The sequence below is a fragment of the Camelus bactrianus genome, chromosome 1 (assembly GCF_048773025.1).
Source record: "Camelus bactrianus isolate YW-2024 breed Bactrian camel chromosome 1, ASM4877302v1, whole genome shotgun sequence".
Classification (NCBI taxonomy): Eukaryota; Metazoa; Chordata; class Mammalia; order Artiodactyla; family Camelidae; genus Camelus; species Camelus bactrianus.
Window position 1 is genome coordinate 24,003,460 of NC_133539.1, and position 72,089 is coordinate 24,075,548.

General features: G+C 38.7%; 1 long non-coding RNA gene across 1 annotated transcript; it reads right to left on the minus strand.

Moving 5' to 3' along the window:
- Nucleotides 1-46,976: 46,976 nt before the first annotated feature.
- On the minus strand, nucleotides 46,977-55,637 carry LOC105073073 (uncharacterized). The gene is made up of 4 exons (XR_835665.3): nucleotides 49,883-55,637; nucleotides 49,561-49,761; nucleotides 47,706-47,909; nucleotides 46,977-47,527 (listed from the first exon to the last, which is right to left on the minus strand). It is a non-coding gene; the product is annotated as an uncharacterized LOC105073073 (long non-coding RNA).
- Between the last annotated feature and the right edge of the window lie 16,452 nt (nucleotides 55,638-72,089).

The following is a 72,089-nucleotide window of genomic DNA, read 5'->3' on the forward strand; positions in this document are numbered from 1 at the left end:
TTTATAAGCTATCTAGACAAAACAGCCCACCACAAGCACCTGGGCTAGTGGCTAAGTACAGCCCCTGCGCATATCATCCGCTAATGGGCTTCCTAACCCAAAATTCTTCTCTGTGGTTCCACGACGAATGTAGTCATGAACTCATTTAGGTCTCCCTGTTGTGTCTTTGCCACAAAGTATAATCTTTTCCTGTCTGGGGTTCTTTCCCAAAATGCAAGCCACTACACACTTTCTTTTTACAAGTTGGATCCCAGGTCTGAAATGCCATCTCCCGCTGTGCTGAACATCTGTTCAGAGTCTTACTACTTATTTTTCTTTCCCCACTGGCTTTCCCACCGGTTATTTCCCACACCAAAATTCCTTGACAAAATGGGGCTAGCCACATTAGTTTGCATACTTGGGAGGCCCGGGTCTTTTCCATTTCGTCATATCCCACAGCAGAAAGAAGAGCGTTCTATGCATATTAGGATCCACCCCATCATTTATGGAAAGAAGAAACGGAAGGATAAATGCCTCTTTTTTTGTAATCTCCATGAATGACATTCAACAGATGTGATCTTCTCTTTATGAAATAAAATGTTTGGACTCCATCACCTTATATGATTAACAGAAGACAGTAGAGAAGAAGTTAAAGGGGTTTGGGAGTGACTAGTCAAGTCTGGTTACCCACAGAGTTGGAAAAAGTGAAGCAAAGTGAAGAGGGAGACAAGGTATTTTAAGCAAAGATATGTTGAATGAAGATAAATTGGACTGGTTTTTACATCACAAAAAAATAGCAAAAAGTGCTTTAAGCAGAGTGATGGGAAGTACAAGAATGAGAAAGGATGGGTCTTTTCAAAAATCAAAACTAAACCAAACCATCAAAACTTTGCTCGGTTACACAGTCACAGTTCAGGGAAAATCTAGAAATAGTCAAGACTGTTATTAATCAGTAAAAGATAACCTTTTCTACAAAACAGAACAAATCAAAACAAAACTCTTTTAGTAGAAAATACTCACAATCAACATCATCCTTTCATTCCTGATATTAAAGATGCAGAGCAGCTAGGAGGATGTGAGGATGCCAGCAGCACTTTGGCCCATATCGGTGCCCCATCTGCAAAGCAAGACAAGGAGGAGCTTCCTTCTACTCAAGCTTTCCCTTACAATTCATGAACATCAAATGCGAGAATTAGATTCAATGTGAATATTACCAGGTACACCAGATCAATCTTTTACTCCTAATCTGTGCCTAAAAATATATTTTAAAAGAGCTCATAATTTAAAAAAATTATTACTAGAATGAATTTACACACTAAATATCCAGGCTTCACCATGGAGTGTCAACCAGGAATTCCAAAGGCAGTCCTGGGTATCCTTTCTTGGGCACACTGTATCGGGGAGCCACATTCAGCCCAGCAGGAAAACCCAAACTTCTGTGTGATGAGTGGCTCCCCTTACCCAGCAGATAATATCACAACTTTCTATGGGTTCCCTAGATCTGAGCTGGGCTGTAACAATGGCACCTAACTTGCTAGTGCCTGAGTCCAAAACTTTTAGTCTTCCATCTTAAGGATATTTACATATATCATAAAATCGCCCAAACATCACTAGTTATTCCAGCCATGAGCTTTCATCAGTTTCCTGCAGAGGTAACACACAGTACCTCCCCTCAGGCCTGGGATATGAACACCTTAATTTAGTCTAGAGTGTCTCTGACACAAGGAGAAGCAGAGTGATAGGAATTGTGGGGTAAATTAATGGGACAGTTCTTGGCCACAGGGAGACCAAAGCCAATGGGCAAATATTTCCCTCCTTCTTTGTTTTAAGCAGGTGATCTCGAGATAGTGTTATATGGATTCAGACTGTTTCATGGTATTGAGCAACTTATCAGCCACAGCAGGGGCCAGGTGGATAACTCATCCTGGCTCATTTCCCCTCCTCCTTCTGTGTATCTCTCTGTCTCTCCCTTGTTCCTGACTCCATGGGATCACACTCCAAAAGATGCTACTTACACAAATTTTGGAAGCTGTGTTTTCAGGGGCTTCCCAGGCCAAGACAGCCACTGGTGGGGCCATCCTGTGCTTCCACCCGAAGAAGCAGAGTAGCAGGATACAAACCACTGTGAGTCCAGCTGCACTGCCAGGCCCTCACGTGCTTCTCCGTGAATGATGAGAAAACAGAGGTGCACGCCGCTGCTTGTCAACCTTTCGCTTGTAAGTTTCCCGAATAAAACCCACACCGCGTGCGGTTGTATGATTTGGTGTCCCCCTCCTCCCATCCTCGCCACATTGAAAGTTATCGAAAGATTCCAATAAAGTCATTTTTGTTTTTCCAAGGTTTATAACTAAATTTGTGTAGGGCTCTGGGAAAAGGTACAGATGAAAATGTACGGTCCGGGATGTGTACATGAATGGATTTGCAGACTGCTTTTAGGATTGGTTGGTTTAAAAATGACTTAATCTCAACACTTCATAAAGTTGAACTGTTAAAGTCCCTTGAGACGGCATGTTCATTATGACACCCTGAAATGTCTGTAGGCTACACGTGGCTCCCTCTTTCACCGTTAGCACAGTTCACACTTAGGATAAACTTATCAAATGAGATAATAGATGAAGTCCAGAGAGCCATGTGAAGCCCTTCGTTAAATTTTGGTGTCCTCCTCTCACTACCACAGTGATTTACGTTTCCTTTCTCCAGCTCTGTGGAAATGAACTGAAGCACAGAACTTCCTAAATATGACAAATGTTCAGAAGTTTGCATTACATTTTTGGCAGGGCCATTAATGTCAGTGAGCTTCTCCAGAAACCTGTATTGATGTCATTTTAATATTTGAAATAGTTCATTTGGCAAATACAAACAGCCTCAGTAGGTTTGATTCTGTGGCCTTGTGCCTGGATAATGGATGTAGAACTAGGTCCTAACTGAATTTTCTTGTTCTTCTGCTCTAGATTCTTAAAATTCAGATAAGCACATCAGAAAAAATGAAACCGCTCCAGATCCCTGCCAGAGTCGCTGTCGTCTTCAGGGACCAGGAATGCCTTGGGCTGCAAATTCCTTAGAAACCGCTTGTCACTTTCTCCTTTTCTCCAACTTGTCACTCATCACCCAGGAACCATATTCCTCTGCCAAACTCTGCCAACAGCTGGAGATGAACCTTTGCTCTGAGGCTTTAAACCCAGATGGTGCCTGGATTTATCTCTTCTTCTGCCTTTCCCTTCCTAGAACCTAGAATTTGTTTGCCCATTCTGTAAATGGCCTATTTACATCGTCGTGTATTTGAGGTCATGTGTGATATTTCATTTTTGCTTGTAATTGGTTGACTCTCCCCCACACTCTCTGGAATATACAGGACCATGGAGAAGTCTTCTTGTAATTTCTATTTCGACCATCATTTCACATCTAAGATGGTATCTACTGGTTGACACCCAGCATTCCTTTATAATCAACTTTTCTGTTTGGGGAAATATTTCAAGATTGAATGAATATTTTTAGGAGGCTCATTGAACATTCATTCTTACCCGTGAAAAGAACATGCATTATCTCCTCTACTGTGTAAACCATTCTTTTACGATGATACCAGCTCTAGCTCCTTAATGGGAAAAAAATGGAGTTGTCACTTAAAATGATGTTACCCAAAGACTATGCTACTAAGTGAAGTAAGTCAGACAGAGGAAGACAGATATCATATGATATCACTTGCATGTGGAATCTAAAAAGTGATGCAGACGAACTTATTTACAAAGCAGATATAGACTCACAGACAGAGAAAATAAACTTATGGTTACCAAAGGGGAAGGGGTCGGGGCATAAATTAGGATTTGGGATTAACAGGCACACACTACTATATATAAAATAGATAACAATAAGGATCTACTGTATAGCACAGAGAACTGTATTCAATATCTTGCAATGATTTATAATGGAAAGGAATCTGAAAAAGAATATGTGTGTGTGTATATATATATATATATATATATATATATATATATATATATACACACACATCCACATAACTGAATCACTTTGCTGTACACCTGCAATGTAAATCAACTATACTTCAATTAAAAATCAAAATAAAATAAATAAAATGATGGCATTTAGAATATGTTCAGTTCTAAAACTGAAATATCCCACAGTGAGTTATGTTTCTGTTCCATAATAATTACTGCAGTATCTGACCAGAATGAGACCTCAGCATTGTGCGTACTCCCTAAAGCCACATTCTTTAGGGGGTCTTTGGAACCCAACACAAAATCACTTTCAATAAACCAACCTCTTCTTTGTATTGTATATGAATATTAGCTGCTTATTGTATTTAATTTTCTGATGCTATGTTTCACTATCTGTATTTCCCCATGAATTATATTATTTAAGAGGAGAAACTACACCTTACACATTTAAACATTTATAGATTTGAGTGTATACTGTGGCCTTCTAAGTGAATTATTGATTTGATGAATTTGGTTTGGTCTTAGTGATGTAACTTAATATAAAATGGAACAATTTTCCAAACTGAATTTTCAATATATCATGTAAATCCCCAAAATTGAATCTAATCAACACCTTAATTAATTTTAGGATTACTATACGTATTAATCAGTGGCCCATATATAAAATGGCACTGGGTACAAAAAGCACAGATTTTTCTATCTCAATGAGTATTTATCAAAACGTTTCCTAGGAACAGCATCATTTATGGGTGATTGTTAAAAATCAGTGCAGATTACTTGGCCCCATTCCAAATCTTCTGATCAGAATCCCTGGGGCTAGAAGCCAGGAATTTGCATTTTTAATAAGCTCTCTGGTTGGTTCTTCAAGGTGCTAAAGTATGAAAGCCACATATCTAAAATCTTACAGAAAAATAAGTTTAAAACTGTACTTTGGTGGTAGCAAGCTGTCAATTTGTTTTCCACACTGAATCTGCTACACTGAGGTCCTCCTCGAGGTGCGAGTCAGCACTTTTTTGTGCAGAGTAAGGCTCCCCCTATTTGCTAAAGTAAATAACAGCAAAATTAAGAATGAGCTATAAATTGTACTAAATGCTGATAACTGGAAATCTCCAAAATGGAATAAATTACTGACTATTGCACTTTAAATGGACATTAAGAGTGTTCCAAATTACCAAATGTTTTGCCATTTTGATAAATTGGTTTTAATTTTTTATCAGACTATATTTAAGTACTCTCCTATAGCATGTGCCAGAAAGTTCCATTAGGCATTCTCAATTGCATTTATTTTCTTTAATGTATAAACTGTATAAACTAAAGCTAGTTTGGAGAGCCTGGTGCCCAACTCCATTGCACTGTTGGGAATAGTGCCCCCTGGGTTTGGGGCTGGGTTGACACTATGAACTCTGGGAAAAAATATGGAAGGGGAAGGGGAGCACAAGTTAGAGCAAGTTATTATTCTTTGATTTGACTTGACAAACATTTACACATAAATACAAAGAGAAAAATAGAAATCGCACCTGGTCAAAAGGAAACAATTTGTTGAGGAATGAGAAGGGATTTGTTCCACTTTATGCTAAAAAGGTGGGGGTAGGAGGGGGGATATAATAAAGACACTCAAGTCCTCAGAGTCTAGGAGAGTATAATTAACTCCTTGGCACCGGGAGATACACTCTCCCTGCATGTGGTTCATTGCCAGTAAAGGACATGCCTGGAACCTCTGGCCAAGAAGAATTACAGGCATTTGCTGTTACTTTAAAATATTCATGTTTCAGCTACAACACTGCATATTTTCAATTGACAGATATAGAAAAAAAAATTCTTTATTTTCCCTCTCTTTCCTGGCATAAGAACTCTACGTAATTAACTCTTTTGTTTAACAAAACTGGTAGTTTTCATTACAACTCTGGATTTAGGGCACTTGGTATTTTGAAATCAACCTACCATTAGAGATTTTTTTTTTTAATTTGGAGAATATATTTACCCACTTAGATCTGATTGATGCAGTTTCATGCACTTTGATTGAAAACCGAACACAATGATGAAAACCATGGTGATGGTGGGTGAAATAGTCCATCCAAGTGTCTCCCCCTGAAACTGGAAGTCAAAAGTGAACAAAAACCAGCCATCAGAGGCTTCAGAAACAGCCTGCTGGTGATTAGATCCTAAAAACAAGGAATGTGTTCTGGCTGCAAAATAAAGATGACAATATAGAAGTTATACACAGCTAAGCAAAAATCATCTTTAAATTTGCTCTTCTTTCATTTCTTTCCCTATTGAAAGGAGCTTCCTTCCTCTTTTGCATAAAGACTGGAATAGTTGCACAAGAACCAGATTTAGTATATCCCCTAAGACTCAGCATTAAGGAAGAAAAGGAAAAAGTTTGTAAATGGCTCGTGTGTTAGATCACTAGTGCATTGTTACTTATACTGGGCACTTTGAGTATCGATAATCAGAGAGCAAGGATCACTGCTTACTGCACAAAGTGTATATTTGAAGAATGGACCTGTGACTGACAATCCAATATTCTCCCTGGAGTCAGTATATAAGAATAATAGTCCACTATTTTTTTAAATAAACTCTCCATCTTATTCTCTGAATTTATTTCCTTCACCCCACGCTTCAGGCCAATTACCTGGGACCTTTTATCTAAATGCCTCTACAAATACCTGCCTCTTCACCACCACAAAATCTCATCTTATAAAACAACCAACAACAGATATACAAGCATTTTCACTGTGGCTCAGAAGCCAGCACAGTGCCTCCCACATGGCGGGTGCTTGCTATATGCAAGTTAAACTGAAATTAAATATCACCTTTCTGCAGAAATCTGTCATATTAAATGATTATAATTTCTGCAACCCACTTTACCCATAAAGCAGATTCTTTGTCAGGCTGGTTTATAATATTCTATTAGACCTTTAACAAAGCTCATGTTTATTGTGGATGGTTTTGTCACTAAACCATACTTAATAATGTGCTCCATAATGTAAAAACACTAGGCATGGTCATTCAGGAAGAGTTAACATTTGTTTTCTAAACTTACATGGTTATTATTTCCTTTCAATGAAGTACCACATGATTTAAATTCAAAATGTGGCATTGGTCACTGAGAGCAAACAACTCAATGATAATGATTGACTTGACGCTTTAATGGAACTTGACAGTTTTCAAGGCTTCAAGTGGATTATCTCTTTTGATGTTCACAATGACCACTTACATTGAATGCTAACATCATCTCTATATAAAGGGGAAATCCAATATTCTAGTGGCCTAGACAGTCACTGGACATTAATCTATCTGTGCAAACTAAGAGGGAAATTTACACTTTAAAAATTGTTCTCTGAATTTTTCTTTAACTAAATTGTGACACTCCATTCTTCACAAGAACTTTGTGCTTTTTTTCTTTTTTAAGGGAGCAGATTCCTACTCAAACATTCAAAACGGACGTGAATACTGCACTTCTTTCCTTCATCACTTATAAATAATTGGGCTGTATTAATTTTTGAATGCAGGCAGAATAATATGAAACACTGACTGACAAGACTTGTAACAATGGTTAGCCCAGGTTTTGTCCTGTGGAAGATTCACAAACACTGGAACCCAAAGACCTATTTTTAATAGGGAGTAGGGTATGAGTTCTGTGAAAAGTTTTTAATTTTAGATTTGCATTTATAAATGGCTACCTTTAAAAATCATTTTGCAGATTCTACATGTGTAACTCCTTGTTTGAAGGAAAAATTTACAATTTAAAGCTTTTGTTTTAGTCAGCTCAGCTGCCATAACCAAACACCATAGACTGGGTGGCTTAAACAACAGAAATTTACTTTCTCACAGTTCTAGAAGCTAGAAGTCCAAGGTTAAGGTTTTGGCCCATGGGATTTCTGGTGGGAATTCTTCTTATTTGCAGATGGCCACCTTCTCCCTCCTTCCTCACATGGCCTTCTCTCATTTGCACGGGGAGAGAGAGTGCTCTCTGGTCTTTCCTTACAACTAACCCCACTGGATGAGGGCTCCACCTTTATGACCTCATTAAACTTAAATTACTTCCTTAAGAGGTTTCATTGCCAAATACAAGCTGGAGCATCAATATATGAATTTAGGGGAGGACACAAATCTTCAGTCCATGATCGCTTCTTTTATAGAACGTGATGTTAGAGTTTAAAGTCAGTGTTTCTCAAAATGGGGAGTCTCACACAATTTGTTCCTCTAATAAGCCTTGGTATATGATTTCAATTTGATAAAAATTAGAATATTGCATTGACGTATTCAAGGTATAAATTATAGCATGGTGGTTAAGAGTAGGGGTAATCAGAGTATTCCTATCGGGTTTTGAATCCTAGCTCTGTCCCTTTCCATATGTTATGGACAATTTACCTAATTATTTTGCCTCATTTTCCTCATCTATAAAATAGTAACAGAAATAATCCATATTAAGGTCATTGCAGGGATTAAATGCAATAATTCTTAAAAGAATTTAGCAAAGTGCCTTGGCATATCATAAGCACATAATACACATTATTAATAATATTTTTATCAAAATGATCCTAACATTTGTCCTAAAAGCACAGCATCAGATTTGCAGTACGCAGGTGTGGTCACTTCAAGTGGTCACATTTTTATTTTTACTTTTTCTTTAACGTATTTACTCTCCATTGATTCTCCACTGAAAATTATTCTCCATTAATTCCATCCAAAGGCAGGTTCTCTTAAATAATGACTCCTCTTGGTAGATGAAGATGTTTCTTATCCATATGAATATATTCTGCCCCATGATACTCTTTCAGTTTTGAAATCTGGTTTTTCAAACATATCTGTATCAAGGATGATTGGACATTTTACCAAGAGCTTAAGGAATAACTTGAAAATTTCCCAGTCTATGACCAAGGAACAGAAATAGGCTGCAACACATTGAAAACCCCACTGGTTTGGGCATCCTGTGAAGTAGCCTTACTGTTTGGGGATCTTAGTGCAATGTTGCAGGCATCCAGTACCAACATCTAATACTGGCTACTTTAAAAGATTTCTGAGCATATCCTCCCAATTTAAAGACTGACAATGACTTTGAATAGTAGCCATACCGTAGTCTGAATGTTGTAAACCGTGCTTTGTTTAGCCTGCGGGGCATTCTTTGCAAATCGAGGGCATCCACCGCACAATTCTTTGACTCTTGTGTCTCCTTTGCCTAAACATGATCTACCTATCTACTCCTCTCCCTTAGAGTGTCCTTCCTCTTCTGTCTTCTAGCTGTCTCTACTCTACGGAGCACAGTGGGTCAGGTCTGATAGGGTAGCTTTGGTGTAGTTGTGTAAAAGAGTCCAGTGGGTGTACAGGGCCTCTTATACTAATGTTTATGCAACGTTGAATTTCCTCTTCTCTCTATGATGCTGCTCTTGCCCAGGAGATAGGAAGATGCGTGATTTCTCTCTGGATACACTACATACCTAACAGTGATGATCATCCATTTTGCTAACACTTTCTTCGATTTTCATGTCAAAATCTTAGAGGAAATGTTGGCAACAATTTCTCCTGTGGCAAGGCTTCTCATCTACACTCAGTTCACTGCAGCCTGATACATAAACGTGCCATGCGGTATGCACCCCAGTGCTCCGTCAGCTGAAAGGATAGAAACTGGAGACCATCGAGCATGGAGGGATATCTTAAGTGTAGCTAGTTGTTACTACTGGATTTCTGTGTTTGTTCAGTCTCGTCAGGTTACTCAGGAGTTATTGGTATTTAAAACTGGAAGGATGTTCTGAATTTCCTTTAATTTTGTGGAAATTACCTGTTAGCTTTTCTGCAATCCGAGCAGACCAAGGATACCCATTATAAACCTTCTCTTGTATTTCTATTCATGAATCTCCCTTCCATTATCCTATTCTTTCTGTTGGCCTCTCTTCTTGAGAGTTCCCCAGTCTTCCTAGCATCCTCCTCTCTGTAGACATTGCTAAAAGCCAGAGATCTGGGTTCCAGTTTCCCTCCCATCCTTTCTTGGCATATGATCTTGGTTAAATTATTCAGTATCATTAGAAATTGGTCTCATCCATAAATGGAGAATACTTTTATTTGCCTGAAGACAGCACCAAATGAATTCTTGGTCTCTCTTCGCTCTGAAATATTTCAGTGATCTATTTCTACAGAGTGATTCTCGACTTTCGGGCATCCTTGCTCTAGGGGATTTATGTTTTTATTTGCATCATCTGCTTCTCCAAAGCATCTGGTGACCTCATCTTCAACAAAATTTTGTTGAATACTTATATGCAAAGGTTAGGTGCCACTAAAGAGATGTGAGAAATTGTTTTTTTTCTCCAGAGGAGCCAACACTCTACTTGAAGGTAAATTGTAAACCTTTTATGAAAGATAAATATCAGTACAAAGTAGCATGTGATTTATTCCAATTAGTGATATAGCAACAGATGCCCTAAGACTTCAGAGGGCCAAGTTGACAGTAGAAGCCTTCCAGAGGAGGTGGGATATGAGTTGGGCATATAAGGTATGGAATGGCCTGGAGACATAAAAACTGTGGGTGTGTGCCTGGCTGGGAAAACAGCTGAAACAAAGGTCAGAAGCAAAAGGGTTGGAGTCCTTTGCAGGTTTGGCTGGAGTGTCATGGGTATAGGAAAGCGATGGAGAAGCACTATTTAATACGTTATGCTTGGGCTATCCAACCACTAGCTGAATATGGCTACATAAATTTAAATTTTAACTACTTATAATTAAATAAAATGTAAAATTTAGCCCCTAGATTATATTAGCCATATTTCAATTGCTCAATAGTAGCCTGTGACTGGTGGCTACCATATTGCACAGTGCAGATGGAGGATATCTTCATCACCCCAGAAAGTTCAGCAGAACAGTGACATCTCAGGCTTTAAAAATACTTATACTTTTATTTGAACACAGACAACTTTTCTTCCCTATAAACAGTGATGACTCTTCACCTTGAGAAGAGCTCCCTCATTATGTCTGTAAGGCTGTGCTGAGGAACTTTCAAATTGCTCTTAAAGATCCCAGACCTATTTTTGGCAAAGGTTCTTTTTGAAGTATCTGCCTTATATTTATCCTGTCTTTGAAAATTCTCTTGGTTCTTATTCCCCAAAAAGAGTGGGTCAAGGATATGCTTACTTTACGGGATCTTCTGCACCCAAACTCCCATTGTTTTAGGGAATAAGAATGGACACCTGGCCCCTGTTCAATCACATAAACTTTCCAAGGGATTGGGCACTGGGACAATTAGACATGTGACCATTGTTGGGGGTTCTGGATCTGGGACTGTACAGCACTTAAGCTAGTCCACCAATTCCTAATTTGTACAGGGATCAAAAGGAGGACAGTAAATAGAAGCACTTCTTAACCTGAGTCCAGATAGCCCTGGTTCAGGGATAGAATTCAAGAAGCTGATTAACTTGGAAGGGAAAAAAATTACATTGATTTTTTTTTTTTGGCCTCTAACTACATTATGAATTTAGGCAAAGCTGCAGTGAGGCTATCAATACCCATGATTTTGTTTCCAGTAAAAATCACAAATATTTTTATATCAGAGCCCTCAAAAATGTATGCATAGTTTGGAATTATGATACACTACCAGATCTTCTAATTGACTATATTGTAAATAAGCACATAGATTAATATTCTGCAAAAATTTTAAGTAAAAAAAATCAAATTTAAAATGAATAGTTTATAATTATGCTTTATTATAGTTGGTTTCCTTTTTAATCTTATGTAATAAATTTTATACATTGAAAGCTTTTCTGAGAAGGGTTCCATAGGTTTCTTCAAAGGACCAAGGGCACCCATAACACAAATGTGGCTAGTAACCTGTATTCACACAGAGAGGAAAGATGAGGTAGATGTTAAAAAGGAGCAGAGAGCCCCTACACGTCCGGAGAGAAGATCCTGATGAATTTCTATTTTCATTTTCAATATTGTCCCCATTTCGCTGTAGGGTGGCTAAATCCAACTTTCAGATGCTTTTACACCACCAGGGTCAGCTGACGTTATGATTTGCCCAGTCATTTCATTGTTGTCCAATGAGCATGTTTATTAAACAAGAGAGATCAATCTATTCAGGTAAAGCCAGGTACAGATTGGACTTTCAAGCCATTACAGCCCTTCCAGGACTAAAGAGTAAATCATCACTTCTTAAGTAACCCCAACTCTTTTTAGATCAGTTCCTTGGGCTATAAAAACAACTCCCTAGAGAAAATAAATGCACTGGAGTAGGCTGAGGGCCAAGATCCATTATGTCTGCTGAAATACAGAGCTACTCCAAGCTTTCCTGAGTTTTTTTGTACCAAACAATCCTATAGATGTTGATTGAATTTTATAGACACATTTCCTTGTTTTATACACATCATTATCCTCTGTCCTCTTAAACAATTACCACTGACTATTCTTTTCAGACTAGTAGAGAATCTCACCTCCCTTTCCCACGATCAAAAATTGCTTGTGATGTTTTTCTATTCACTCATAAATATTCACTTACATTTTTACTTCTCATCTAAAATAACCCAGTCATCAGTTGCCCAATACCTAGACTGTAGACCAAAGGCATTTGAATTTACAAATGAGTCAGAGTTGACAACCTAGATCTCCAGACAAAAGCCATCTTTGAAAAATTAGGATGGGAGAAATGCGAAGGAGGTAGAAACAATTCAGATTTTTATTTTGACACATTTAAATATTTAATTCCACTTTCCTATATAAGTGCATACTTCCCAGTAAGGTGTGCACTGGCTTAAATTAGTCTGCCACATACCTTCTATTTGAGTTGGCACAGCAAGGTAGGCCTTGGACTGCCTGTACCTCCCATAGTAAGCACCTCGGCTCTCTTTTCTCTCTTCTTCCAGACAACTGAAAACATTGCAGAAGTCTCTCCTTATTCAGGATTCAGCTTAATTTCTATTGAGCCTGGAAAAGATGTGTTTAATCCCTGACAGTTTAGGCAAAGTGTAGAAATGCACACTTGATCATACTTTGTCACCAGCTACAGTATAATTCAGGTCCACAAGCTTGCCTTTTAAACAAGAGGATTTGCATCATTTATGCCATGGTGTTAATAAATTTAATTTGTGAAATTCAAGACTCTAAAGACAGTGGATTGGTGAATAGATGAAGAAGATTTTGTAGGGGTTGGGGGTGGGATGTGGAGGAGGAAGAGAGTGGAATATAGAGGAGGGAGGAGAGGGAAGATAGTTAGCAATAGACCAAAGGCACTGACTGTCTGGGAGATGAGAGATAAGGCACAAGACGAGGTGGAGAAGAGAATGTGGATAGGCACACTTTGTTTAGTTTGCAAGTTTACTCAAGACTTTTTTGGCAGAGCATGTACACTGTTGCAAAAGAAGTGAATTACTAATTTGGGATATCGCCATCCTGTGCCAAGATAGTCCTGCTCTTCTCCTGGGAAAAGGATAGGAGGCAGCATGAATCCAGAATCCAAGTGTGAACTAATCATCACTAAATCTGAAGCACAGGGCATAGGTCTGAGCATAGTGTGGGTGCTCTGATATTGACTAAATGAAGACCAGACGCCAGTGTTACCTTTTCCCTCTTTGTTACTTTCAGTCTAGAACACAGGGTAATCAAGGAGATGATATATATCAGGGGATATCAAACTCTGGTCCTTGAGCCAAATCCAGACTGCCATCTGTTTTTGTAAATAAAGTTTTGTTGAGACACTGCCATGCTCATTTGTTGTTTACATTTTGCCTGTGGCTTCTTTCACACTATAACTTGCATACTGAGTAGTTGTGACAGACCATTTGGCCCCCTGAGGTGAAAACATTTACCATCTGGCCCTTGACCAAAAGAGTTTGCTGAAGGCTGGTCTCTGTTAAGGGACTGGGGGTTTTCTTTGAGGTTAACAAAATTTGGGATTTGGAAGAACTTTGGGATGCTTTAGGGCAGTGTTCAGAACAGGAAGACAGCTCTAGTTCTCACTAAGGGGTCTAGAAAAGGGAGACTGGGGAGACCTTATGTGTGTGTAGGGAGAATGGTGGAGGCACAGAAATTGAGATGTTAGGTTGTCAAAGCAAACCTCTTTCTGAGTCTTCTTAATAACTGTGGTTGACAAGTTGTCCACAAAGTCTGGGCACTTTCACTCTCTGTAAGGATTAAGAGAAAAACAATACTAGAATATACTAGAATACTAAAAAGAACTCTCCTTAGCTAATGTCTGGGTAATGGGTGCAGGTGAATGCTCTCTGATTTAATTAACCTGCCCTAAAAGAACTGAGCCCATGTTCCATCTTACTTTGTAATGCATAGACTTTACAATCAATAGGCTCTGATAGAAAAGTAGAAAAATGAAATTTTGTAGCCTTTGGTTTCCCAAATTCAGTGACGGATCCAGAAAGAAATCTTAGAAACTTCTTAATTTGCTCTGTTTTTTTCCTTTCCTTCTAAGTGCTGAAAATACTAAGCATGGTTATGTTTAGAAGTCATGCTGGTGTCAACCATTTAGGTACACTGCTTATCTGTTATGACATTAAAATCATGTAGCACAATTACAATTATTAATACCATTAAAGATGGAGCCACTAACTTGCCAGTGATTTTATTTTCTATTTCTATGGACAAGCTCAGGCAATACGCAGAGTAGTAACAGCATCACTCTGAAAGTCAAAGACTTCCAATAAAGTTATGAGTCTTTCATCTTATCACGTGCGATCTTCATAAATTAACTTCTTTCAGTTTTAGTTTTCTCATCTGTAAAATAAGGGTAATAATAACAAATTCACAAGGGTTGTGTGGGTATTAGAAAAGGTAATTAAGAGCTGAGAATTTTGCTGATATTTTTTGTTTATTTATTTATTCATTTTAATCGAGTTACAGTCAGTTTACAGTGTTGTGTCAATTTTTCAGTTACACATGAACATACATATATATTCATTGTTGCATTCCTTTTCACTGTGAGCTACCACAAGACCTTGTATATATTTCCCTGTGCTATACAGTATAATCTTGTTTATCTATTCTACGTATGCCTGTCAGTACCTACAAATTTCAAACTCCCAGTCTGTTCCTTCTCATCCCCCTCCCCTCGGCAACCACAAGTTTGTATTATATGTCTATGAGTCTGTTTCTGTTTTGCATTTATTTGTGGTTTTTTTTTTTTTTAAGATTCCACATATGAGTGATCTCATATGGTATTTTTCTTTCTCTTTCTGGCTTATTTCACTTAGAATGATATTCTCCAGGGACATCCATGTTGCTGCAAATGGCATTATGTTGTCATTTTTTATGGCTGAATGGTATTCCATTGTATAAATATTCCACATCTTCTTTATCCAGTCATCTGTTGATGGACATTTAGGCTATTTCCATGTCTTGGCTATTATAAATAATGCTGCTATGAACATTGAGGGGCAGGTGTCTTTCTGAAGTAGGGTTCCTTCTGGATATATGCCCAGGAGTGGAATTACTGGATCATATGGTAAGTCTATTAATGATATTTTGCTCTTGGAACCCAGTGGGCCATTCCTCCTAAAATAAAGAAAAGAAAAAAAGATACTTCCTGTGAATTGATAGATATTAGTTGGAAATACTCTCCCATCGTCCTCTCCCTCTCACCAACCCCCATTTATTCATCTGCTGCTGAAACCACTCCAAAAGTAGAGAAGGGTTACATAGTTGGGGAACTCCAACCGCTCTCTACACAAAGACGGTCTCCACTGCAGGAAATACTCACTTAGATTTAAAAACAATTGCATATGTGAAGTGCTGTATTTTAAAAATGATTGTCAGCCAATCTTAGATAATTAATGTCAACATGTACATGCTGATCTAAAGAAAGAGAAACAGCTTTAGAGGGAAATTAAAAGGTTGACTTTGAAATGAGAATATCCTCAAATAAGTCTTCTTGAAAAATTCTAATGATACATTTTATTTATTCTGGCTGCAGTCTGTAGGATCTAGGTGTTGTTATTGTTCTAATGTACGAACTCTGATGATACTGAATAGTGTTTTCATAAAGAAGGACTTCTGTAAGTGACTTCTAATAACAAAAACCCATGTCATTTTACTTCATGTATTAACTTTCAATTTTTTAGAAGAGAATTTCAAAACTTGCTATTTTAAGGGTTATACAAATTTCAAATTTAAACTAATATAAATATTTTTGAAAGTAGTCAACCCTGTTAACTTCCACTTAAAGCCCAATTATTCAAGAATGTTATAGATGAATACGGGTCTTTGGGGAAAAATCAGCAAGACTTTAAGTGCCCATTAGCTAAAGCTAAATGATAGTGAAACACCTAGAAAAATGCGTGCGGTATCTATCCATGTGAATACTAAACTAATTCACCATATTAGCTCAGCTAGGATAAAATATTAACAAAACATTTCCTATGGCATGAAAAAAAGATTGAAAGATGAAAACATAAAAGCTGTTAGGCTGTACTACTTGTCAAAGAAAGATACATTTAAAAATATTTACTGAATGTTAAGTAAATACCAAAGGATTACTTAAAATGTCTACGTTATTGAGAACTGTCCATTCTATGACAGGATAGGTAGCTATTATATTACATAAGTCTTTAATGGTAGTGTTCTTCATAAGCAACCGGAAATTTTTTAACACAAAGAATGAAGGGCGATTAAATACCAATCATTCAATCAAAAATACTTATTTAGCACCTGTCAAGTTCTAGAACTGTTCTTGGAACTCTAGGCAGATTTAACAAAATGAATCAAACTTTTTCTCCCCCTCAAGATTCATACAATCTGAATGGGGAAGGAAGAAATACACACACACGCACACAATAAGACTAAATCCTACAGTATAAGGATGTAAAAATAACTGCTGACATTTATTGGGTCCTAACTACTCATCAAAGACTGAACCAATTGCTGATCTTCTTTTTCAGCATTTAAAGGAATCTATGGGGGCAGGTGTATTATAATTCCCATTTTATAGATGAAAAATCTAATGATTAGAGAGATCAAATATCTACCCCAAAGTCATCCAGATGGGAACCACAGAACCAGAATTCAAGTTCAGCTCTGTCACCATTTTAGCATTCTAGAAATACTAAAAGCCTTTTCAGGATTTCAGAAATTCAGTGGAGTGGGTGACTGTGGGCTCTACAAACCAGTGCCTGGTTATGAACTGTAGCTTTTTCCATTCCTTGCTTGGTGACCTGGGGCAAAGGCTTTAACCTCTAATAATAGTAATAGGTTTCAGATGGCTGGAGGTGGGATTGGAGAGGAGAGTCACGGGCACAGAAGTGGAGACAGGAGGAATATAAGTCCCGAGGACCCTGGCTGGAACAAAGGCTAGATCCTTCAGAGCCATGGGAACTAAGCCATGGAATCAGGGGGAACACAGACTGTGGTGGATCTCATATGGAAAGACATGGGATCCTCATTTCATCCTGTTAGCAACTGGGAAGCACTAGAAGTTGAAAATAATAGTTTGAGTTAATACATTCTATATTACTTTTCTGTGATTAAGTCCAAAAAAACCACAAAAAAATACAACCCTCAAACTTCCTAGGTCCGTGCCTTAAGGGATTTATTTTAAATGCTTCAACCTAACAAGGCAAATATGCATGTGTTTATTGCGCATTTCTATAACGTATTAATTCAGGGTGGGAGTTAAAGTAGCCAGTCAATAAAGTAATTAGTTTTTCAGAACAATAAAGTATACACAAGCTTTCTTCACACACTGTACCTTCCTTAACTCCCAGCAAATCAGATGGTAGGAAAGTATCTGAAGATGTAAACTAATGGTACCATCTTACCGAATTACTTGTTATTCTAAACTACTTGTTTGTTTTTAAACTACCTGATTTGAATAACAGTTGACATATGAAGACAATATTTGGCAGGCATCTCAGTATCCCAAGAAATACATTTGCCATGTTATCCTATATATAGCAGTTAAGTAAATACATTTTTTTTACCTCTCTCATGAGACTGGCTTTTGAAAATTACTCAATGTATTTAGCTTGTGAGAAAACAAACTGTTTATATTCCCATGGTTTTCACATCATTCATCCTTCAGAGGTCTTCTTTTATTTATTTAATTTTTTAGCTGTTAAAAAAATAGCCGATTGTCTTTCTAAATTCTATACATAACCTAATGTATGGGATTAAAACTCTAAATTCCACCTAAGATTTGAAGAAAACATGAAGACTATTATGACCTGGTCTTTTAAATGTGCAGGGTATTAGATACTGTATACTAAAGTCATTTCTGAAAAATAAATTTATTTTTATATGGTGGCAGGGGAGTGGGTAGTCTATGATTAAATGAGTTTGGAAAAGATTTCTGCTCAGTAAAACAAAGATTTTGATACATTTATGGACAATTGGAATCTAAAAAGTGCGGAAATAGTGATAGGAGTTTTTACCCTATTTTACAACAAGGTCCCTTTTCACAGACCTCCCGGCAGGACCCGCGCCGAAGAAGGCACTTTGTTCAGTCCTGAGGTAGAGCCATGGGCACCTCCATTTTCTCTCAGGGAAATAGAGGGGGGGCCGACCTGAGGACTTGAGGGAGAAATGGTTTCTCGAATTGATATTCTTTCTTAATATGACCTGTGTTAACCCAAGGAGCAACCGCCTATCAACAAATGGAATCCTTCCCTTCCAGTTTTTGACACCAAGCGTCATGCTTGCTTTCTACCTCAGGCCTCGCTCCCACCTCCTCACTTGACCCTGTTCTGAACGACCTCAGAAATGGAACTCCCATCATCCGCAGAGTCAGTGCTTATAAAAGGGACACGGCAATTAGTGCAGTTAATCAGGGGAAGCTTCACCCAGGCAATGTCCCAGAACCTGTCTCCCTGGTAATTCTGTGGGCCTCTCAGCTCAGCAAAGGCCACTGAATGGCCCTGCTGAATCCTCTGTCAGCATTTTAATTGGGATTTAGTTCCAGAAGAAGCGAAGAATCATCTTACAAACTGTGTCTTAAAAGGGAAGAAAATCTTTGACGTCTCAGGTACTTAGGAACGAAAAAAAATAGTGAGGTAGAAAATCTTCCACATTGCTGCATTTGGGTAGCTATGTTGCTTCACCAATTTGGCTTGAATTTCCCAAATATTAAAATGACATAATAAACTGTTCACTTGCTTCATCTCATGGTGTAAAGGTTTAATGAGGTAGTGATATCTGTTACAATTTAAGCTTCTCTGTCCCACAAGTTTATGTCTGCCTGCAAGTCACATGTTTCTTGCAAAATGGTGACAATAGTGTTTTCCCAAGCTACCTTTTAAGGTGGTAGTGAGAAGTTAATGAAGATAGATGTCCTTTAAAAACTATATATTATTGTATAGCTTTGAGAAATTCTTTAAAATCAAAATACATTTTTTAAAAAGCAGAAGGAAATCCTCCTTTTTTTATGGGACTAACTCAAGTCACTTTAGCTGATATTTTGTACAGTTTAGGTCTGTGTCATTTATAAATAGGAAATAAAGTTTTTAAGATATATTCTGATATGCATTTTTGGGTATAATGTGAGCCTCCATCAACTATTGAAACAAAATACATATATGTGTGTGTGTATATATATATGTGTATATATATATATATATATATATATATATATATATATATATATATATATATATATATATATATATAAATGTAACTGTTTCCTTCAGTTCTCATTTATTGATTCTTTTCATTTTCTCTTTGTTGAAAGCTTTCCTCTAAAGATGTTACAACAGTGAGGAATAAGATGGCTCTACCTTCGTAACTGGGTCACCAAGTTTCATAGGTTGTAGAACCCAACAAAAATACACTTCTCTCCATGAGGCTGAAATGTTCTTGGCTCTCCCTGCCTCACTCCCCATCTTAGTTTCTCCATTTCTGCACAGAGTGGTTGGAGTGGTTAGTGTTCTTTCTTGGCATTGCCTCTCTTCTTCCTGACACTCTGCTGGTGGCATTGTGTCTCAGCTTTGATCACCACAGACCCTCTGTTCCTCTCACTTTTTCTTGAGTTGTGGTTTGCATTCCACTTCTGGCTCTGGTACAGGTGTGATTAGGAGATAGTACCCTAGCTTCAGCCACTGAATCAAAGACCCTGAACAGACTCAATGGTAAAGGATGGTGGTGGGTGGGAGGGTTTACCATGGGCCATGATGGTGGAGGATGGTGGCGGGGGGGAGGGGTGGCCCATGGGCCATGATGGTGGAGGATGATGGTGGGGGGGGAGGGGTGGCCCATGGATCATGGGCATCAAGTCAAGAGCAGTGAATTTATTTCCTACAGCTGTCATAACAAATGACCACAAACTCTGAGGCTTGTAACAACATATGTTTATTATCTCATAGCTCTGGAAGTAGAAAGACTGTAATAGGTCTCATGAGACTAAAATCAAGGTGTTGGCAGAATTGCATTCCTTCTGAAGGTGCTAACGGAACCTCTTCCAGCTTCTAAAGGCTGTCCACATTCCCTGGATCCTGGCTGTGTCACACTTCTGCGTCCATCCCTTCTTTGACTCTCCTACCTCCCTCTTTCACTTACAAGGACACTTGTGATTATACTGGGTTCACCCAGAAAATCCAGGATAATCTCTCTGTCTGAAAATCCTCAACTTAAATTGCATTGTCCCCTTTGCCACGTAAGGTGACACATTCACAGGTTCTAGGAATTAGAGTGAGGATGTCTTGGGGGAAGGGACACATTACCCTGCCAACCACAACCAAGAAAGAACCAAAAGTGAGAAAAGAGAAGCCAGGACCTCAGGATGCAGCCACCCACACAAAAGACAGCAGAACTGACACTGTCTGAATGAGTTTCTCTTTCTGGGGGCCCAGCTGCTGCTCTCCCAGCCCTGCCCAGCCTTGTACCTGGTGATGTCATCCTCTCTTCTCCACGGAATGGAAACGGTTCTGAGGTTCATCTCAGAGATAATGAGCTAACTAGGCTAACGTGCTCCCCGGGCTGGGCTGTGTGATCACCAAGATTTTCTACAGAGGAGGATGCCCCACTTTTACTGACCTCACCACTTAGTGAGTTTACTGTGGAGAATTTGTGGCCAGACTGAAAGGAATGGAGACCCCACTGGGAAGGTGTTTTGCAGAGAGATCCTCTCAAGTCCCTCCAGGTACTGAGTGGCTTTAATCGGCTTCCTCTCATGTAGGCCTGGCTGTAGAGACAAAACTGTTCTTCCTACAGAGCAGAGAGAGACTCCTAGGCTTTTTTTTTTTTTTTTTTTTTGACTACAGCTTCCTTGTCTATTTGTGATGAAAACTGTTCTCCTTGGTATCAGCTAGTGATTTAAGTATCACCGAAATTTTAGCCACACCACTCGAATCAGAACATGAAAGATGAGTCTGTTCTTAGCAATTTCTCACGTATATTAAATGATCCAGGTACAGAAATGTATTAGACAAATTCCGTGTGTCTCACTCATCAATTATATGTGGAATCTGAGGAGGAAAAAAAAAAAACCTCATAGATACAGAGAACAGATTGGTCGGTGTTTACCAAAGGCGGGGGTTGGGGGGTTGGCAAAACAGATGAAAGAGATCGAAAAGCACAAACTTCCAGGTATAAAATAAGTCAGTCATGGGGATGTAATGCACAGCATGATGACTATGGTTAAGGATACTGTATTGTATATTTGAAAGTCGCCAAGAGAGTAAGTAAATCTTAAGAGCTCTCATCACAAGAAAAATAGTTGGGGGAAAAAAAGAAATGTATTTCTACTACTGTATGACGTTAACATCTAGATTCTTTCATGTGGCCTCTGGTCATGTTGCTCCCTCTGATGTAATGTCCCCACCCCACACCTTTCTTTTTTTTTTCCGGTTCATAGGCATCACTGTCTCGGGGAAAACTTCCTTGACTTCCCTGTTCTGGGAGCTTGAATTAGATCCCATTCTGATGTGTACCCAGGCACACACCACATTACTGTTTGCATGTCAACATGTCACTGGATTGTGAACTCCCAAAGGCCAGGTGCTCCCCTTCAGTCATCTTGGGATCCCTGTAGCTGTTTCATAATGGTTTGATGGACAAATAGAAAAGCCCTCTGAGAGCTGATAAGCTGCAGCAGCAGAAAGCCAAAGACATGGGGCAACACACACAGTCACACCGGGAACCTGGGATAAGCGTCAGAGAGCAAGGAGAATGCCAAAAGTGATAGGAGGAGAGGCGCAGGTGTGGGAGGTGGGTATCTTCCACTTACCTTCGCCTTGAAATAGTTTCATGAGATACTACCTGTGTGAAGCTCCTTGCTCTCTCCCCCATCCAAGTACCCACCAAATGCCTGGCATACATTAGGACTTAATATGTGTTTGATGATTAGCTGATTACCTAGTTCTGGCTCTGTATGACCCAAGAGACAAAGCCTAAGTCAAGAGTTATATAAAATAAATCTAAAAATTGCATTATTCTAAAGCCATATAATCAGAATAACATATAGATAGAGAGTGAACATTTATTAGTGTCTTATAGGAAGGAGATTCCTGTGACTGGTGAGCATCAATAGTAAAGGGATAAAAGAGATAAAATCTGCCCTTAAGCTTTGCATTGTCAACAGAGGAAACAGGAAAAATATATTTAGTAAAAGCAATGCAACTATATATATTAAAAGTTATTCTGCCCTTAAGGATACTGGGAAATTGTCCAGTTGGGGTCTAACTCAGACTATAACAAACCGGGTCATAGGAAGAAGAGATATCATAGTTTCCTTCCCAAAATCCATTCAAATTTCTCTCCCAGGGTAACGCTCATGAAGTACTGCTCATGCTGTTGTTCCAGAGAGGGATTCATCCCCGCTATCTAAGAGTGGTTCAATGAGAGAGCAAAGCTTAGGAATTCTGTTCAATGGATTGACAAGGCAGCAGATGACTCTCGCTATTGTCGATAGTTGCCTTGCAACGATGGAGAAGCCAGCCTCAAATAAAGCCAACACAAAGGAAGCAAAACCAAGAAAATGGCAAAGAATGGAACAAGAACTTCATGTGAAGTATCCCTGAAGCCTTCTCTACCTCATTAATCCTTGATATGCTCCATTTCTCTTTCAGCCAGTTTGAGCTGGTACAAGAGGTGTCCTGACAGGTACAGGAAGGAATATCTACATCTCATCCTCATATGTCCTCTAGTTGATTCATTGCACAGAAATGTACAGGGAACCTTTTGAAGGCTCCATACCATTGAAAGTATTAAAATCACAAGTGTCCATAAGAAGAAATACAACATACGGAAGAGACAGTGATACTGGCATAGAATACCAGATATGAACACTGCTGAAATGCAAGAGAGATGAAAACAACCAAATTCAGATAAAACCTAGAGGAAAAAAAAAAAACACTCCACTACAAGAATAGCCTAAGGATTGACAGTGATCCCTGTCTGGTGACTGCTGAAGAATTCAAAATGCAATCACGTACTCCCTGGAGAGGACAGGAGTATTTAAGAATCAAAGAAGGTTGAATTGTTTCTCCAGATTACTCAGTCGGTGATCATCCCTGACAAGATAAATGTCGAAATTTTTTACCAAAGAAGTACTTTTCATTGAAAGCAAATATGTTTCACGAGCATAAATATAAAAAAGGAAACAACAGGTGGTGAATACAACTCAAGACATTAAATTTCCATGAGTCACTGAAGCCAGATGGCATGCATCTGAGAATTCTGAAGAAATTTAAGATCAAAGCATTTTGGATACTAACAATATGGGCAATTTATAGTATAAAACAACTCTCGGAGTTAGGGAGATTGCCAACTGTATTATAAGCCACTATTAGACAAAGCACAAATTGTTCAGTCAATTCAATTAAATGCAAAGAAACCTAATCAACTTACTGGCCACCACCAAGCACAAAGCACTGGTCTAGGCACTGGGTGCTCAAAAGTGTTTATGACAAGGCCGTATCCTTTATAATCTCAATTGAGGAGATTGCTACAGTGTCAGTAGCAGATAAATATACTTAATGTTAAACCTACTTCATGATTTTATCAAGAGAACAATATTTAAAGAATTCTCTAATAATTTTTTTTCCCATTTGAAGGTGAATTAGTCAGGGATCAGATATGGATAACTGAAACCATTCTGGCTAGGTTAAGAAGAGAAGATTTTGGTGATTTATAGAAAGACTGGAAGAATAGGCCCTAAACTGAGTGTCCAGGAATGACTTCCAGAACAGCACTCCGGAACTACCTCCATGCAAGTCATGGCCTCCGTCACAGTCAGGAGGCTGGGGAGGCAGGAGGCTGTCAGCTCCAGAGCCGTCAGGCCACCGCTTCCACAACAGAAGCCAGAAAACTGAGTGTCCTCGTCACTACCTCTCAACACTGTCAAGCTAAAGGCTGGACGCTGGAAACCTTCCTACAGCTGCCACAAAAGAAACAAACACCCAAGAAGGTCTTGCTTGCCTGTGGAAACATCTAAAGTAATGGGAGTGTGGTATCCACCTCAGGAAGTCCACCTCCACCTTCCAAGTCTCAGGAGTGGATATGCGATGGGTGCTGGGAAATGCAGATTTTCAGCATTACTGCATTTTAGTAGCACTGGATATAGGACAGGAAGTCACACTGAAAGGGGGAGAGATGGGGGGCTGAGTGAGCCAAGCCCAGCTCTGCCACAGAAGGCTGATCTCCCTCCTTAGTTACAACCCAGTCCTTCTCTGCCTCCTCCCACCCGCAGATTCACCCTAGAGCAACATCCATCTTGCTTATCTTGCTTGTTGTCTTCGCTATCCACCCAACTGACCCCACAAGACAAAGCCTTGGAGTCACCATCAGCTACTCCCTCATCCACTGGACTATCAATCAACTTGTCAATAAATCATGCTACTTCTATCTCAGATGCCACTGCCTTAGCTCTGACCCCCTTCACCTTTTATACAGATTAGTAAGTTTCCTTACTAGTAATCTGGCAGGTTCTTCCCTTTAAAAGGAATCTTCCATGTGTCCTGACTTCAGAATTGTCTTTCTAAGATCAAAATTTCACCATGTCACTCTTTTGTATAAAACCCTTCAAAGTCTCCCACTTTCCTGCACAATAATGTCTATGCTACTTGTCAGGGCATCACAGTCACCCCCAGTTAGACATTAACCTGCCTCTTCAGCCTGTTTCCTGTGTTATATCCCTTTTACCTCTGTGCGGGAACTATGCTTCTCACGGCTCCCCAAGTGCACCAGGTCCAGCTCTGATTCTGTATATATATATATGTGTGTGTGTATAAAATACTAAAATATATATATTTTAATCCTAGATTGTACTTTCCCACAGTTAATGAATTTCTAATCATTCTTCAAAACCCACTGGGAATGTTACTGTCACAAAACTTTCCCAAGCGGAGTTCATCTTTTTCTCCTCTAGGCTGCTATCACGTGTTTCTCACACTGCCAATCAAATGTGTTTCATAATAGATTTTTCCCATGCGGCGTATCTTTCACTAGCCTGAGAGTGCCTTGAAGGCAGAAACAGAGTTTCATCCAGATTCATGATCCTTCCCCATCCCAAATCTACCACAGGAGTTGGCACACCCTAAGATTCAATAAATATTTATTGAATGACCAGTTGAAGAAAATAGAAAAGTATTTATAAAAAAAATTTTTTTAAATAAAAGGACACTCAAAGACTTAAAATTGTATCAATGTATTGTGATAAAATAATATCCCTCTTCTCTCATCTGACTCTAAGAGAAAAGTTAAAAGATATTAGGGTAATGGATGCCATATTCTTTTTAAGATCTGCTCAGTCTCTAAAAGAGGTAAGCGTGGCAGCTGGACAAGGAGGAGTCAAGACGAGCATGCAGGAGCTTCTTACAGGCAGCATTTGCTTTCTACCCAGAGTGAGCAGCAAATCACAGAAGCCTGTGTACAGCTTTCCTCGGACCATGTGCATGTTTAGAGTGTAGGAGCTGGATGGCTCTGGGGAAAATTATTGACTTTCGTGTAAAACCCAAAAGAAAGAAAATCTGCTCAGATCCAGAGGGAACTTGTTAAGTCAGAGAACTAGGCTCCTCTTGTCATAATTCAAAATAATTATGAGGATATCATAACCTGTAAATGTGACGAGGAGGTCCGTGGCCCTATGTGTGGTCCTCAGAGGAGAAACAACAGTGGAGTACTAGCTTCAGAGCATGGTTCCCAAAGTGTGTGCTAGGGAACACTAGCTAGGGAATCTGTGGTTAAAAGAGTCTGAAAAATGAGCTTATTATATTGTCATTTTGCAATGTCACAAAGTCAATAGGCATAATGAACCTCTGAGAAGTCTCATTAAAGTTGTTTTAAATCTGCTGTTTCCCAGTTCTTGTTTTCACTTGAACATCCAGCAATCCTGCGCCCAATGTTGCTGTAGGAATGCAGAAATTAGGAAAGTTACAGTTGGTAGTCTCATGATAGGTATTAAGTGATTAGGCTGGAGTAGCCCTCTGACTCTTAAAAAAAGAAAAAAAAAAAAAAAAAAAAAAACGGAGGAACAATCCAAACCCTAGTGTGCCTAGAAGGATGATCCCTCCCTATAGCAGCTCCCAAGAGTATATGTGCATGTGCTAATCTGAATCTTACCCAATATGGCAGAAGCATGAATACTGGCCTTATATGGCAAAAGATATAATGAAGAATTATAGAGGAGGAGCTTATGCTGGATTATAAATCTAATCATGTGTATCTTTATAAGAAAGACACACAGCAGAGAAGGCGTAGTGAAGATGGAAGCAGAGATGGGGACACCAGGGTCAGGGAAGCTGGAAGAGGAAAGGATTCTTTCCCAGAGCTCCTGCAGGGTGTGTGTCCTGCAGACAATTTGATTTCAGACTTCTGGCCCCAGGAGTGTGAGAGAATACATTTCTGTTGTTTTTAAGCCCCCAAGTTTGCGGTGATTTGTTACAGCAGCCACAGGAAACTAATACACCCTCACTGAGCACCTCTCTGACTGGCGCACTAAGCAGTGCCCCGCCTACCTCCAAGGTGCCCCCGAAGGTAAGAGATGAGCCTGCCACGTGCACCTCTGGCATCCCAGTTTTGTTTAATAACCTGCTATAGTCCTTCTTGAACCTATTTATATATAATAGCCCATAAAATATCTCAAGGCAATGAGTTTCACACATTTACTACCTACTGTGAAGAACATCTTGGTGTATGGAGTTTTTTATGGCACAGTACATTTTCATGATGAATCCATTTGTCCCTTTTTTCAACTTTTGCTTAATGCTTCTATCATTAGCTCAAATATATGTGGGAGACAATTGAACTCCACTAAATGGGACAGAGGTCAGAGAGGAGAGCTTGAAGAAGTGGGGCCATATTCATGAGACGTATAAAAGGTGGCCTCTTCTGAAGCTGAAGACTCCTGTGGAAAGTGCCCTGTTTCAGCGTGTTGAGATTCATGCTGGAGACCATAGTAGAGGAGGACCTGGAGGCAAATAGTCACCTCTGGAGCATCTCAGAAGGAGATGACCCAGTGACAAATCATACAGGAACACAGGAATTAAAGCCAGCACAGGGATGTACCTCTGCCAAGTAACAAGAAACATTTTCTTTTGGCCTCTAATAGGAAAATGACCACGCCATTGGATCGTCATTGCCTAAACCCTGCTGAGACTGGTGGAAAGGTCTTAAAGATCAAGCTTATAAACATGCCTTATGGCTTCTTTTGGCACCGGCATTACATCTGTCACCAAAAGAGTCCAATTTATAAAAAGAAAAAAAATTAATCTACTACAAAGAATTGGAATTTGGAGTCTGCATCTTAAATGCGAAGGGATATTATAAACAGATCTTATAGAACTTCGCTTGCTTAGCATTAGTTAAATCTTACTTCAGATTACAGGGTAAGTACTCTTAAGCTTTAGTGTGAGGAGAATCACCCAGGTAGTGAGCCAGAGAGGAGGTTCCCTTTCCCTAGTTTTTCCTGAGTCAGGAGGTAAAGGGAAAGAATGGGTGATGGGGGGGTGTCACACGCTGAGAAATATTTTAGAATGTGTGTGTGTGTGTTAACTTCCAGTAGTATAATGGTCAGCCCCCTCTTCCCCTTTTATACAAGCTACAGTGTGCATTGGGGGTAAGAGAGGATGCAGAAAAATACAGATGTATTCATATATCTGTATGTATATATATATATATATAGAGAGAGAGAGATTCAAACATTTGGTACCAATGTATAGAGTTACTAAAAAATTAAATACGTTAATCTGCTCAATAGACCATCTTAATTATCTTGAAAACAATTGTACTATACACTCAAATGACATCTCTTTTATAAATCTTTATACTTTTGACTTACACTGTAGGCTTAAAAGGAATAAAAATAATTGCTAGCATTTAGTGAGGAACTTGTGTGTGCCAACACTCTTCCCAGTGCTTTATGCCTACAATGTATTTAATTCGCACAAGAACCCCAAGAGATGGATGTCATGTTTACCACTCTTTTATAGATAAAGAAACAGAGGCCAGAGTTTTGATCTTGTTCCCAAGGTCACACTAATATTGAGCTGAGAAATAGATATCTGAATTCAAACAGACTCTACTGCATCTTTTAAACATTTGCTTTCCATATTTTCATTTATTGAACTTTGTAGGTGATTTTTGTCATTAAAGGAATTCTACATTACTATTTTATTTTTCTATATTATTTTAAGCCAATACTAGATGGATGAATTTGGATTTAGAACATCAATTCCCTCTTTTTCAACCTACCAAGTTTGGATCACTAAATAGAATTGTTTTGAAACTCTAGAGTAAAAAAGGACAAATGTCACATTTTCTACATCAAGCCTTCCAGGATCTTGAATACCAAAAACCCCTTCATCCCACGTGAGGTGGGTGGTCAGGGTGCACTCTGGAATGCTACAATTCCATCTTTTCTAGGTTCTTTTAATAATCCCCTAGAGAACACAGAGCACTAAGCAATCTCTTCTCACAGTTAACAACAGCAGGGGCCCCAGACTGCATGGCCATAAATGGCTTTAAGACCACCCATCTTTTTCATTAGCAAGAAGGGATAATATGTCTATTACAGATATAAAAACACACCCACATGAAGCTTCCTTTCACAAGAATTATTCATCCAACAGCTGGATTTTTTTTCTGATTTTCCTCTCACTTTTAAACTTCAATCAGCTTCTACTTGAATTCTTTTTTTTTTTTTTTAACAGTGAGTTAGTGCAGAGGAGTGATCTTATTTTAATGGCAATAAAAACAGGGCTCCACACCAAGGCAGCTGATAAGTGTGGATTATGGTGCCCTCCCCTCCCTACCCACCACTTCTATTTCTTACTGTCTTTCTGTTCCATCTTCTCTAGGCTAAGCCCCTGTCTGAAAGCCACTGTTGGGCCTCACTCTCTCTTACTCCTTATCGCAGCTTTAACACAGGTCCCATAAGCATCACACCCTTTGAACAATAGCCACTTAACTTCTTTTGGAATAGAGACTCCATGTGTTCAGAACCCATACTTCCCAGATGGTACCAGGTCTACACTAAGGGAAAAACAGCAAGGAAGCCAAGGCTTCCAATGGACAGATGGGTCCTTTCTGTCTGGAGGAGCATCTGGGTGGGAATACAAACAATTGAGATGATAATGATTCTGTCATCAAAATTCTCAGGGTTCAATCAGGAGGGAAAATCCTGCAGAGAGAGCGTGTGGCAAAGCCAACCCAACGTTAGAGGATAAAGTCCAACCCCCTCCATCTTTTTGTACAAGCCCTTTGGGATGTGAGCCTCCCAGCCTCCGAGACCTCCTTTCCTGGGTGACTGCATTCTCAAGTGCATCAAGATCCTCCTTGCTTCTTAACCTTGGTGTCTAGACTTCCTTCTACCCCTTGCTTGCTGGCCTGGCAAACTCCTCCCCACTTCAAATTTAACTCTGACACTTCTTCTGGTAAGTTTCCTTATTTACTCAAAGTAGTTCTGCACCTTTTACCATTTAGTTTATCTCTTTGCTCCAATGACATCCACAGGGGCAGGCAGGAACTGTGGTGCTATGTCCCCAGCACTTAGCCGTGGAGTCTGATCCCTACTAGGTGCTTAAGAAGGGTTAGGTGCTGGAGTAACCAGGAGCACAACAGGTAACCAAGTGCTCACGTTCCGCTCTTAGCAAATGTAAGTTCACATCCAGCCCTGGTACTTACTACCCAGGTGACCTCATGAAATTTCCTTAAGCTTCAGTTTTTTTCCCCTATAAAATAAAATGTCATAGTATCTACCTTAGAGGCTTATTGCCTTGATAAAAAGTGATAAATGAAGAAGTGTAGTAAGACTTGGAAAACAGCAGTTATTAGTATTGCCATTATTTTTCAGAATAGGTTAAATATAATAGAGTGAAGTACCATATATCCATGTCGACGATACCATGAATAGAAGACAGATGGGTCAGAAGCAGGGAAACCACAGCAAAGTTTCTTGAGGAAGAGACCTTTAAAATTCAAAGGTGTAAGAAAATGAAAGTCATAGAAGGGAGGCAAAAAAAAATCCTGAAGGAAGAAATAATGGTATCAGGAGCAGATAAATAAGACTGAAGTATATTGAAGGAGGAGACAAAATAATGATGCTGGGAAATAATGGTGGGAGATTTCGAACAGCAGGCAGACTCACCAAGATGGGACATGGACCCCAGTGAACGCTCTTGAGTCATGAAATAAAGTGAGTATTGAAAATTTTTCATAGAATTGTTGTCTAAGATCTTTTGAAGCAGAGAGAAATTTGAAGGCGAAGAGAAAAAATTAAAAAAGACTGCAGTAATCCAGGAACTCCATGTGGATACCAGAGGGCTGTCCCTTACAAATGCTAATGAGCTAATGCTAAATGAACTCACTTTGGCAATTTTTTTTGGAGTGTTATTAACACTTGCTGACGAAAAGCCACTTATTGACTGAAGTTGAAGCAACCTGAAAAAAACAGCTTTACATGAGAAGCCTAGAAGTGAGTTAATGGCCAATCCCAAAGGGGAGAAGAGTAAGCACTTTTCAAGCATTTGCTGATCAAGACTTTCGCATATCTGAGCTCCTGCACATCAAAGAGGACTTCCCACTGGGTTTGCTTACCCCTTTAACTAAGTCCTTGAATTTAAGGACAGGAGAAGTTGCTGTAAGCAGAGAATTGCAAAGAGTCAGAAGTTGCATTCAGACCCATTTAGCTGTTCTTTCTTTGAGAAAATGACTCAGTTGGAGTGTTATTAATTGAGCAGAAATACTGCCTACTTGGAGCCCAGAGATCTTCACCCAGTGGTTGTAAAATTGGCAGGTATCAGAATTCCAATGTGAAGCATTTTAAGGCAATCCTAAAAGATTGGGATCCAAAGGTCAAAAGTCCCTTCTCCAAGAGAGAGGTTACATCACAAAGGTCAGGATGCCCAGGACTGGGTCACAAGGGTCAGACTGCCCTGCCAACAAGACCAGAGAATTGGAAGAAACCCATTGGTGAGGGTGTAGCAAGAGAAAGATAAATAGACTTATCTGGCAGGGTTAAAGAAATATGGGCCATGGAATTTGGCAAATCTAAATGTGTTTGGAAACAGACTTGTAAATTTAAATTGGGTTAATAAAAATCTGACAGATTTCAGAGCAATAAAAGTATGCTTGTCTCCATCTAAGGCCCAAGGTGTCCATTTCATTGTTTGCTACATATAGTCACAACCCAGCCCACAGTGCCATTTTCTCTATATTGTGCTTAGAAGTGATTATATTCTCTAGAAGTTGGATCTGAAAAGCGATGACATTAAGACTCAAGTGCCAACAATTTCCTAGCATTGTATTCCATATATTTGCAGAGACCAAATAAGACACTAATTACCTTAAGACACTATCTTTAAATATATATAAAATGCATCTTAAACATTTTTTTGTCTGAAGTTTTAACTACTTCTACTTGTCTTTCAAAATTATTTAGAAAAAATAAAAGGAAATGTCTTAATGTTAGGTCTATTTTACTTCATTTCATATTTTTATTCTTGGTTCTGTAATAAGTTACAGTACCAAGAGATTTGACAGAGACAATAATTGGGAATTACTCATTAACAAGATAGTTGAGCGGAGGATTGTAATAAAAGCTATTAGACCTGTACCACATTTTTCTTTTAAAATACACTGGTCCAAGATAGCTATTATTATGAAATCTTACATTTTAGGATGATTTTTAATACACAGAATATTTTAATATATGTTATTTCATTTGGTGTCCACTAGACACAGTATACAATATATAAGTAATCAAATTAATTGTGAGATATTTTTGGTATTAAATGTCACTTGAACATAGGAAAGACAATGGACGGTGTTACCTTTTTTGGCATGTGATTTCAATTAGCACTAATAAGATTACGTATTTCATCCATGTGCACAGTATTAAAAATAAATTCACATAACCTAATGTTATTAAAATGTTATCATCTTTGGCTTCTCTCTTCTCTGGAATGTACCAGGCACCATGCAGAATATTGCAAGTCTGCATAATACAAAACAGCAAAGTAAATGTTGAGATGTACTTCAGTAGAACCAATGACTATATATCTCAACTTTAGCATGATCCGATTTTCTCTTCTAAACCAAAGAGTCACTCCTAAGATTTTGACTTACATTTTATAAAATGATTCCCTAAAAATACACAAGAAATACCCAGACTGTAAAATAACAAGAATGTGTGGCTATAGACAAAATTGTTGCCTTCTAAGGAAGTGGTATTTCATTAACCATTTTCAAATTGTACATTCTGATTTGTATGTGACTTCCAGTATAATATAATGAGTAGTGAAAATTGCATGTGATGGTTAATTTAATGTTTTATGACAAGAAGATAAGTTTATATTTGTAAGGACAGATTAATACTTGATGAGATAGTCCTAAAGATTATGTTCTTATTGTGACAGTCCCTTCTCCAAATGACTTGGGAGAGTCCTAAAACCTGGGCTGTTATCCTAAGAAACATGTTTAAAATACTTTCCTTTAGCCAGACTCTGAGGGTTTATTTTGTTTGTTTGTTTGTTTGTTTGTTTGTTTGTTTGTTTGTTTATTTATTTATTTATTTATTTATTTATTTATTTTTTGGAGTAAAAACCAAACATTTGATATATACTTGTGTATCAAAAGATCTTTTAGGGTCAGATGTCTCCATTCATAGTGCTTAATTGACATGGGTTAATGTGCCACCAAAGCATTCGTTATGATTATGCTATTGGACCCAAATTAGTGAAAATATTTCAAATTTCATTGTTTTTTTTTAAAAGAAATTTGTGGCATTGTTTTTCAGTTTTAATGAAAGGTGTCTAATTCAGCCATACAAATACATTCAGTGATCCCCCTAAACTCACATTTAGTTTTGTATACATTTAAATCATTTCATTTTCCAAAAATAAGTTCCCAACTCTTCATCTAAGCAAATCTTACCAACTGCAAAATCCCAGTTCAAAACCCACTTCCCTGGGAAGTCTTCCCTAACTACTCACTTCTATTTAAAATACAGCACATATCACCCATAGATCATATTTCATGAGTTTATATGTTTCACATGTGTTCATCATGCTTCCCCCAACTTGATCTTAAACTCATCAAGGAGAACAGGAAGAAAAACCAACATTAACTGACCTGCTATAAGCAACAGAATGTGTTACACACTTTATATACACTGTCCCAGGTAATGAATTGTTTCATATGTAAGATCAATATTTTATACTTCTTGCTTGGCTTCCAAAATGGGGCTCACTTGGTGTTCAAAAATACTTGTTCATTTGGAAAATAGTGTTAAAGTCATTTTTTCCCCATAGTTGCTATTATTGCCAGTTAATTCTATTAACCGATAGTAAAGGTCTTTCTAAGATGAGCCAATTTTCATATTCATGAGAATTTGTCTCATTTTTATAAAAGCTAACAATTCAGACGAAGTGTCATGAGTTAAGACAATAACTTCAATTTAATGTGTTTTATTAAGTCTCTTTCTCTCCCCTGCATCCCTTCCAGGAATTTAACGTGGAGGGAAAATGTTACAGCACATTCTCAGTCCAATTGTTAAATTATGAACTCTAGGCTAAAAATGCCTGGGTTCAAATTTTGGCTCCACCAACTTGCGCAAGTTATTAAAACTTTCTAAAGCTCAATTTCTTTATCTATAAGGTGGAGGATACAGTGTATATCTCACAGGTATCTATGAGGATCAAATGAGATAATGTTTACAAATGACTGGCCCTTAATAAGCATTCACTAAACAATAGCTATTATTTTGTTATTATTTGTAACTTGTCCTAACCCATTTCTCCATCTAAGGACTTGAGAAAAATAAATCACAGCCTATCCAAATACCTGAGAGGAAATGTAGCAGATACCTCAGACTCTTGTCTTCATTCTTATTAACCCAATGTGAGGATCAGAGTGGGACAATTTATCAGACCAAAGACCAGACTTACATATTCCAGCTTTTCCCACATTTCACCTTGTCCCTCTTCTCTAGCAGAACTTTTTCTTATATTTTCTTCACCCTCATCCAATTTGCTAATAGAGATAAATTGCTCAATATGAATGGTCCCAGCTGCTCCCCTCCTCCTGTTTGCTAAAGAGCATTTGCCACTGCTCTCTTAGTTTCCTCCTATCTCTGGCCATCTAATGAGAATCTTCCTTTGCCAGATCAACTCCTCTGAACTTCTGTGATGCAACTCAAAAGGAAAGTGGTGGGGATTAAAAAAAAAAAAAAGAAAAGAAACAAAACAAAACAAACCCCAAACAACCAAACAACAACAACACAATGGTGCTCAGGCTAGGGCAGGGGAAAGAGTCTCGGGGAATTTTGGAAGTGAGAAGCATGGGGGCAACTCCAGTTTGTGAAACAAGAGCAGAGGTAATGTGCTAGCCCTGTGTTCTCTCTGTGGCATTCTAGTAACAGAAGAAAAGATGTTTACTTATTTGGAAATAATTTTTTGGTTTCTGAGTTTTTCTTTAATTATGTTGTGTTCTGAGACTGGACCACATGGTTCATGGCTTTATAACTATTCCCTAAGTTATGTGTCTGACTAAAATTTATTATAAAGTGTGGGAAGAAAATTAGGGGAAACAAATAGTTGTAGTAGTGCACTAGGACAATTCCCATCACTCAAGTTGTCTAAATAGCTTTAAGCCCTGGGCTCCATCAAGCAGCAAGCAATGAATCTGTTCAATGTGCCTTAAACAGCTGTATTCATTGAGTCACATTATCCATCTGCATTTGTAATTTTTCCTACACACTTAAAAACACTTACTATTTCTCTTCCTTACTTTATATTTTAGCTCACATATTTCTGCTTCTCTGTCTTCAGGATGCTTTTTAAATCCATAGCCACTTTTGTGAAGGTCATGTTTTCCCACAGCAATCATGATTAGCCTTTTGAGTTTTGAGAATGGTCTCTAAGAAACAGAGTATAGAATTGTTATTATCTTAATCCCAGACTGGACTTCTCCTCTTCTCCTTCTGGTGCTCTCTCCACAAGTCCTGAAGCCTGTTATTCTAAAAATAAAATTTGATTGCCAAATTGTAGCAAAATATGCCACTCCAAAATATGCCACTTTGGTGTAAAGGTTATTTTGAACTAAAGACAATTAAGAAACAGCAGGTACAAGAAAAAGGCTCTCTGCCCTCTCCCTATTTGTCTAAAAGCAGGATATAAATCTGTAAAGGTGTCTTGCCTCCCTTCTGTACCAGGAAGGACAGAAGTTAATCACCAGAGACAACTCCAGGCCCTTCTCAGCCCAGTGACAGCACCGGAGGAACCTGCATTACAAGTTCTACTAATTGGCCCTTACCTCCCATTTGTTCCCCCATATATTTACCTTCCCACAGTATGCCCTGCTAGCAACTCAACGATTCTTCCCTTGTATTATCATTTCCCTAAAATTTTATTGGTCTTTTGTTAAGATGCCGTAGAAGCCCAAGTTCTAACCACCCCTTTGAGTTAGTCATCACTGGTACTTCCATGGGTATGTGTCATCACATGTTGAAAGCATGGGGAACTATATTTAATATCTTGTAACAACTGATAGTGAAAAAGAATATGAAAAAGAATATATGTGTAAAAATATGTATAACTGAATCACTGTACTGTACACCAGAGATTAACACAACGTTGCAAATCAACTATACGTCAATTAAAAAAATTTTTTTAATAGCCTCTTTTGTGATTCTCTTGTTAATTGTCTTTTGTTCATCTAATTTACAAGGTATAAGCCAATGAAGCTAAAATAGTGGAGGGAAAAGAGTTTTCCTTGCCCAAATTGCCGTGCTCATGCTTCAGAACCTCCACTGGCTGCTTAATACCTACAGAATAAAACCCCACCTCCATAGATGGCTCTTCCCAGCTGAGCCCCAACCTGTTTCTTCAGCCACTCCTTTCCAACACATGCTCTGCTGATCCACACAGAGCTTCTCCTACTGACTGAAGACACTTTAGCCAGGACCTGCTCTTATATACACTGCTTTCTCTTTCTAGAATATTCTTCCCTGGGAAAACTTGTACCTCTAACTAAACATTTTTTGACTTTGTTTAAATATCACCTCTTGGTTTTCTTCAGTCCCTCTAAATAGTATTAATGTACCTGGAGTACTATATATATATTTTTTAACCTCCTTTAATCATGATAAAAAAAAAAGTGAAAAATCCTTAATAACCCCATATTTGCAAATAATAAGCTGGGGGCTATAGAATTTAAAGAATTTATTTGAGGACAGAACTGGCAAATTTGCCACCATCACCTTACCAGCCAAGCAGTTGCTTCTTCTCTGAGCCTCTGTAAAGTTTTATCCGTCTCTTAATTGCAGATCTTAACAGGTAGTATTGAAAATATTTGTCTCTACAGTTCTGTCTGGATTGTCTCCCTTAGGTTAAATTTTTTATAGCCCAGCACTTGGTATGGTTCTTTGTGTTCAAATGTTTCCTGAATAAATGAAGCAATAGATCAATGGAAAATGCTTTAATTTAGGAAGGAAGGGAGGCATGAGCTAACATTTAACAAGCACCTACACTATTTACCAGACATTGTGCTGGATTCTACAGAGCTCATTTAAATTAGTTAATGAGTTTTGTCAAAACTCCCTGTTTTTATCAAAACTTATTTGTATTACATAAAATATAATATCTCTTTAGTATTTTAACCAAATTAAGTGAATCTTCTAAACGTTCAGAAATTAGGTGCTTGCTGAAGAGTTAGTATGCAAATTGTTAAACAGGCATTTCTTACGTATTAATGAAGAAAAAAAAAATCAGTGGAGGCCAACTCAGAATCAAAGCAAAGGAGTTAAAGACAGCCAATTTATTCTCTTTTCACAGATGTAAACCCAGCAGTCTCTGCATCTTTTTTATTCGTGTGCTTGGTGGTAAACAGTCTCTCCATTCTGCTGTGTGTTCTGTTTTATTTTAGGCTCTTTGATGGCAAATAGAAGATCATCTCAACCTAGCTTAAGCAAAAAGGAGCTCTTGCTATAGGAATTCAAGAATGTCTCATAAATTCCAAATGTCTCATAAATTCCACACTAAAGGCATTGGAATCAGTAATAAAATATATTGGAAACCCCAGTGGTGACTCTGTGAATAGTGTCTTAATTCTATGATTATATTATAGTGTCTTGATTCTATGATTATATTATAGTGTCTTGATTCTATGATTCTCTTTGCCTGTTTCTGTTCTTTTTTTTTGTTTTTTTGTAAATTTTGCTTTTTATTGAAGTGTAGTTGATTTACAATGTTAGTTTCAGGGGTACAGCAAAGCAATTCAGGTTTACATATACATATATTTTTTCAGATCTTTTCCATTATATATTATTACAAGAAGTTGAATATAGTTCCCTGTACTATACAGTAGGTCTTTGTTGTGTATCTGTTTTATATATATAGTAATGTGTGTCTGTTAATCCCAAACTCCTAATTTATCCCCCCCTGCCCTTTCCTGTTTGGTAACTATGGTTTGTTGTTATTTCTCTGTTTCTCTTTCCATATGGTGGGAGATGGGTGGTTGTCCAATATCCAGGGATGTTTTACATGATGCACATCTCTAGCCATGTTTAGAGACTAACTAGATGACTCTTGAGTAGCGATCCCTTGGAGAAAGAATCTGATTGGCTCAACGAAACCAAGTGTCTATTCTGGACCAATCAGTAGTCGAAGTGATGATGGCCTTGCAACAAACAAAGTGAAGCTAAAGACACGTAGGGGTGAATTTCTTAAAGAAAGGGGGGTGGGCCAGTGTCAGTTGAGCAAATACCCTGATAACTGTACATCTCATACATATTTTTACCCCAATTTTTTCTTGCATTGAAACCAGTTAGAGAGTCTGTATGTTATAATTTTATTAGATATTCAAAATACACAATATTGGGGGTTCAATTTCTCAGTGAGTTTGTAGTAGATTCAATTCTAAAAATTTGGACCACCATTTCCTACCCACTACAAAATCACTAGGGATGATTGAGTCCATACCTTATTTGGTTGTTATGTAATTATCTCTGCTCTCCCAAATAGAGAAATGCTTTCAGTTCAATGTAACTAGCAGGAAAGAAAATCTGCAGAGGAAATGTCTTTTCTTATTACATTATAATCATATTTGTGTCATAACAGAGTGGCTAAATGAAAGGGACATACTCGAATCACTGCAGGACCAAATTAGCAAATTGAATAGTTTTGGTATGTTCACAGAAAAAACAATTAGACCATGTAACCTCGAGAGAAGCAGGCTCAAATACATAGAAATATCACATTGGAGGACTTGCTAAGGATGTAATTGAACATGGATGAAGGAGTAAAGCAGAAATTGCTTATCCAAATTCTTCCCTAAAATTGCTCAGTTCAAAATAATTAGCTTCCAACCTTGAAAGATAGTAATAACTTTCACTGACTCTTACTGTTTTTAACTTAAGTATGTTTGTAAAACTAAAATCACTCTCAAAGATTGCCAGGTTGTCACTTTTCTGAAGACAAGCCCTCAAAATTAGCTGACCAAAAACTCCTATAACTAGGCAACAAACTGAGCATACACATTCATCTTTTCTTCCAAAACACCATTGAAATGTCTCCACTAAGGGTGTTCAAAAGGGAATACCTTGGTAACAAAGTTGTAAAAAGAGGTGATGGAGGGTAAGGAGGTGGCCTAAAAAGAACATGAAAGCAGATGAGAGGCTCACATGGAGATTTAGCCCTAAGGTAGAGGAAGCTGTACTCAACAGAACGTATACACATTGAAGAATTCGGTAATTCAGAGAGGACCCTTCCTCTAGGTGAAGATCTGGAGAAACTAAGCTAAAAGTCAGCAGATGAGAGAGAAGGAATGGACACTGGAACTGTGTCAATCAGGGTCGAACCAGACGAGGAATTCCAGACGAACAGAAACCTGTCACCACAGGGAATGCATTACCCTGATGATAGGGAGAACTGGGGGTGCCCAAGGACTTGATGCGGTGATGCAGCCCAAAGATAGAAGCAAGCCATCTTGCCACTTGTCAAGGGAACCTGAGAGATAAGGTCTTTGCTTTGTGGAGCAGGGCACAAGGGGGCTGGGAATACACCCAAGATTACAAAGCCACATGGCACACAAGAGACAGTTCTCGGGGAAATGCTTTCTAAAGAAACTAACTGACAAGAGAGAACTAGGGCCTTCAGTGGGAGTTAATACCTACAGCAAAGCCTCATTCTCATTAGATTTTTTCCAAGAGTGGGGAGGAGAAGATTGCCTCCTCCCACCCCACACAGTAAGTGCATGTGCTGTTCTGCACACACACGGTTCCTGTCAGAGAAAACCCACCCCTGTTACTTATATTCATTAATTGAGTCTTTGATTCACAACATTAGGTAGACAACCAAAGAATACCGCTCATTTGAGGAAAACCAGAGGGTCCAGAAAAGGGCTGAGATAAAGAAACTGAACAAGTGATCCCAGAGAACACATTAGTTTACTAAACAGAATTATAATTAGTCTCTTCAGAGACACTCAAGAGTATGCCGCCCACAAAAAACAAAAAACAAAAAACAAATAACCTCACATTCAGGAAGAAATCACAATGAAAAAGGAGCAATTAGAAAATGAATCTTCTTGGAAATTAGATGAGACTGGCAAACTTTTGAAAAGTCATTAAAGTGCTGTAATACGAGTTAAAATAATCTTAATCTAGAACGTAGAGCCAAAGCCCTAGAGATTCCATCTGCATGTTAGAAGATAAACTGAGGCACATTAAAATTTATAGGAGTTTATTTGAGCAAACATCAATTTAAACTGAGCAGCACCGAACTGAAAGTAGTTATGAGGGCTCCACTCACAATGTGGGGAGAAGCTTTTACAGAGAAGACAGGGAAGCCGAGCAAAGCAACTACCTGATTGGCTACAGCTTAAGCAGTGGCCTTCTTTGGGAAAGCCTACCTAGATGTTTGTTTTTAGTTGGCCTTAAGTTTCACTTTGTCAGATCGGAGTGCATTGATTCTGGCTTAGGTTTCAGTTTGTTTACATAGTCTAGTAAGGCGTTAGAATCACCTTGGTCTAATGGTCAAAGCGATAAATATATATATAAGTGTACATATATTTTTATATATTTATATATATTTTATGTGTTATAGTTTCTATATTAAACATATTTTATATATTTATATGTTTTATGTATTATGTTTTATATATTAAATATACTTTATATTTTTATTTAGATATATTTAGATATAATTTATATAATATAGTATATATTATATTTATATATACAATATAGTATAATATATTATTATAAAATTATATATAATTAAACAAAAAGTTTAATTTTCTATGCCTGTGTATATATAATTAATGTATCCACTTTATAATTCGTATGTGTAAAATATATTTATATAAATATAAAATATAAATATGTAATATATAATTTTAATATAGTATACTTTATATTATATATATTCAATATATAATTACTTTAACATATATAGAAAATAAAAATGAAGAAACAGAGACTCAAGCAGGAATTTCAATATCCTTATTTAAGAAAAATTCCCAGAAAAGAGAACAAAACAAATAGATGCAGAGGAATTAAGCAGGAGAAAAAGGAAAAGGCAGAAGAGAAGGAGGAAAAACAAAGTCATGGGAGTTGAAAGGAACGCCCAGGGGCTAACTGGGTGTAGGATGAGAGAGTCATATCCAGACACCAACAGGATGGAGATAGATCTTTTAAAGTTCTCAGTCTGGGGTAACAAAAATGTGAGGGTATAAAATAGAGACATTTTTAAACACACAATGAGTTATCTTTACTTACTTCTCTTTAAAAAAAAAGTAATTGTGGTTTCTATTCAAACCAACAAAAAAAAATTGAAGAAAGAGAAGCCATAGGATCAAAGAAATAGCGCACCCAACACGAAAATGCCACAAAAAAAAATTCCCTCAGATTAGACTCTGTGGCATGTGAGAAGAAAAATGGTCAGAATTGAAACATGAATACTGAGGCGTTAACCACAATGTTTCCAAGATCAAATGGACTAGTTTAGACATACAATATCCTTAAAAGGCAGGACTGTTCTGAGGCTGAAATAAAAGTTTCAGCTTCTTCTTTCAATAAAGAAAATTAAAAGAAGATTAGAAATGCATGAAAAACCAAAGACCTATATGAGGAAGCCTTGGACCAAATATAAAGAAAAGTATAATGTAGGATGATTTTGAGCTACTCATGGAATGAAAGGAAAGAGAGCCACTTGACCTTCATTCCTGGAGCATCTTTTGTCACGTGGCCAAGGTTTGATGAAATAGGATAACATCATTCTACCCAGTTCTTTGGTTATTAATAATTACTGTAATTATAATATTGAAAACATTTATTGGTTCTGAATTTTAGAATATGAGATACAGATAAAGGGTTAAATATTTAATTAATTATAGTGGTAATACAGAATCTAAATAGTGTGTATTTGGTCAATGTAAAAATAATGGCACAGCTAACAGCTAAGGAAGTATGGAGGAAAAGTTGGAGGAAAGATGTGAAGAAGCACCAATTTTCTTATCTTATTAATGGGCCATAAGGAGTTGATGAATGTCAAGTTTGATGAACAAACACAAAGTTTGGTAATAACATGACTAATAAAAATTCAAGGGGGTAGAAATCGACTGGAAGTAATGAGAAGGTGTAAGTTTACAAATTCATCAACTTCCATATGAAAAAATAAAGAGGTGTTTTCAGTTATAAGCTTGGGGTTTTACAACCGTTAAACAATTTTAAGGGGCTAATGTAAACTAGAGGTATACATGTACAGTTTAGCATAGGAGTTGCAAGTTGGTAGCCCACACATTAGTTGTATAAAAGGGGACTTTTTTCTGTTTTTTTTTTTTTAATTTAATGTATACTGTTTGTAAAAATTAGAAAACTTAACCAAAGCATTCATATTTTCAGTTTTTCTTGGGGAAAAAAAAAAAGTGGAAGAAAGATCTAGCAATACTGATGCTCTGCATTCCCATTGGCCATTGGCCAGAGCTGGCGGGTAGCCTTCCCTTAGATGAAGCCTGTGCTGCGCCGTCAGCCCCGTAGCCTGGTCCCCTGCCTGTGTTACTTATGCCCTGCTTTATCTGTGTACTTTACCTGCCTGGTCTCTGTGAAACTGGAGTTTATGATCCTCACTGAGAGTTATGATGTTTAATGCCAGGAGAACCACATGTGGTTCAAGGTTGGTAATTTTGGAGAAAATGGGGTCAAGGTGGGAAGAGTGTAGTTTCAGAGATAATAATCTTTTATTTCTACCCTTCAGTACCATTTGAACCAGCTCTTTTATTTTGATGTCTGTTTGTCTACATACATCTGGGTCTACGGCTATGTCTTATCTGGCCCTAGCCTAGTGACAAACTGATTCAGAGATAAAACTCCAGAAGGAATAAAGAGACCCTATTCTGGTAGAAGGGTTAAATACAAGCTGGAAGATGGCTTTCAAAGCAATGGTTCAGGGTCAGGAGTCCATGGATGCTATAAAAAATAATAAAACAAAAAATTAGGATAACTTATCTGCCTGGTGGAAGTAATATAATGTTTCTCTGCTCCTGCTTGTAACCAACTGTTAACTCACAAATACCTGTGTGCTCCTCTATATTTCCCAGCCTCCTCTGCTGGATGTTGCAATTAAGTGGCTAGACTCCTAACAGAAAGGACGTGGGCAGATGTGATGTAAGCTACCCCCAAGCCTGGCCCATAAACTCTTCCCAAGCAATCTTTCAGATCTCTTTCCCTTCTTCAGCAAATTGGAAGCCAAGTGTTCAAGATGTCTTAGACACAAGACAGAGGGTGCCCATCTGACCCACACCGGACGGTGATGTGAGTAGGAAATAAGGCTTTGTTGTGAGATTTGGGAACTGTCTGTTCCAGCAGTTATTGTTAATTACCTAAACCAGTGGCTCTCAAACTTAGCCTGTTTCAAAATCACCAAGAGGTCTTGTTAAAACACAGATTGCTCACAGGTGATTTAATATTAACTCTGCTACATACCAGCATGGAAGTCATGCTTATTGTAACTCGACTGCACTGAAATGAAGATGTAAAAGAGCGGGTGATGCCAGATTTCCAAGAAGTAACACAATGGTACATTTATCTTCACTGAGATGACTATGAGCAGTCCAAAAGGTGATGACTTCAAGTTACCTTGAAGCAAAATTTCAATTGCAGCATGATTATGATCTTCTGGGAAACCAGAGGGCAGACAGATCAGCCTCCTCTGAGATCACCCCTGTTGAGTAAAAGCATGGGTCCGACTGCAGGTGAAAAGTATAGGCAAGAAAACCACAAGACACTGTGTTTGCAATGGTTCAGTGCTATCATGGGAAAGTCACGTCGTGGAGTCACGGTAAGTGCACATCTCATACCCATACGTCGAACTCTAACAGTTTTAAATAGGAACTCTTCATTTCCGAATAGGAGTAATAATAAAAATTTAACTGCCAGAGGAGGGAAAATACGCAATAGGAATCCCACAATTTTATGTCAAGAACATTGGCAGAAAAAGAATGCATTTCTAATGACCTAGGAGTGACAGATTCAATCCTAGAGGTTAAAAGCAGTGATCAGACAAAATTCAATTTTCTTCTTTTCTCTTTTCAGATATGAAAAATGTACCTCTGTGTGGAGGGTATTTCTACAGTATTTTTCACAAGAGTGATTTTACCATATTGCCAAATTTGTCACTGTTCCATTTCAAAGAGGTAGGTTCGCATCCTCTTCAATAACTTCACACCCTTCTTGTGCCCTCTACCACAAGCCATGCAAACTAGTCTTTCTTCTTATGTATGAAAATATAAAGCATTTTTATTTTACGGCTTAACTCACTACTGTTTAATTTGTTAATTGTCTTACCATCATATGATAATAAATTATCCATGTTTTTCAGAAACTACTTTTTCTATTTCATTTCTTTATCTTGTTTTTTTTGCATAGATCATCACAGAAAGTCCTCTTGGACACTGCCATTAATATTCCTGAGCAGAACTTTGTTACTGCTAATTATTAATGGAGAATCAAATGAGAATGGCTTGATTACACTATTTGATTTTTCCCATTCTATTTGCAATCCAATGGGATATTCATTCTTAATGTTATTAACTCTTCACATTTAAATTTTAAACCTCAATTATAAGCCATCTGTTGTCCTTAACTCCATAGGTCAAAAAATAAATTTAGATTTTCTCAGTCCTCTTGAGGAAATTTGAATATAGGAAATGAAATAACACGGATTGTATTACAGTTTCGGGGTTCAAAATTTTAAATGTTTCAAATTATTCAGAAGAAGGTAGCCTTTAATTCTATTTTATTCATATTGTTTTTGCAATAAACAGTATTGACTATTATCTACAAAGCATTGTGCCAGGTGCTGAGGAGGCTTCGAATATCAAGAAGACACAATCTCTTCTATTTTCATGGAAACTAGAAGTAAGGTAAATTCATAAATAGTTATGGTCCTGATAGTTGTTAAAAATGGGACAACAGACCCAAAATGGAGTCACTTATGCTAAACTCATGTCATCAAACCAGGACTTAACACGTAACTTACAGTTTCAACCTCACGCAGGAGTAAAATCATAAACCAGTCAACCTGAAATAACCTGGTCAGCACAAGTGAGGTAATCTTCCTGATAGATCTCTGCCATTCCCTAAAGGAAGGTGATCTTGCGACAAACAACCTACTGTTTGCTAGTAACTTCCTTCTACCCACTTCTGCCTGTAAACGTCTTCCATTTTGTCCAGATCCTCAGAGTTCCTTTTCTATTTGTTAGGTGGAATGATGCCCAATTATGAATGGTTGAATAAAGCTAAGAAGATCTTTAAAATTTACTCAGTTGAATTTTGTTTTAGAACACAGTAAATTTTAAGTTCCTTAAGAAAAAGTAGAATGTAAAAGCTGTATATCAGAAGATAGATCATTTGTAAGAGCAGTCAATGACAGTTGCATGGCCCTCTGAAGTAGCTCTTGAAGAATTGTAGGATATTGATTGTAGAGATGGCAAGTGTAGATGGGAGGAGGCAATACTATATGGAGCATTTCAAGAAAGGACTAACTTTGGAGGATGGTTATAAAGACAACAGGGGGTATCATTAGTGACAAGGCTGACAAAAGGCAAACTAGAACCAGATTATAAAAGTTTAAATGTAACATTCAGGGGTTTGGAATTTATCCTGTAGTCTCTACGGGTGTCACAGACAAGTGAGAGAGTGACAGTTTTAAGGAGATGGTTCTGATGACAAGTGTGCACAAATAAATTACAGAAAGTCTGAAAATCAGATTTATGAGATATTGAGAGGAGAGAAATTGTGTGGGTCAAGCAGAGGGAGAAATCAGAGATAACTCAGAAGGCGAAAGCCTGGTGAACTGAGTGGATGATGACTCTACATGCAGCAGAAAGGAAGTCAGGAGAAGCAGCTTGCTTGGGGAAATCTGTTACTGTAGACTAGTTAATTTTAAAATGTCTTTGGCAGTGGTGAGGACATAGCTCATTGGTAGAGCGCATGCTTAGCATGCATGAGGTCCTGGGTTCAATCCCCAATGCCTCCATTAAAAATAAATAAATAAACATAATGCCCTTGGGATGCAAAAGGGGAAATGCAGAGCAGAAAGATGAAAAAAAGGAGCTGGAACTCCAAAGAGGGCCAAGTGTTAGTGGTAAAGATTTGGAAAATGGTTAAAGCCACAGGAGTGATTGGACTCAAATGAAAGAGTGTGGTGATAGAAAGGTAGAGAGCTAATGATTATTCAGGACTAGCATTACCCAGTTTACTTCATTCACACTAAATTCAAACGCTAAGACTGACGCAGTACCCAGAACCTCCGAAACAGAGAATGGTCAACAACATCAAATGCTGCTGAAAGAGGCAGGGCTGGGGGTTTCTGTTTGAATTTGGGATTAAAGTCACAATTGGGAGACTGTATAAGCAGTCTTTTTATTTCCTCAGGTCGAGGGTAGGTTTGGCAGTTAGCTACATCATCTGACAGAGTCAGATATCAAACTGGGTAACTCCTACCTCCCCCAATCCACCTGAAGTCTGAATCATCCATTTGGATTTTCCAGAACTGACCACATTGTGTTGTAACCCCATGTCTTCTGGCTAAACAATAAGCTCCTTAAGGGAAGGTCTCTGGTCTTACAAGTGCTTGGTCCTTTAAGGAAGCTTAGTACATTTTTTGATAAATAGAGTAGTTGAATGAAAAGTGGCCAGAGTTGTGTGTAGATCCTCAGCCATTCACGGGAGTAATGAGGAATACAAGAAGAGAACCAAGGATTCAGTATGACGTGTGTTCTGGGGCCAGAGACCTACTGATGATAAAGATGATTTAGGGGCCCTAGGATGGGACAGTGAGTCAGCCTTCCCACTGCTACCAGAAAGACATGATTCATGGATTAATCAACAATTATTCTCAATTTACAAGTAAGTTTACAGAGGCAGACAGGTTAAGTCACTTCTAGAAGATCACAATGTGTCAGCAGGAGATCAAAGCTTGTAGGAACTGGTTTAGCATAGAGCTCCTGGTCTGTAACCTCACCTAGAGAGGTTCCAAACTTCCCTGAAACTTCACTTCTTAGGTGATGAGTTATGAAGGTTTTCCCTGAGGTTAGTGTTACATGAGCAACTCAGGGGAAATGTACTTTTAAGTGACAAAGAATTACCAATGCTGACATTCTCATTTTAAAAAACCATATGTGGCTTGCTTTATTTAAAAAAAAAAATTAGGAGTTCTTGACTGGAAGGTAAAACATATCCTACCCTCACCCTCCCCAGAAACAAACATTTACTGAATAATGAACAAATATGGGACACAATTATTTACTTATGTTTTATCCAGCACCTTCAAAATGACAAGTGGATCATTGCTCTTCCTTCTAAGAGGTATATTAGATATTGGTTTAAAAGGATCATTTCTTGAATAACAACCAGGAACAAGCTGAGGCAAAGTTACCTTCCAGCTTCTTTTTTGACCTCACTGCAATCTTGAAACAGGGCACGGAAGAGTTAACCTGAGGCCCAGACAGTCTCCTGCTGATCGGTAATGAGCAATGAGCGAGAGCTGCAGCTGAATGTCAATAGCTCAGTGAACTTGTGTAACCCAGCTGAGCCCTCTGCTTGCCAGAGCTGGAGGAGGTAATCAGCTTGACCCATGTGACCTTCCTGAGGCTGTGCTCTGTCCTGGATCCAGAAGCTTCTTTGCATATGACTCCTACAGGCTGTTCCATGGAACCCCTTTCAGGAGAACTGAACCTGAGTCAGCCTTAAAAGGAAACAAAATATAAATGAGTCAGTGCTGGTTACAGGTTGCACAATATGGTAGGTGTTTAAAAAAAAAAAATTAATGGGAACATATCCTGGAGGCCTCAAAAAGATTTCCAGGAACAGTTATGACATCTGCCCTTCCAGCATTGAAGGTTATATAAGAGTTCTGTCAGTACCTCACATTTCTTTGTGGAGTTGTGTTTCCTCCGATGCTTTCAGCTTTCTGGTTTTGAGAAACTGATTTGCTTTTGTTTTATTGTTTACTTATCACTGTTTTCACTGCATTGTTCCAAGGAGGCCACACACAGAGTTTACATCATAGATTAAGAGCATATTTCTTCAGATCTTCATTGAATTTTGAAAGAGCATTCCATGTTATTCTGTTTAATAAAAGAAACTTGAACAATAATTTAAGCTCCTGTCTATCTGTGTCTAAATATACTGTTATTAAAGGAATGTTATTCATAAACTGAGAGTGTGAATGCTAATTCTGCTGTTAAACTGTATAACTTACATAACCAAGTAGAGCACAGCTAACAGTACTTTCCATAAAAGTCAGGAAGAGTGATTTGAATAATAAACACGACCCTATCCCCTATCACAGACGATGCAAATCCATAAACAAGTCCCATAGCAAGTACACAGTTTATATTCCCAAGAAAATGAGGCTTAAATGTAACAAAACGATTCAGTTGACTTACACTCGTAACAGTCTTCAAGGACCCAAACCCAAAGGCACATTATTCCACCCAGGAGCCAGAGGCTATTCTTACCCGGAAGGAAATTTACCACCAAGTATATTCATTGAGCGTGCTCAGTCTTTAGTAAGCAAGAATTCTTGATCACGACTAATGGATTCTGCCTGGAAAAATTTTCTTCTATACTGTAATTTTCCTTGGTTTTTATAATAATAATTTCTAAAATCCTTATTAAACAATTGCTCCAGAAAAGGTGAATTCTTTCTCTCATGTAATCAGCCACCATCATTACTTGGCAGATTACAGGAACAAAGGAGATGCAGTTTCAGTATGGGCAAAGAAAACAGGCAAGGGAAATCAGAATCTGTGATCGGATACTATAAAATACTGTGTAGCCTTCTTTGGACAAGCACACATGGTTTAGACTATGGGGGAAAAAAAAGCCTGCTAACAAGTCTATATTAAGCTTAACATTATACTCTCAACTTGGTTCTAAGAGAAACAACACAATTATGAGCCCTAAGATGAGCTGAGGTAACAGATGGTGAAGATTACTTGAGGGAGATGACACCTATATATTTGACCACAACTGTCAAACATACACACAGAATGGCTACATAACAACTGCATTTTTACCCGGACTTGCCCATTTCTGGCTCAAGCATCTTGTAACTGACAGCTTGAACATCTCTGAACAAATATCTTAAGAGTGCAGTTCCCAAAGGAGGTTTGATTTTTCCAAACACACGCCACGTGCCCGAGTAAATCATGCATGGAGACAGGGCTCTAACAACCAAGTTAAACTAATAAAATATATTTTCCTCGCGGATTTTTAAAAGCCCGTTAAGATTGGATCACATGATAACTAGTTATTTTAGCAAAGTCTAAATTTATACACCGTTTGCCTCTAGAAAGTGTCACATGTTGGTTTCTGCCCGTAAAACACTCCTTTTTACAAAGATTTGTAGTATCAATCTCTGCTAAAGGAAATTAAAGAGCAAATCTGCTTTGTCTAATTAGATCGCATTGTAACAGCACAGAAGAACTTCACTGCTTTATTTGGAGTGTCTCTTTTTTTACTCCTCTGTCCCACTCACCACCACCCACACTTCCCTGAAGGGAGACTAGCTTTGTCAAAAGATTTCCTGGTAAATCAAAAGCACTTTGCTGATAGTAATAGTGTGCATTGCACCAGAATGAGACCTAGTAATGCAGTGCTCTCCAAAATGAGTCCCTGCTGGCTCCGGTCGATCAGATGCCTAATACCTGAAATGAATAAGGAGGCTTCAGAAATTGCTCCAGTAACTAGGTTAAGCTAAACAAATATACTTACGTTTTGCATAGCTCCATAGTTCTACAGTTGAAATATAATTTGCACAGATTAGCTGCCAAAGTATACTTTTTGTGTTCTACTTATTGAGGTTACGAAATGACCGCGTGCTATGCACTAGGGCCCATCAAGACAGATAAGTCTCCCATCTCACAGACATTTTTAAGGGCCTTATTTGATGGAGAGCAGACTCAGTGTCAGAATCTGTGATGAGTAAGGGTGAGAAAAGATAATTAAGATACATGCTTAATCTAAAGGAGTTTCTATCCCAACAGGAGTGAAAAAAGACAAATAACAGTTATACATAATAAAGTTGTGCAAATACCATAACAGAACGGTGAGTCAGGTTCCAGGAGTGCCCAGAGATGGGGGAAGTCATGGGTTCTATCTGAGCCATTAAACAAAGGCTTCTCAGCAGAGATGGCCTGAGGCATTCAAGGGTGACATCAAGTAGGAAGTGTGACAGGAGACACAACATACCACGTGGCAGGTACATCCCAGTGTGTGTGCCCCGTGCTGCAACGCTGGGGCTAGTCCTAGGTAAGGGAGGAGAACAAAAAAATCCAGAAGTTTGGGCAACCAATTTTAAAATATGTTTAATATGAAAGAATCCAAACATTAACTAAAGGAAAGAGAGTAAATAATCTCTCAAATGCCTGTTGCCTAGATTGAAAGATTATCAAAATGTGGGCATATTTTTTTCATGCACCTTGTTTTCTTTTCTTTTTTTTTCCTCTTTTTCCTTAGTTTTTAAAAAAGTATATCCCAGGCACGTATCAGTTCACTTCTTCTGACTTCATTATCTATCTCTAAAAAAATAATAGGGAACAATGCCGTTATCACAAACAAAACTAATGCTACTTCTTAAGTACCATCTAATAGTGGGTCATATTAAATCTCTCCATTTTTTTTTTTTTTCCAAAACTGTCTTTGGTTAGTTTATTAGGTTGGTGAGAGTTTTTTTTTTTTTTTTTAAATGGCACCCCATGCAGTTGAGTAGTCTCTCATAGGCATTGAGAGTTCCCGGAGGACCCAGACTGCATCTAAATCCTTGTTGAATAGCCCCGTACCTAGAACAGTGCCCAGCTCAGAATTAACCCTAAATAAATGTTTGCTGAAATGCATTGACCTGAACTGAAGAAAGCTTTTAAGTCTAGTGCCATTTCATCAGTGTTCAGTTTTCACATAATTCTAACAGCTATAGGGTAGACATTGGAAGGCTTGTTCTAACAAAAAGTCTGTGTGTTCAAGGGGCCTGTAGTACATGGGATCAATGTTACAGGTGTCAAAGACCACAGGCCATCTACTGGAACTTTATTAAACAGAAATGATCAGTTTATAGACTTACTGAAATGACAAGACTTTAAGTCTTCTGGAATGTGGAAAAGGGCCCTATTTACAATTGAATATCTGAACAGACTAGTGTCTGAATAGACTAGTATCAGAGAGAGGTCTTCCTCAACTAGGCTGAAATGTCTCCTCTAGCCTAGCCTAGCCTGTCTAGGCTAAAAGGTGTCCTCCTCCTCTGATGATGATGATTAAGGAGTTGTTTTAAAAATATGCATTTCAACAATGTTCTTGGGGAGTTATTCTTGGCCTGTGTCTTCTCAGTACCTAAGAAAAGAAACCACTAGAGGAGAAAAAAGAATCCAGGAAGAACAGTACTCATCAGCCACAAAGTTTCAGCACCTTACAATTTGAGGTGCACTTATACATCTTTTATCTCACTGTTTCTCTTTGTTATTCACAACAATTGGTAAAACATATGGGGAAAATATTATTACCTACATTTAATAGGTAAGTGAACTGAGGTCCAGAGTAAGTGACTGCCATAGTCAAGGTCTCAAAGCTACTTATTGGTGGAGGCAAGATTTGGGGTCAAGTCTCTGGATACTAAGAATGGCACTGGTGATTTTACGTTTCTACCATTTTTTTTATTTTTATTTTCCATTCTTAGCATTGCCTTGGTTCCATTTTCTTGTAGCATCAAATCTCCTGTGCAGAAGCTGGAAAACAATGAAGGCTCCCTGTCCTTGTGAGTGGACCAAATAAATAAACTTCAAGCAGTTTGAAGTATCCTCAAGAGTTGACAGCCTCCTCTTCATATTATTTTTGTAGATTCTTCAGGCTCCATTATTATTTTTGAAGCTTTCTTTCTAGAAATAAACAGACTCATATTTTCCCCATAGAGTAAACCTTCTGTTAGTAATTGGTGATCCAAAATAACTTGAACTGTTTGTTATGTAACTGGTGTATATATATATATTTTATCAACAACCATTTGGAAAGTTTTAAGTATTTTGTGTTCAATTTGTTCATAGCATCCATAATATATATATACTGAATGAATGGATAATCAGACATTAATACTGCTTGAATTTTGACCTCATTAAATTTTTGTATGAAAATCTATAATAATCAGATTATGGTATTAAAATAAAATGCATAGAACAACAATCAGTTCTGGTTCAATTATTCCACAGCAAATTATCTTTAGTTAATTATTATGAATAAATGTATATGGTTCTTGCATTCTTAATATATGAGCTACAAATTCTGCGTTTAGTTTTCTATTGCTATTCCTTGTATAACATCCATTTTGTTCAGCTTGTGGTCTTATTTCCAATGCTACCTATGTTTCCAATTTTTGTTTTCATTTTCTCTTAGACTATCTCACTATAAAAGTTTTCCTAATTTTTGAAAATGAAATTGTTCTGTATAAGTGCCCTTAGAAAAGATTGTACAATAGTCAAGTGCTGTAATTTTTAAAACCTAAAGAAATTGGTGTAAGATATAAATGAAGGTTACTTTGGATTTGTTCTCTCTAAAAGCCCCAGAAATTTAATTGCAAGATCGATTGTTTCCACTTATGGGCCACGTCTGCTTCTGGGGGCTATATTTGGTTCCAAAAATCTTATTGCAGAAGCTTCTGATTGAGATCACACTCTGTCTTTTCACACAGTGATTTCTCAGAACACTCCACTGACATAGGTGCTAATTTCTATCCTTCTTTATTTCCTACAAGTGGAAGTAGAGTGAGAACGTCTGACCAGCCTTTTTTCTTTCAAATTAACTTCTAGCACTTTGAACACTCTTGGAAAGGAAAGAAATTCATCCACCACGAACAGGGAATTATGCAGGTTTACAAAGTTGAAGTTTCACTCTCCATTTTGTTAAGGGTTTTGTTAATGGCTAGTACAAGGGGAGATCTTACTGACACTGAGAATATTTCTTAAGAAAGAGGAAGAATAGACGATATTAAACTTATTGGAGTTGTTGCATTTCAGAACAACAAAAGGGGAATTTTGAGAAGAGTGGAATTAAGCTACACACAATATGAGTGTTATAGACAATGCATGGGAGTTCCCTGGTGAGTTTGAGGCAGCAGCAAGCCTGCCTTACCAAAAGATGGTATTCGGAGGGATGTTGATAACCTCAAAGTGACTGTGTCTTAACTCTATTTGTCTTCACCACAGCATACAGATAGGTGGGGTTCACTGTCCTCTATCTCCCAGGAGTGCTCTGAGGGCCTTGCAGAAAATAGGTGTTTAATTAAAGGTTTGCTGCATGAATGAATACATGGGCCCAGGTTGATTCAGAAAGAAAATTTACATTCATATGACATGGTATCTCCAGAAGCTCTTAATTTCAACTCCCATCCCCTGGAGACCTTGAGAAGGAAGCCTGGGATGATCTTTCTAAAATGCACATCTGCTCCTGACATTCTTCTGACTAATCACTTTCAGTGGCTCCCATGTACCTATAGGAATCAATCCACATTTCATAGCTTGGCAGGGAAAGCACCCACTCCTGCCTCAGACTCTGGTTTCATCTCTTCCTCCCACTCCTCTACTCATTCCCCCATCTCCCAGTAAATGAGATATATCACCCTGCGTTCTCTATGCCATTCTCAGCATTTATATTCTTCAAGTCCCTAGTTAATCTGTCTCGGTATCAGTTAAAACTCACCTTCTCTGAGCAGCTCTCCCTGCAACCCCACTTCCTGTGGCCTGGTTGGCTGGGTGTCTTGTTCAGGCTCTCAATACCTTTGGTTACACAGGTAAGTGGGGTTTGCTGTCTGTCTCCTGGGGCTGCTCTCTGAAGAACCTGGGTCTTTTTCACCTTTAAATCCAAGGCACTCGGCATCAACGTGCCAGGTACACAGTAGGCACTCAAACATGTTGGGGAGAAAAGTAGAGGAAGAAAAAGAAAGAATGGTGGGAAGGAAGGAGAAGAGAAGGAAGAAGTAAGAGGGAAAAAAGTTACTATTGATTCAGACCATTTTTCTAGGCTTTGCGAGCCAGAAATGAGCTCGAAAAAGAAAACAATGCTCAACATTAAAAAAAAATCTACTAAACATGGAATGTATATTTTAAAGAATCAGCTTTCATATTTTGTAACTTGTTCATAAGGCTTAATAGCAATAATTGTGAATCAATTCCTCTTGAGTGATTACATGATTTAAAAAACAAAAGCAGTAATTTTCTTATTAAAGCTTGCACGTTGAAATCAAAGAAAGCATAATTATTTCCAAGTTTCTTTGACTTCAACATGGAGATGAAAACCCACTTCAGAAATAACAAAATTCTCACTCTATCCTATTTTGTTTAAATGCCAAGTCAAAGGTTCATTATTTTATAGTTTTTGATGTGTTTTGGGGTCATGAGATAAGTCTATTTTACTTCCTCTTTACCACGGGCTGGAGGCTTTTAACTATTTATGGATTTCCCTGATCTGCGAGCCCGGCTAATCTCACCGCTCCAAGGAGTGCGGAATTGTAACAGAAGCAGGGCTTTCTTTAAACATGGTTGCCTTGAAAGAGAACTTAAGATGTGCTTGAATATTTTTAAAATATGCAAATATGAGATCATTTGGAGAAAAATATACGTAAGTAGCCATGTTAATTATAAAATCTAACACTGTAATATAAATTCCTAAGTTTAAAAAAAAAAAGAGGTCAGTGCTGGGGATGCGGAGAAGGGACGTGCAAAACACAGGAAACCACCAAAGACTGTCAATAGATGATTCCCTTCACCTTTCACACGCACCCCTAGCCCTTTCCAAACTGCCTGGATTATCAGGGACCTCAACAAAACAAACAAACCAACCCACTGTACCGGGAAGAGAAGACTGGTGTTTGACTCTAAATGTGCAAGTAAGAATAAAACTTTGTTCATTGACCGTTCACATAGGATAGTCTCGCTTTAATCGTAACCATGTCCTTCACCCCTCTGCAACCTTTCTACTTCTAAACATTGAGCCTCACAGCAGGGAAATCCGCCTATCTCTCAGATCAAGAAACCCGATCCAAGGCCATTCAGTACGGAACAGTGAGTCTGAAGCAAAACAGAGAACCCAGGCTCTGGATTCCCAGTTGGTCAGACCACTAGACCACATTGCACCATTAGAGCAAAGGCAAACATCAGGGTTGTTCCAGGACAGTCTCTGTGTGTTTACCGATGTGTTTGCAGCCTTTCCGAAGCCCTGTTGTCCTATTTCTTTTTCCTGTTTGCAACTTGTGAACATTTCTGTCTTCCTTTCCCCTTACCTAACCTATTTCTATGATCACTTTTACCCTTTCATTTGAAATAGATTCTAGGAGCAACTGAAGGATAAAATGCAATAAAATGACAGGTTCTAGGCTGTCTGGAAACACACTTATGTCAGGGTATTGGTGCATTTCTGACTGTAGATAATATCAAGGAAGTGCAACAGCGCCCAAGGATATTTTACAAAAAATAAAAGGTGCTTTGAGCATAAGGCGACTTCAGACTCTCCCCACGAGTTTTGAGTCAGAGGACCTTAAGGCAGTGAGGAAGTGATGGAAATTAAACAATCAGTTGATTAGGCTCCTTTCAACTGGAATGCAAGGGTAAATTTGCCCAAACTTATGTTGTGAATAAAACCTTACATTCTCAAAGTGTCAATTTAAATACACGGGGTGCGTCAAGAATCACGTAAGATAGATTGACAGTCAATGTGCAGCATAAAACACATGAGACAAAACTGAAGGGCCTAGAAATGCAGTAGGAAAAACAAACTTAACCCATCATGATCGCCAGTACTTGAGGGAAAGCAGGCTGCTCATCTAGAGGAGGTCAAGAAGGTAGACCAACTGCTGTTGAACTTTGAAAGTGAACCCTAAGCACCAGAAAGAGCGTAAGGTTAGAGACACTGGTTTGATTTTTAGCCAATTTCATTTAACTTTATTCCTCGATATAGGAATTACAGGTTTGTCCTAACTCTATAATTAAAAGTCATGGTCAGGGCAATATTTGGCTACAAAATGTAATGAATATTCAATATTTTTATCAGAAATCAAGAATATATACTTAGAGAGGCAAAATCGTTTTTCCTAGCCTGTAAACTTTATGGCTTTCTTCTAAGTCTCTTTTTGTTTCTGTAGCCTGTTTCTCTTAGTTTCAGAATCTGTGTCTTCAGAGTTGAACCAGAACATCCACCTGGTCGCCAGGCCAAACTGGCCCTGCAGCCAACAGAGCCAACCCTTGGGTCTTTGCTCTTGTGAGCCTGAGATCAGGCCACTGACAGCAGACAGCTGCAGTGACCTCCTGTGAGGAACCTGGCTGTGAGCCCTGACCCCTGGGTGGGGCTGGAGCTTTGCAGTCATGCCCATTGCCTAATCCCTCTGACTCCGGTGGAACCTAAAAGCTGCAAGGATGGGCCGACTCTTCCCTCAAGAAGGGTGTGGAGGGAAGAAGAGAGAAGGTGGCCAAATCACCCTGGGCCGACAGAGGTTCCTCCAAGTCTCCCCTCCTGGGAAAGTCAAGACCCTTCAGCTCTCACAGATTCAGTAAGACGACAGAATCTCTGGAATTGGGAACTGACAGCCAGCTTGCTAGTTCATCTAAGAGAAAAGAATGTAACTGGGCACTAAACCAGGCTGGATAGAAGACACAAGGGGCTCTCTCAGGAGCCCTAGGAATGGAAAGAATGACATGCCCCTGTTCACAAGGGACTTGGGGAAACCAGGGCTTCCTGTGATACCGCCTGGCTTTCACCAAACGGCCAAACTTAACCTGATTGTGGTAGGTCATTGTCTCAAGGGGTTTGGGAGAGAAAGGGGAGGAGTCTGATGGCTTACTTAGTCCATGAGAGGTTTTGTTTGTTCGTTTTCCCTGATTGTCCCCTAGACTATTTTCCAGATATTTGGCTCCTAGGTATCTTCTCCTAGAGAGAAATCCCAACAATGGAACATAAAAGAAATTACATAAAACCTTGTGAATATTAACTTTCATAGAATATTCTTTTGTGTCCTGGTGTCCTCAGTGCCTGGAAGCCAGGTAACTACACAATAGGTAACCTACACAATCGTGAGCATGACTTCCCTCAACCAAATGATCCATGTGGCCTTCCAGAATGAACACATCTGGAAAAACCAGTTAGTAAAAGCACTGGGTTTTCAGCAGGCATGAAGAAAAACAGAGGGGCAGCACTGTTTCCCTCACATCATCCCCTGATGGCTTCCAACAGTCCTTGATCAAATTCTCTGATGTAGGTACCCAGCCAAATTCTTTGATTTCTCATATTGCCTGGAGGAAGCTAGTACTACACCAAACAAAAGAGGAAGAAAATTCACCCATTCATCCTCCTGAATCGAAAGGCGAGGGGAGGAGGAACCCTTTACAAGTTAGTGACCCCCCTCCCCTTCTCCCTCCTCCTCCTCCCTCTGGCTTGTTTTGGTGGGGAGGGCTGCATCCTAGCTCTGTTTCCAAATAAAAGCTTGAATGGGAGGATCTGGTACTTCCTCATTTCCTTCATAGAATCAAATGGCATGACGCTTCCCTTAGAGACTGATTAACTGCTTGATTGACTGATTCATGTATTCATTCAGGCATTTAGTGGGCATTTGTTTAGGGCCTGCTTTGCAATAGGCCCCATGCAAAGTCCGAGAATGCAAAGACAAAAGGATATGAGTATTTGCCCTGGAGAAGCTCATGGTCCAGTAATAGAGACAGACATGAAAACAAATGTTTTGGGTATGAATCATGGCTCACAAACTGAAATGTGAGTACAGTAAAGGTTATTTGTCTTTATTTTCTTTAAAGGAGATTAAATGCTACTCTAAGCTCTCATCCTGCAGGGCATCTGGGAAGTTTAATCTTAGTCATGACTGAGGGTCCCTTCCTGCTTTGCCTCTGTGCCACCCAGAAGTCGTGTGGTTTTCCATAGCCCCAAGCATGTGAAGAGAACCCCCGCAATCTTGAGCTCACCTAGGCTATTCCTGGATGCCTGTGGTCCAAGCCTGGCTGGTTACTTGAGATCTGGAAACCCCACTATATTCACGACACACATGGGCCACTGAATCCTTAAGGACATGGGATCCTGCTGCCTAAAACCAGCTCCCTAGATAAATGGGTACCCCTCCACCCCACCCTGTGGTCTTACCACCATGCAGGGTTCCACCAAGAGCAGAGCCTGCATGGTGGGTTCTGCTGGGTTCTGCCAACTCCACTCTCTCCCTCACCTGGGAGGATGATGTCCTCGCTCTCCCTCCTCTGTATTTTCTGTGCCCCCAACACAGCAGAATCTGCTCCAGGAGATAACTACCAAAGGAATGAATACGGATGAATATCTCAGGAATTCTTCTGCCCCCAGACACTAACAGCAATTGTCTCCTTGACGGTTGTGACTGGGTGACTCACAAGCCTCACCCCAGTCCCAGCTGAGTGCCAGAGGATGTGCTCAGATAAGTGTTGTAGGAAGGATACAGCTACCCATGGGGATTTGGGGACTCAAAGAGGTTGATTTTTCTTCTGGATCAGGAGATGTAGGGAGATGTTCGTAGTGTGCGTAGGCCACGGGAGATGGACATCTGGGGTCAAGAGGACAGAATGTATGAAACAGAGAGGGGTGACAGAGCCTATGTGTTCCAGGGAATGTGAAAGTGTGAAAATCCTCCTATGGTTAGTGCAGGGGGGTGGGGAGGGCACTGATGACAAGTGATGAGACTAGAAAAGACGTTAGAGCTCAATTCTGAAGGGACTTAGAGTAAATCTGGGGGGTTTCCAAGGTGAATTTCTTTCTTTCTTTTTTTTTTAAATTGAAGTATAATCAGTTACAATGTGTCAATTTCTGGTGTACAGCACAATGTCCCAGTCATGCATATACATACATATATTCGTCCAAAGTGCATCTCTAAGGTAAACAGTTGAAGGTCATTGCCTACACTGTAGTACTGAGGGAAGTCATGGACTTTGGAGTCTGTTGGATGTAGCTTGAAATCCCAGCTCCATCGTTTTCCTGCCATGTGACCCTTGCTGTACCTCAATCTCTATTACCTGTAAAATGGGCATAGATAATTGTAGCATCTTTAGAGGATTTTTGCAAGAACTGAATAAGGCAACATACGGAAGCATCTGCCCAGGCCTGGGCACATAAGTAGTATTAAAAAAGTGTTGGCCAGTAACAGTACACTTATAAAATTATTTTCACGTCACTATACTCACAGGACCCGGAGAGGTAGGCCCAGCAGTACTGCTGTCCTAGGATGCAGCTCGTAGAGACACCTGGAGATCAAAATTTGAAGTGCTCACCTGACTAAGCATGCTGGCAGACGTGACATGATGTGACATCGTGGATCATAATGATCCCAAAGGTCAAAAGTGATGAACATCAGGACCAGCACATGGGGCAGGGCTTTGAGGATTTCAACAAGATCAAGGCAGCGTCTGGCACCCAGACGCCACCCAAGTCATTTTGTTTTGAGGTTTCCGAGAGAACATAATAAAAATTAAAATGAGCCATCAGAAGAGAGAAAGTGGTGTATTAGCTGCCAAGTTCTGCTGGAACAGAGCACCACAAACCAGGTGGTTTAAAATAAGAGAAGCTTATTGTCTCACAGTTCAGGAAGCTGGAAGTCCAAAATTAAGCAGTCAAGAGGGCCACGTGTCCTCTGAAACTCTAGGTAGAATCCTTCCTTGTCCCTCTCTAGCTTCCGGTAGGAGCCTCTGTGGCCACGTGATGCTCTCCCTGTGTGTCTGCCTCCTCCAGTTGTCTCTTCCTCTTATAAGGACTCCAGACACTTTGGATTAAGGGCCTGCCTACCCCAATATGACCTCACCTTAATTTACATCTTATTCATGTCTGCAAAAACTATTTCCAAATAAGGTCACAGTCACAGATACCAGGGGTTAGAACCTGAACATGTCTTTTTGGAAAACACAACTCAGCCTGCAAGTGGTCTTATGGAAAAGGCACTGGGCTTGGAGCAGTGGCTGCGGTAAAGTTACCTCTCAGGAGTCAGATACGTTATTTGCAAAATCAGAAGTCACTGGAAAATGCTATGATTACCCAAGCCTGTCTGGATTCTCAAAATGAGATGCATCTAGAGGTGAAAACTGAAGCAACTCATTGAAACCGTGTGTTCAAATCAAAACTGCAGTTTGAGGAACTAGGGATTACATAACTAATAACCTAAGACTTCACTGACCCTGGCTGCATTAGGAAGCAGGGCTTATGAAAAAATGCCCTCTGCTCGAACAATTTCTTCAGTCGGGCAGAGGATAGATTTTCTTGTGTAACTGGCGTTTTCCACACCTCCCTTAAAATGTGCTTTGATAAAAATATTTGAAAGAAACAACATGAAGTGTAAGGAAGCGGCAAGCTCCGTTAACTCTCTAAATCTGATCATCCTACGCAATGATTTGAGTTTTGAGCACTAAACGAAACTCTTATTAAACCCCACTCCTCCCTTAATGGCAAAATGAAGATCACCACTGAAGACCTTGGAGTCACTGTCTGCGTCTGTGCTCTCATCCCTGTATCTCTGACCCCTGGTTGCAGTAATACGTATTTTGTGGTTCTGTCTATAACATAACTGGTGCAGGGGCGTGCTGACACTTTGATTCCATCTTCAGAATACGTCACTTTGTACGGAAGTCTTGCCTGTTGATGTCCAGCCGGCTATTCTCATACCATATTCTCTCACCTTTACATGGTTTTTGATTTGACTGCATGTATGAATGAGGGGCACCTGCTACAGTCCCATCTTGGGGTGGCCCAAGGCAACCCAAATGTTGGCACTTACTCTGTATCCCTGAGAAGGATACGAAAGTTTGGTAGGATCTTAAAAGGTGCTTCAAACGGGAAAAGCGCTCTATTAGAGGAGAGACTTCGTGGCTGAAGAACATGGAGCACGTTTGGAGGAAACTGATTTATTTCATTAATAATCGAGTCCCAGATGAGCCTGAAAAAGGCATGCTGGGCCCTTATTATGGGAGGGTTTTGCCTCCAAGGCTGAGAATTTTGGAATTTGTTCTGTAGGCAGCAAGGAGCCACTGAAGGTTTGGGGGAAGGTGGTTAACACAGGAGTATATTTGGGGAACTTATCCCTTTAACAACGCAGAAGATGGGCAGTAAGGGAGAACCTGCATTTGCAGAGACCATCTGCGAAGCTGTTACAAAAGTCAGAGCAAGGGATAACACCAGCCCGCACCAATGCAGTGATGTCGGGAGAGACAGTGCAGACCCACTGGCATGAAAATGTGATTTCTAGTCCTAGCAAACTGAAGAATGATGTGACCCTACGAATATGTGAGAAGGATTGTGTTCTATTTTGGATGTGTTGAATTTGAGGTGACTTCAGGACAGCCCAGGGAAGATGTTCCCCGGGAAGCATGAGGTCACTATCTCAGCTCTGGCATGTTTATAAAGAAGGCTCCCAAGGGCACAGACTGCAGTTCGGTGTCCTTTGCTGAATTCGGATGACCTGCGCTCTGTTTACTGAACACAGAGCGGTTACTCGGTAAATCCCACTGAAGACCTTTACTCAGCAGCTTTGATCAAACACTCAGCAAAGTCATTAGCACCCCTACCTATCTATTCGGCCATAATGCAAGAGACTTGCAGTTCTAATATTTTTAATGCCGCAACTCTTAACCAAGGCATCCTTCTCAAATCAGCTTTTTACTGAGGAGTGAAAAGTGATGCCAGAGTGGCCTGAAGTCACGTGTTCCATATATCTACGAAATGGGAGCAGATTTCCGGAGCCTGAACTCCCAGATGCCTACTTTCATCAGGCTACTTTTTTTTTTCTTTGCTAGTTGATGCACTAACATTATACCTTACAGAATTTTCAAGGACCCCGTCTGAGAAGAATGACCAGAAAAAGTTTTTTTAAACCCATAAAATGGGGGTGGGGGGAGAGAAGGATTGGTTAGATGCCAAAAGCAATCATGTGTTTTAGATATGCCCTTGGTTGGTATGCTCATAAAAATAATTTACAGGGGAAAGTTGACATGGAGCCACTTTCTGTCCTTAACAGCAGTGCCATCTGATTTCAGTTGAGAGAGACAAAAATATGAATAGGGCAGAGGTAAAGAAACAACATGATATGCTGACATGTGGATACGCAGTGCCTCAACCAGTTATCTTGCCCGATTTAGGCAAAAAAGAAAGCTCATTTGCTTTTCTGTCGACTCAGGCAGGAGGGAATCGGGGAAGACATTCTGCACTGGAAGCCAGGACCCCTGGGTTCTAGTTTTGACTGTGCCCCTAAAGAGAAGTTCTGCTACTAACCTTGGGTAAATCACTTCACCCTCTGCCTGGTGGCAGTTTCGGCTGTAATTTTCTCTCCTTCACACATCACCTTCTCTATTGATTCTCTACCCCTGCAGCCTTCTTTAAGCAATCACACGTGAGCCAGATAAAATACCTATATATTTTTGGATGCTGTGTATTTCCTACTGAGAGAGGCTCCTCTTCTTGTGGCTAATAATGAAAATTACAAGTGTAGAGCCTGGCTCACTTGTGTCAAGATGATATGAGGGACCTGAAGGTCACTTTCAGCATGCTTCACCGTGCCTCCCAGGCACTGCTGATAAGAAAAAGAGAAAAGGACAAAGACAAAATTAACCTTTAATTTCCCATCCAAGCTACACACTGACAGAAACAGAGAGGTGGGTAGAATCTCTTCTAACACACAATGGAGAATTATATATTAAATATCTTATCTGCTTTAACTTATCAGAGATAACCAAGCATGCAACTATTTAAATCTACGTTTATACGTAAGGTCCCCAGCTCTGAGTGCTAATGAATTTTAGTGACACATTTTCATATATAGCATCAGCCCCCAAATCGTTCAGTTTCTAAATTAGATGAATAAATAAGCAAATCAGATACATTAACTTTCTCTTTGGAATAGTTTTCTTTCCAAGCAATCGCTAAAGTTATTTACATGCTGATATAAGACATTACTTAACATAACGAGTAACAAGTTTCTCACCCTCCAAGGTATTAGACACCAACCCTTCTTCAGTAATTTATTTTTGCAATTCTTGAGCATCATCAGAAATATCAGTAAAGAATTGATTTTTTTTTTTTTTTGTATCTGATTTATTTCACGAAACTGGATAATTACGGCTGGTCAAAATAGACTCACGGACATAGAAAACAAACAAACTGTGGTTACCAGTGGGAAGGAGGGTTGGAGGGATAAAGAGTTTGGGATTAATAGATATACATTAGTATATATAAATAGGTAAACAACAAGAACCTACTGTATAGCACAGGGAACTATATTCAATTTCTTGAAATGAGCTGTAATAGAAAAGAATCTGAAAAAATATATATGTATGTATATGTATAACTGAATCACTTTGCTGTACATCTGAAACTAGCATTATAAATTGACTACACTTCAATAAAAAATAAGAATTCTATAAAAAAATTATGGCTGGTCAAGCTTTAGCTACACAAGCCACCTAATATAATATGTGGATAATCTATATTAACTATGGACAATGAATTAATTTTACCAAACACCCCATCCATAAATGAATAATGAAGCTTAAAGTCAAATGACTAGCATTTTCAAACAATAGATTTCAAACCAATTTCTGAGTGTAGTTTCTTCTCATATAAACTTTTCATCTTTGTGTAGCATGTCCTAATACTAGCGAACGTTTTTCTCATATAAACTTTTTATCTCTGTGTAGCAATTCCAATCATTTTATTCTTGTAAGCAAGGCACACCCTTGGTGCCAAAAGAGTTCAATTCAGCACTAAAATTGAAATGTATATACGAATTCATTATGACTATGTTGTTTTCACAAATTCATTTATTTTACAGAAGGACAAGTGATCCTGCTGCATTTAAGTGTAATCTGATTTCTGAAACAGTGATTGATTACTCGGAAGCCTATCTATTGTATAAAACATGTTTTACCTCTGCTATAACTTTTTCAACACAGGATTCCTACTTAATAGTAATGCACATCATTCGGGAAAAATGTGCAATACTGGCGTTAGCTTTGATAAGGTTGGAAGCTGACAAGCGAGTAAGCATCCCCCCAAGATGACAATACTTTAAAGCTACATAATAATTCTCCTTTACCCTAAATCAGCACAGTTCAGAAACTCACAGTGAAGCAGAAACTCCAAAGGGAAATAATAACCTTGAACTCCATAGCACGTATAGTATATACAGCACATGTAATTTGAATATCCAGAGCTTCAGTCTCCTAATTTCTCCTTTGCATAAGGAACATTAAGCATCCTTTAGAAGCCCTATGCTTAGTCTTAAGCAGTAGAAATGGAAGTGATATTAAAAATGAATAGAGGGGGAAGGGTATAGCTCAAGTGGTAGACTGCCTGCTTAGCATGCACAGGGTCCTGGGTTCAATCTCCAGAACCTCTGTTAAAAATAAATGAATCAATAAACCTAATTATCTCCCCCCCAAAAAAATTATTTTAAAAATTAAAAAAAAATGAATAGAAATGTATAGAGAACTAAAAGTATCTTCACTTAAAATTTTAAACAGGGCATCTGACTTCTGAAGCAAAGAATTAAAAATATATATATTTTAAAGTTCAATTAATGGTAATAATCCATCATAGAAAATAACAGATAACCAAAAAGAGTCAAATAAATGTCATCTATAATTCCAAAACTGCACATATATTGTTATAGGTCGGCTTGTATGTCCACCTCCCCCACCCAAATTCAAATGTTGAGGTCCTAATCCCCGGCCCTCAGGATGTGTCCTTATTTGGAGATGGAGATTTTACAGAGGTAATCAATTGAAAGTGAGGTGACTAGTGTGGGCCCTGATCCAACATGACTGGTGTCCTTACAGAAAGGGAACATCTGGACACAAGCAGGCACAGAGGAAGACCATGTGAGGAGACACAGGGAGAAGACAGCCATCTACAAGCCAAGGAGAGGGGCCTGAGAAGGATTCTTCCTACACAGCCCTCGGAAAAAGCCAGTCATGCTGCCACTGTGATTTTGGACTTCTAGCCTCCAGAACAGTGAGGCAATACACTTCTGTTGTTTAAGCCACAGTGCCAGTCTGTGGTACTTTGTCATGGCAGCTTTGCAAACTAACACACTCTCCATCTTTTTGCTAAGTGCATAAAGAAATGAATAAACAAATAAATAAATGTATATATACATGGATATGTATCTATGTAAATAACACATATGTGTGTATATATTTTTTAATTGGCATCATAATTTACACACTGTTTTGTAACCTTTTTTCATTTTATGTGCAGGAATATCTCACTACATCTTAAAATATGATAGTAATAATAATAATGAAAAATTTAACATGGAATAAGCATTTATTAGGTTCTGGGCACTGTTCTTTATGTCTGCTTGTAAAATATTTTATATCTACTCTCTTAATCCTTATGATTTCTAGATAAACATCATAGCAAATGGTTATATAGTATTCCATTATATGGACATATCATAAGATATTTAAAGTATATCCTATCACCAAGTATTTAGGTTTATTCCATTGGGAGGGGTGTTAAAAAATATCCTTGCCATGAACATCTTTTTATCATAGTCTAGGTGCATATATATTACCTTCTTGTGATGAGGTTTCTGTGGGCTTATAGGTCTTCAAGCTAATTTGACAAAATAAATATTATATATTTATCTAATAAGTGCATATTTTATTTTAAAATATGTACATATAATATTCATGTACACAATACATATATGTATGTGTGTGTATATATTACATATGTATGTCCAGAGAAAGAGAGAGAAATTACCTTCCAGGATATTATGCCAATTTTACTAATTTTCACTCTCACTAGAAATAAATGAAAGTACCTATTTTTCTTTACCGTCTTGTTTTTTTAAAGTCCAGACAATTTGTAGGCAGATAATGATACCATATTGTCTTAATTGGATGTCTCTGACTCCTGAAAACTGGAACATTGAAAATGTGTGTTTTAGTCCTTCCTGTTTTATTTTTTGTGACTGTCTTGTTTCTTTGTTGACTTTTAATCCGAAATCATAGTGAAAGTCCTTCTGCTTTGGATTATTTTCATGATTTCCCAATCTCCCAGTGTTCCCCTAGTCAGTAAGAATTAACACCGGCTGATATTTGGTCACTCCAGCCCATAATTCCTCTTGTCCCCACTATGGTCGTATTTCTGACAACCTCGATCAAATAGTACACAAATACAAACCAAGAAATAAGATATAAGGGTCTCTAAGAATGAAGGAAAATATAACTATGAAGTTTATGAGAATTGCTCCGAAGGCAACCCTTCGAACAGTCTGTTTGTAATGATTTTAGCTGCATTAGATAATAAACTAAAAAAAATGAGAGAAAATGGTGACTCTTAGACGCTAACTCACATTAAATAAAATACGCTTCCTTTTTGTCTAAACTGTTCTCTCTGCATCGCTTCCTCCTTTACCCTCACTACATCTTTCTCACTCCCTTCTCCAGGATCCAAATGTTACTGTAGAGATTTAACTGAAATATGAGTTTGTCTGCACTGCCTTAGTAGATTGTCTGCCCATCCACTGCTCAGCTCCTTTTTCATGTACTAATATTACACTTCACATAAATCTCTTACATGACTCTTGTTGTAATGTCTCTTAATTATTTGCGCATGTATCTGTTTGCAACATAGACTGTCATCACCTTTAGATCATAGGGCCTTTTGTCTTTGGAGTTTCAGTGCCTGGTCCCAGACAAAGGCTGTCATGGAGGAACCACATAATTGGTGACATCACTCGCCCTGAGGGTGTATTTGGATTGAGGGTGGATCCAAATATTTACTTTTATGTCTGAGGCTAAATCTTAGGAAATTTTGTTGATCTGCAGACTTGGCTCTTTGGAAGGAAACAAATGTACTAGCTTAAGCACAATGGAATGATATATGCATCCACATTAATCTCTAAAGGGCATAGTTACATATCCATGCATGCATATGTGACAAGTATAAATATCACAGAGCTCCTTGTCTTCCCTGGTCTCAGGTTTTTGTTTTCGTTGTTGTTTCTAATCTGCAAAAAAAAAAAAAAAAAAAAAGAGAGAGAGAGTTGTGATGTGAACTCTAAGGGACTTTTCAGGCCTTAAAGCTTGTGATTCTCATTCTACTTGGCCGAGACTGGACGTGAAGTGTCTTCACTGCTATTTTGAGGGCAGGTTGAGCCTGGGGCCGCTCGTGTCACTGTCTCAGAGTCTCAGAGATAGCATGCTGTTTACACACAGCACAGCCGCCCTGCCTCTGATAACTGATCCTATCAGATGGGGTTATTTCCAGCTGTCTTCAGGAGCAGACAGCTGCTGTGTCCAAATTTGCCTGCCTCACCACTGGAGAGTGGAAGAAACAGTCACTCTCCTTGTAGGGCTCTTGGGCTGCTAAACAAATGCTTGGGCAAACTCGTGGTCACAGGGACAGAGAGCCATCTGAAAAAGCTGACCTGGAACCAGGGCTGTTTCACATTTTCATTAGGTTTGCAAATGTGTTCAGAAGCCAGGTGGGGCCAGAATTCAGGGAGATCGAATGAGCCTAAAGAAATCTAGGAAGTGGCACAAATTCACACTCTGCTGATAGTGATAATAATATTTGTTTGTAATCATGTACCTTTATAGGTATTACAGAGTTTTGGAGGCAAAGTAAGTATGCAGATATTGTATGTAGTGATGGTTCAAAATGATATCACAAAGAGCTGGAAAAGAGCTCAAAAGACAAAATGTTGGGGTCATGCCTGTATTCTCTACTCTAATGTGGTGCTGGATAGAGACTCAATATTTAGGTCCTTTTCTCAGTGCAAAAACTAGGGCAGAAAAATAAAACTTAAAAATGGTTAGGACAGAGTGGGAGCAATAGTTGAAAATGGTAAATAAGACTTCTTAATCATATCATGAATATGACTCTTACATACCAGGACACTCCAGTAGGCATGCTAACTTAACCTGACACTGTTTATTAAAAAAAATGCTCCAGATAACAATTTTGAAGATGGAATCAAGACTTCTGCTTAAGCCCTTAGCAAAGCTGCCCCTTAACCAGATACTGAATTGCTGGCACCAAAGGGAGCTTAGAGTCCACTTCTTCCTGCCGGAACAGCGTTTCCTTTGCGCCATCCTGCAGTAGGACTTGTTTGCAAAGAGAGTGATGTGACCTGAACTGAAATGACCTTGTTTCTGAAGGGATATCAACAGCTCCCTGAGAGGAACAAATATCCCTGATTTAAGTTGAATTCAGAAGGATAACAGACTCAAGTCTAAGTCATTTAGTCTCTTTTAACCTGGCTTCTCCTTAACAAAAGGATTTGAAGGACAGGCTTAGATGTTGGCGTCCTGCAGTTGCTCCAAGACACTAAAGAATTTCTTTATGTAAATTCTAGCAATACAACAACTTCAATTATACAAATTATTTTTTTATTAAGGTATACTTGAACTATAATATTATATTAGTTTCAGGTGTACAACATAATAATTTGATATTTGTATGTATTGTGAATTGATCACCACAAGAGGTCTAGTTAACATCTGTACAAATTATTTGAAACAGCTCTCTGTGATGTGCAAAGAATCAGATTTGGCATGGCAGAGGACTCAGAGGCCTCGGGAGCACTCTTCAGTAGAGATGTCAGCCACTAATCTTTCTAAGAAGAAAAAGATTAACTTTGGTTAGAATGCAGGTGTCATTATTAAATAAAAACAGACCACAAAAATGAAACCCAAGGCATCCGCAGCTTCTCTAATGTTTTATCAGATAAATCTGAATAGCCTTGAATTTTCATAATAAGGTCTAGAAGGCAAAATGATAACTCCATTGAAAAAAAAAGTCTTTTTTTTTTATATTCTTGGGCAATATTTGATTTTACAAGGTCAGAGATAATGGGAAACTAACATACTACAAAGAAATTAAGTGCTTGGTTTTCAATAAGCACTTATAATAGGTACATACGCTAATGAAGGAGTCTTATTTGGTTATAAATGATTGCAGGATATGTTGTAATAACAACCACACCATCATTTTAATATGTCTGCCAAGTACCATGAAGCATCTATCAAATATATTTCCAGCCTGAAGTTGTTGGGAAAATGTAGTTATTTTTGGGGATTCTTGAGAAACATTTATTCTCAGATGCTAGTTTTCTAGCGTTTTGAGAAAACTTTAAGCCACTTGTTATGGGAAATTACTAAAATGGAAGAGACACCACCATGCCATGCTGCCCTTTCTGTTTTTAAAAATCTCTTTATCTCAGTGCTGTTCACCTCCTAGGGCAGGATGCATCTCAAACACATTTTGCCAGTTGAAATGCAAGAGTATTTTTCTCCTTGAACATTGACATTGACCTTTTCTGGCTTTCCTATAGCAAAATATATAAATAATAATTAACACTTGTTAAATGCCAAGAACTGTGTGAAGTGCATTTTACTCCTAAGCCTCAAAGGGATCCTATCAGATGGGTAGTCTTTGCTCCCAACCTTTGCTCCCATTTTACAGCTGGGGAAACTGAGGTATAAGGTATGAAGTAACTTGTTCATGGTTACACAGATGATCAACAGCAGGGCAAGGAGGATCCCAACCCAGGCAGATGGCTTCAGGGCCTGAATGCAGAGCCACTACACATTCAGCTTCATCTGAACAATTAGCAAAAACTACAAGGATTCAGATTTCTATGTGTATGTGGTGGTATGTTTAATATTAAAGATTTTAAGGCCATTATTTCATAGGAAATAGGCTGCCACTTTGCTACTTCATAAATCACATTGCTAAAGTTGAAATTCCAAGTGCCATATTTTAGCTGACTTAGAGGCATTTAAGTGCTGTTTCACCTGGAAAAACTGAGAACTTGAATTGTATTTGAAATAAAGATGTGAGGTGGGCATAGCTTGAAATTTTAAGGGCAATCAATGGTCTCCAATTGGTTTTTTGTTTGTTTGTTTTTAATTTTCCAACTTACAGAAAATCTGAGAGAATAGTATACAGACCCTTCATTGAAGTTTATCATTGCTAATATTTTATCACATTTGATTTACATATTTTTTTCTTTAGCTCAATTATTTGTGAGTGAATCAGATATCATGACATATAACCCTAAATATTTAACTATGTATCACTGAAAAATAAGGACAACTTCCTGCTTTCCCACATAATATGCGGTATAGCCACATTATTACCACACTTAAAAGTTATAGTAATTATAATTCTTTGATACCATTTAATAGTTAAGCCATATTCAAATTTCCTAAAATTGTGAAAAATATATATTCTACAGCTGTTTCATTCAAACCACAGTCAAAACAAGGTCCAGCCATTGCATTTACTTCTTATAACTCATCTCTTTTTTCTAATTTATTTTTGAAGTTGCTTCATTGGACTTCTACAAAGTCCTTAAAATAAGCAAGGTTTTTTTTTTTTTTTTAATTCAAAAGCAAAGAATAGCACTTGGAGTTGATATCTTTTTAGAGAAACTGGAACAAATAAAAGAGAGCCACCTGCCTTTTAGTGATCTTTTAGATATCCTTTCCAGTTGCCTCTTACAATGACTTGCCACCTCTTAACCGTGGTCTCATCTTTTCCAGCCCTTGTGTCAGAGGAAAACCACTGAAAAAAGTTAAGCCTTAGAAATTCAGAGCTGAAAGGTCAAAAATGTTGGCAATCATCCAACATAACCACCTTCTTTAACACATTAGAAAACCAAGTTCCGAGGAGGCGAAGTAAACTGCCCTTCACCATGACACAATAGCAGAAAACGGAACTAGAACAAAAGTCCAGTCCTCTTTCCAGTAACACCACAGCAGAAGAAGATCATATTACCTGGCCCCTGTCCTTCTAACAGAGTGCAGAACAAATGACTTTCCAGATCCTATGCTCTGGCACAAAAGTCAATAAGGCTATTACTGACATTCCAATTTGCATCAGTGACAGCACATTTTGTCAAACAAGTCTACAGGTGAGCCCCCAAGACCCAGTTCACATCTGTGGACACGTGGTCAAAGGTTTGTTCTGAGCCTTCTGTGTTCACCTGAATGCCCGATAAAGCCACGTGCAGGACTGGTCAGACTATGCTCTCAGTGGAACCTTGTAAACCCAACTACACACAGGCTTAAGGAGACCCAGTGCAACATCCTCTTCCCAGTCTGCCTTTAAACCGAGCTTCTCTTTTGCCACTGGGGAAATATTTCTCCTCTTTCCATGCCTTTCTGTGGCTGTCCCACTCCACCAATCATGACTTGCCTTCACTCAAAAGGGAATTATAATCAGACTTGGCTAGTCATGGAACCTCAATCTCCTGTTCACAGTGATTTACAGGGTACATGTGTGACCTGAGCAGAGCCAACCAAAGCACTTGTGCAATTCAATATATGGGAGTGAGACTATATGTGTGTGTGTGTATACATATATATATATATATGCACACGCATACAATATACTGTGAGTAAGAGTATTCTCTCTTTCTTTTGGATCCTGTTAGAGTATGGGCTAGATGGACAACTTTTCTTGTCACATAGGGAGAACCTTATGCCAATACTTAAAGAAAAATTGACTCCTGCAGATCTGAGATATAGAAAGAGAGAGCCCTGACAACACCACTGGGGCCTATTTGGAACGCTGTGAGAGTGAATTAATAAATGGACGTTTTTGCTTTTTATAGATGCTGTTGTATTTCTGTCATTTACATCCTAAAGAGTCTTTATGAGTACAAAGTTCTGCTTTGCAGAGAATCATGAAACCCTGAGGTTTTCAAGACATCTAAAGATAGTGACTTGTACCTTGCCACACTATTTCTAATTTTGAAAGCAGAAGTTATACTTGTACAGGGGTCCTCTACCCAGCAGCGACCAATCAGAAATAAAATTTGTGTTTTTCCTTTTCTTTAGAGAGAGCAGTGCCAGAGACTTCATCATTTAGGCCAGAATTAAAAAAAAAAATCACCTGGGAGTCACAGATGATTTAGAAAGGGGGAAATATGGTGCCTTGAAATTACTTAAGAACCTTCCTTAGATATATCGCCTTGGCTACATCAGTGAGGGTTGCCTTTTGAGAAAGGAGCGGGGGTGCATATGATAAATCTGGAAGGTGTAGGAAAAGAAGTCAAGATCAGTGACTTCTCCCTTGGGTAGGTCACTGAGGAGGAAGAGGACCAAGGCCCTGGGGTTAGTACACACCAGGACTGGCTCTGCCCCCGCCCCTGGGAAACTATCTGTATCTGTGTAACAGCAATTGCTGGGGCTTCCAACATGGACCACCCTGGGCCAACCTAACAACTGAAGAAGTGGAGTGGTGGCAGC